The following is a 70,797-nucleotide window of genomic DNA, read 5'->3' as shown; positions in this document are numbered from 1 at the left end:
CTCAGAGACGCATGGCTCAGCAAGTTCGTCAGCCATGAAGCATATCTTTGCTGACTCAGTGGCCTCAGCTTCTGTTGATGAAGACTCATCACTGTCGCTCCATGTAGCCACCATTGCCTTTTTGTCGTTCTTCTTATCTTTCCTCAGCGTGGGGCAGTTTGACTTTATATGGCCAGTTTGATGACATTCAAAGCATGTAATGGGCTTTGAGTTGTCTTTCTTGTATTTGCTGTCGCTGGAATCAGCTTTATACTTATCAAACTTTCTGTAAGGCTTCTTAGAATATTTGTCATTTTTCCTGAACAGCCTTTTCATCTTCCTTGTGAACATAGCCATCTCTTCATCATCTGTCGAGCTCCCATTAGTGGAGTCAACTTTCATGACAAGAGATTTCTGCTTCTTGTCTTCAGACTTTTCCTTCACCTCGAAGTTTTTCATTGATATCTCATGGGTCAGCAACGAGCCGATGAGTTCGTCATATTTGCCAGTCTTTAGGAAGATTCCTGAGTATCTTTTTGACTTCTTCTTCCTCAGTGAAGATCTTCCCAAGTCTCTTGAGCTCATTTATGATGTTGGTAAACCTTGCATTCATGTCAGAAATACCCTCATCATTGTTCATTTCGAACAGCTCGCACAGTCTCATCTGCTGGTTCACCTTGGACTCCTTTACTTTATTGGTTCCCTCGTAGGTGACCTCCAGCTTCTTCCAGATCTCTTGCGCCGACTCACAACCTGAGATTTTATTATATTCTGCAGCATCGAGCGCACAGTGAAGCATATTTATAGCCGAAGCATGATTTTGTAGCTTCTTGAGATCATCCTCTGTCCATTTGGCCTCAGCTTTAACAACTGTTTGGCCAGCCACAACTTGGACAGATACAAATGGGCCTTGGACTATGGATAGCCAGGCACTCATATTTGTAGCCTGAATGAAATTTTTCATCCTATTCTTCCAGAAGGTATAGTTAGACCCGAAGAATAGGGGAGGCCGAGTAATGGACAACCCCTCAGGTAAGATCTGAGTTGTTTGGTTTCCTAGGAGAAACCGAGTGCTGTTTTCGCCCATAGTGGGGATCAGCTCAAGGTGGTTAAACCTTTTACAGTGAGCTTTTAAGCTCTGATACCACTTGTTGGTCCCTTATAACGTTACAAGTATAGTTCCAAGGGGGGGGGTTAGGAACTATTTAAAAAATTTAAGCTAGGCCAGACTTCTTTTTCGTGAGAAAAAGGTTTGGACAGCGGCGCTGAGTGAATAGCAAGATACTGGCTTAGTCAACTAGTGACTAGGTCAGTTTCCTTACTTGAGTCAGGAGATAGCACTTGGAGTCTATTCCTGAGCTCAGATATTCAGTGCGCACAACTCAGCTTGACCTTTTTACTTGGTCAATTTTTTGTTTAAGCAAGCAATAAATATATAAAGGAGTTTAAGGTTAGAAATATGTTACTCAGTAGATTTATCCAGGTTCGGCCTCCAAGCCTACGTCCTGTCCCCGGAACACGTTCCGAGATTTCGAATTCTCTACTGAGCTCTTTAACGGTAGAGCATCAAACCTTTTACAATCTTAGCAACTGAGTATAACAAGAGTACCTTCCTCTATACCTCTACTCAATCCTAATCTCTCGCTGAGTACTATAACCGAGTACTCAGCCTCTCCTTTCTAATCTCTAGAAATGATAAGTGTTTGTCCTAAACAATGATTGCTAAGACACCTTAGATGATTGAATAATCACTCTAGACTTTTACACAAAGGATATGAAATTTAGTGTAAGATTGCTTTGCTTTTTGCTTGCAGAACTTGCGTAGAAATTTGGTCAGCGTAATGGCTTGATCAAGTTCTGTGTAGAATGAAGCAATTGATGGCACTATTTATAGAGACGTCTGAGGCATCGGTCATTTCGAATTTCGAAATAACCGTTGGAGGGAAACGGCTTCCTGTCGTTGTCATCCTGACTTGCTCAGAGCTCTCGGCCAATCAGATTAGAGTATCTTCTGTCCTCGGTCAGCTTTTGGTCAGCTCAGCAGAGTGTCTCTCCATTTATGGTAATGTCAACTAGACAGCATACTGTGTCGTCTGAACTTTACCCAAAGTGGAAATACTTTGTCTGGAAGTTGTTCTTAGCCAGCTGCTGTCTTGCACTGTTTGTCGAATCAACTCAGCAGCTTCGTCCCGAAGTTGTTCCCTGAAGGTCTTCTAGATCCTTCTTCCGCTGAGTTGCGTTTTGTCCATAACGACAACGTTTTGACATACGCGGGCCGAGTTGCCTTAATCTGTTTGACTTGGGCTTTGACTTTCGTATTGGGCTTGGGCCTTTTAAACTATGTATCTTATAAACAATTTAACTCAACATTGAACAAACACATTAGTAGAATAAATCAAAGCATTTAAACTTAGTGTGTTTAGAATATGTTTTTAATTATACTTAAACAATTTTGTCAAATCAAAATTATGTGGAAAGGTGTTTCAACACTCTTTGCCTCGTCATTCCCAATTCATCCACTTTTTCAGCACTCTTCGTAGCATTCTTTTTGGCTCACAGGTGTCGATGATCTGGCGTGTTGCCGCTGTCACTTGCATCTGGTTAATCTGGCATTGCAGGAATGAAGCAATCTTTAAGGAAGTTTCTCCTTCTATTCAGCACTCGAAGATCATCCTCTTTCGATTGATTCGATAGTCCTTTGCCACTTCTAAAGGTTTTTGCTCTTTGCGGAGAGATGCTGTTATCTTATCCCGTCTTCTAGCTTCTCCTAGGCCGCCTCCTGCTCCCAACATTATTCCGGTCCATTGGCTTAAACCTCATCTGGGCTGGGTTGAAGTCAATGTGGACGGCTCTGCTTTTGGCACGCCTGGCGAGGCAGGAGAGGGAGGTATTTTTCGCAACTATTGAGGCTTTCCCAAAGGTTGTTTTGCTTTTTCTACCCCTTCTTCTTTTGCTTATATGGCTGAATTGAGAATCGTTATTTTCGCAATTGAATTTGCTTGGGAGAAAAATTGGCATCGGCTTTGGGTTGAGTCAGACTCAATGTACATAGTTAATCTGCTTAGACATCGTTCTATGGAGTATTCGACAAGAGTAGTTGCATTGTTTCAGCATTTGCTCTAGAATGAACATTCTCTTTTCACACATCTTTAGGGAAGGAAATAGAGTTGTTATCCATCGACAAATTTACACTTATCCTTCACATAAAAAAAAATGTGTGTTTTTATGTAAACCTGTTAATCATTAAATGGTTGTTTTAAACATTTTTAGATTGGTTTATTTGTTCACTTAAAATATACTATACATACATTTTGAACTAAATTCAGTATCTCTAACTTGAATGATTCAGGACAAAATGTGTGCTTTTATATCAATTCTCCAACTACTCTCAAGTTTCAACTCATTATTTATTTTTGCAACTTTTCTTACTAAGAAAGGCCTCTAAATTTTTTGTTTTCACGCTTAATAAAACCAGTAATTATTAGATGTAATTCAGGTGCATTATTTTAAAATTTTTAATAAATTGCTGGTCTTTAATAATAAAAATATATTTACCCACAAATTTATGTGGGAATTTCCGTCATGCTCATGTATATAATGCATGCTAATAATTTTTTGTCGTGGTGATTCTGGCAATAATTAATATTTTTGTTTTTTTAGAAATGGCAGAATATTCATATATAGCTGCTGTTGAGCTTTGAATCTCAAAAAATAGAATTTATAGGTGAAATAGAATATTCATATTCTGGATCAATTGGTTTCAAATTAATTATTTATGTAATCAGAAAAATTGCAAGTTGAATTATTAATAATTATTCTAATGGGTACAAAAATTATATTATTTATGATGGTTATGGCTGTGGCTGTGGCTGTGGCTGAACTAATACATAGCATATACCAAAGTTAGATGGATACATATAAAAATGTTAATTTAATTTTTGGACACCAAATATTCTTAACGGCCGGTTATCATTTATTGGAGATTCTATATATGATTATTTTTTTTGATAAACTATATATGATTATTTTGATAGAGTTGGAGATTCTATGATTAATCAACTGATGAACATAAGATCCAACAAAACTATATTGTATTATACTACTACTATATAAATAAACAAAAAGTACGATGAGATTATTTTCTATAAATATAATAGCATAACAAAAATAGTATCAAAATAAGAAGGTTGACTTGACTTGAGTAGTGAGACACTTCAATTTTATTTTATAGATCAACATTCCTCTCCCTTTGTCTTTACCCCTATAACTTCTTTTTACATGCGTAAGTTTAATCCAATCAGCGATTAACTCCTTAAATCTTATTAACTATGGGTTCAAAACCGAACCGAATCGAAAAAATTGAATATCGAAATTATTAAAATAATTCATACCAATACCGAACCAAAAAACATATAAAACCAAAATATAACCAAACTAAAATATTCAGTTCGGTTCGGTTTCAAACCAAACAAACCGATTTTAATTAAAAAATAAAAACAATAAACAAAAATCACTATATTTCATCATTAAATTTACCTCAACAATAAAAAAAATTGAAATACTTTCAAAATATATTTATATTAGCTTATGATTTCAACAACAATAAAAAAAAGTTAAACTTGTAAATTCAAATATATATATATATATATATATATATATATATATATATATATATAAATATAGAATATGTGTAATTCAGTGCGGTTCGTTTTTTACATTTTTTTGTCAAACTGAACCGAATCGAATACCAAAATGTACCACAAATAAAACCGACGCTGAACCAAAGTGTAAAAAAACCAAACCGAACAACCGAATTCAATCAGTTCAGTTCGGCATGCGGTTTAAATCGCACCGATACACACCCCTTCTATCAATGCTAGTTTTTATTTGAATTAAAACCCTAGTTAATTTATTAGCTTCTCTCTCTGGTTAAACTATCGACGTCTTTCTCATTGATGTTTATTGTCTTTTCTACTGATCAAGCAACAACATATATTATTTTATTCTGATCATTGTCGTTTCTCTTTCGATCAAATTTTCTTTTCCGATCATTGTGGTTTCTCTGTCGATCAAGTTTTCTTTTTCCGATCATCGTCGTTTCTCTTTCAAACATACTTTCGTATTTCAAAACTTGATAAATAAAAGCATTGAGTTCATTCCGTCCAAACTGACCAACCATGTAAAAAAAAGTTGCGGTCTCAATTTTTGATCAAATAGGCAAAGGGTATTTTTGTGATTTCTACCCTCTCTTTCTCTCCTCCTCCTCAAACTCTATTCGCTCTCTCTTCACAAAACTAAAAAAAAAAAGAGCTTAAAAAGCATGAAGCAAAGACTCCCTCTCCCTCTACCTCTTCATATTTTCTCTTCTGCATTAAGATGAAAATCGTTAAAACTTGAGAAGAAAATAGAAAATAGAAATTCATAAAACTAAAATAGGAAAATATGGGGAAGATTGCCATGGTTTGGAGGTTGATTGGAGAATTTGGAGTGAGGTTTATGGGTTTGAAGAGCTTTGAATGACATTGTTGGCAGTGTCAGTTATTGAAATTTAAGCATTGCACCAACCTCTCGTTCGCTTATAAATACATTTCTCGCCTTGCGATCTGTTACTGCTATTGATTCTGGTTCTCGTTCACGATTACGTGCTTCTGCTTCATAATTCTCGATTTTCTCTTGCTAAAATTATACAACAACAAACCTACGATAGAGAGAGAGGAGAAGACGAGAAACAAAAAAGAGGAAACCCAAACGTTTTCTAAATTGTTACACATAATGAATAGCAGTAAAAGAAAGCTCAACGATGAGGGTGATGGCAGAGGTTAAAGCATTTTCCTGTTTCTCTGTTTCTAAGCAGAAGTGAATTTGTGTTGCACATGATGCTACTGTTGACCATGGAGACGAAGACGAAGACGATGGTAAAGAAAATATAGTGAAACTGATAATGAATCTCATACCTAAAGGTAAAGCAGCTTACTAATTTGCAAAGAGAAGGGGAAGAAGAGGGGTAGAAATCGCAGAGTTGAGTTATGGAAGATTGAAATGAGAGAAATGAGAGATTGAAGTGAGAGAAAAGAGCAATATTTTAAAGGGACAATTACAAAACTAGCACCTTTTACGGGGCTAGTTTTCTTTTCTAACTCATTTTGAGAAACCCACCAAAACTAACACATTTCATTAACAAAATTCTAACATTGCTCTCCTCTCTAACCCTTTATAACGTTGCCTTTCCCCCCATTTTCCTCCTTTTTCTCGCGCCCTCGCTCTCGCTCTCGTTCTCTCTCTAAAGAACAAATCAATTTAGAGACAACGAACAACAATCAATCCAACACACAGTTTGTGCTTCAAGATTTTATACACAATCATGTAAGTTTTTCATTTATTTACAATATTTAAAGCTTCGTCATATTCATGGTTAAGATGTAGCATTTTGTTTCGCTAAAACCCAATGTATATTGTTGCTGTTGCATTTTCATGTTTTTCCTGTTCGTGCGAATCCCTAAAAATAGTGACATTGTTGTAGGAAGATGCATTTCGTTTGGAACTTCACTCAGCGATTTTTTACCGAAAAGGTCGATAACCGTCGATATCTTATTAATATCGACAGACATATCGGCGTCGATAGATGAAGAATATCGACGTATATCGACCTCGGTTAAATGAGATTTTCCATTATAAATTATAATATTCAAACAAAAAACACATAAAACATAGATGAGAATAATATTTTTATATTAAAATAAAGAAAAAAAATACACAAAACGGGGAAAAAAACGGAAAAAAATAAAAAAAAAACATAATAGACAAACACAAAACACATAAAGAAAAGAGAAACAAACACAAAACAACAAAAGTACATAAACATTAAAGACAAAAAAGACATAAACTAAACATTCAGGTGCTCAGGACCCAAAAGGACGTCAGCGTAGTCCATCTTGGACTTCTCCAACTGCCTTTTAAGGTGCCTAATTGTCCTCCTGAGCCGCCTGTTTTTTTCCCTAACTAACTCCAGATGGTCAGTCATGGCCTCAGCAGCGAAAGACATGGTATGCGCCATGCCCCTCATGAATCGGACTATTTCGTCTGTGTCACCTTCACGGAAGGAGTCGCCGAATGTAGCTATTAATGCTTCGAACTCAGGCAGAGGAGGTGGTGGTGGTGGCGCTTCCATTTTTGGATAAACTAGAGTGTTTGAGAGTTTACTAGAATGAATATACTATGAACAGACAAAGCGTCTATTTATAGGAGAAAGAACTGTATTGTTCATGAGGAATCTCAACAGACAAGCCTCATATTTAATGCTTAGAGTGATATTCGAAGAAGAGTGAAAGTCAAAGTGATCATTACATGCATTTAATGCTCATTAACAGATCATTCTAGAAAAACGTCTTTTGATCTTCCGTCGATATCAGTCGATATATGATCACTATCGACCGCTATCACGAGAATGCATCGTAGATATATGTCAAATATCGACGGAGTAGCCAGTCTTATGTGTCGATATGTGCCGATAGGTGTCGATATATATGTTGTATCGACATATATCGACATATCTTTTAGTTTGAAATGTGTATACCATGATATGCTTCGTTAGCTTTCTTCGTTAAGTTACAAATAATATATAATTTACAAGTTGTTTTTATGATAATGCAGAAATATGTCCACCCCGAATACTTGTCTGTGTATGCTTTCGTGGGATGGAGAATGGAAAAAAGAGGGGCCCATGGACACAATGATATACGTTGGTGGTCAATCGAAGGTGCTCCATTTTTCAAAAGTATTGGCAAGTTGCAAAAGCCTGGCGGACCTCTGATTTTCAGGAAAGATTCGCCAGACTTCGTAATATATGTCCGAGGGCAGCAGACTACCTAGAGGAAGCTCAGAGAGAGAAATGGACATGTGCGTACTTTTACGCACGTCGGTATAACATTATGACGACAAACATATCAGAATCATTCAACGCGAGAATGGGAGATGGTAGACGTCTACCGATCACATTGTTGGTTGAGTATATAAGGACAATCCTCCAAACATGGTTTCATGAGAGACGCACAAAAGCAGGTTTGATATTAGGACCTTATTCCTAGTATAAGGTACTAAGAGTTCCTATATGCTAATATATGAAAAATGTTTTTGCAGGAGAACGGGAGACATATTTCTCCGCATTTTATAACAAGAAGATGCATAAACATGTCAATAAGTTAGTTCGGTGTTCATATAAGCCCATTGATGCTCACAATTTTGAAATCGGCGATCGAGGTAAGGGTGGAATAGTGAATTTGCGCGCGGGAACATGCACGTGTAGGAAATGGCAATTGTCACAGTTTCCATGCAGGCATGTATGTAAGATTGCATCAATGCATCAATTAGAGAATGCATATGCGTGGGTGCATCCTTACTACAAAAATGAGACTGTAAGATTGTCATACATTGAGCCCATACATCCACTAGGCCACCAGTCTGAATGGAAAGTTTGTGAGACTCCCAAGAGGGTGCTTCCTCCTAAAAAGGCTGCACCTAGAGTGGGACGTCCGAGAAATCAAAACCGAATACCATCAAGGGGCAAGGAGGTAACTCCAACAAGATGCACCAGGTGCGAGAATACTGGTCATAATCGAGCGAATTGTACTAGTATGTTACGAGTTCCATCGCGGCTTTCACCTACAATATCGAGTGAAGCAAGCTGCTCTAAAAACTCAGTTGGAAAATAATGTACTCTAGTATATTTTGTATTGATAATTTGTGATTGAAATTTTGTGTATATTTTGCCATGATAATTTGTGATTGAGAGTTTATGTCTTTTGAATCAGGAGTTTACGCAACAATATGTCCTATATACACGCCGATATGGTCTCATATCGACTATATACACGTCGATATGGTCCCATATCGACTATATGTTACGCCGATAATGGTTACATATCGACTATATACACGCCGATATGGTCCCATACAACAATATGTCCTATATACACATCGATATGGTTACATATCGACTATATACACGCCGATATGGTCCATATCGACTATATGTTACGCCGATAATGGTTACATATCGACTATATGTTACGCCGATAATGGTTACATACAACAATATGTCTTATATACACGCCGATATGGTCCCATATCGACTCTATACATCGCCTATACCAGTTTACATTTACTAACAAACGTTTATCAACAATAACAATTTACATTAATAATTTACCAACAAACGTTTACATCTTACAAACGTTTACAATCCAAGCAAAGTAGGCCTCGTAACTAGATCATTCTGGTTGAACAATCCAAGCAAAGTAGGCCTCGTTGGATGAAGAGTTCCAAGCACACCCACAATCGATTACCGTTATCAGGCCTCCCACTTTTATTCCAATAATCGGTCTCTTCCATACACACATCATACCTGAAATACGTGTGCAAAACCATATAGGTTGTATGAGACACGGTTAGTCCTAAAACGATCCCTATGAGCACACAACTGATCAATTCGGTCTTTTCCACCAATTATCCCATTAACAAGAGACCTGTAGGTCACATCCCAGGCCAAAACACCCCACGGGAACTCGTTAAACAATGTTGGAAATTCAGCAAGTTCCAAAACCCAAGGAAGAGCTTGTTTGTTGGCAGTGTTATCCAACACACAGCCAATGACAAAGTACAACATGGAAAATGAAACTGCATCCTGATCAGATTCATTCTTCCAAACAGTTTGCAGCATAATTGTGTCCACGTCTTTAAAGGTTGGTGTAGGGATGCCTGGAAAAAACTTATTCCTAAATCTATATGGCTTATTTATCGCACTAAACCTTTCGGTAAATGCTTCCATGTCTCCAAACCGTAACCCACTTAGGAGTCCAAACTCCCAATCCCCAAATCTTAACTCAACACCTCTAACTTTGAAGCAAAGCTCCCTGGGTTGGAGGTCTTCACGTATGATCTCCCTTGTTAAAAGGGTATGACAAAGGACTCCTGCAAATATTGTATTGGTCATATCCAAATACTGCCCGAAGCAACTCTTCCTAAATAGATCTACTTGGTTTGGTGTTAACACCTCCTTTATATGTTTTGCTGCGTCTAGGTTACACCTAACCGTGATGACGCTTTCCGTTCCAAATGCTTTTTTGTATTTATATTCAGATTTCTTCTTTGCTTTCTTCTTCGACTGAGACCCATACTCATCTCTCTTCCTCTTGTCTACACGATCATGCTGAAATTTATTATAGACATATCATCAGGGACCATACAATTAAGCTAATTATAACGTTGAGCTAGAATGAGCTAATGTATGCTAAAATAAGAGAGTTATCGACAATTAGATCGTCGATATGAATGTTCTATCGACGTTAGATCGTCGATATGAATGTTCTATCGACATTTGATCGTTGATATGAATGTTCTATCGGCAATATATCGTCAATATGGATGTTCTATCGGCAATATATCGTCAATATGGATGTTCTATCGGCCATTAGGCTGTCTATATCTATGTATTCTCTACAATTAGGTTGCCGATAGAACATACATATCGACACACTTCAACCAAACCGAATGACTTCCTAACACCAGACGAACCCAGATAAACCCTAACACCAGAAGAAGTAAACGAAACGAAACGAAACGAAATATTCCTTCTCAAACACAGCAAATATACATACAATACAAGAGAGAATCACAAATGTAAAGTCAAGTTATTTACCCTCTTTTTCGTCCTTCCTTCTGAATTCGATTCGTTGTCTGAGCTTCGTGTTCTCGCCATGTCCACTCGAAGTAACAGAGATTCACCGGATGAAATGTACAGAACCGGGCAATGAATCGCCGTAAAGTTAGAGAGAGGAATAGCGGGGTGTTAGGTTAGAGAGATGGAAGTTCGAATGTTAAAGAGCGGGGAGCGGAGTGTTAAAGACAAGGGCAAGGTTGGAATTTAGTTAATGAAATGTGTTAGTTTTGGTGAGTTTTTCAAAAGGAGCTAGAAAAGAAAACTAACCCATTAAAAGGTGCTAGTTTTGTAATTGTTCCTATTTTAAAAACTCTGCCGAAAATCAAACCAGATGCATAGTGGAATTAGGGATTAATGGGTTGGTTCGAATTAGAGTCAATGGTCAAATTAAACTAAATAATGACAAAACTACCATTTTTTATACTTTGGAATGATAAAACTTTTTTTTTCTATTTTTTCTTACATGTAATTTAAGAAATATATAGTATTTGATTTAATAAAAAAAAATCCATAGAAATTTAATTTAGCGATGTAAATTTTGTTTTATCAAAAAATAAATAAAAATACCTTAAAAATTATAAAATTAGAAATAGAATTATATAAAATTATAAATATGAACTTTTTATTTTTATCAACTTCATGAATAAAATAAAAAGAAATATGATTTTGAAATAATTATCAAGATTTTTAATAATATATAATTGTTAAAGATATTATATTAAATAATAAATAAAGTAAGAACAAAAATTTAAGAAATATAAAAATTATATACTAGTATGTATAAATATAAAAATGTTACATTAAAGCTATTTTGAGGTTTCGTCCTGCCTTTGAGTATCTTAATTTCTCCCATATTTTTAGGGAGCAAAACCGCGTGGCGGATCGCTTAGCAGCTGCTGGGCATGTGAGAATGTTAGGTGTTTCTACCCTATCTGTTCCTCCTTCTTTTCTTTTGCCTTCTCTCCTAGAGGATAGGATTGGAGTCAGCCTTCCTAGACTGATCCCGGTGTAGGTTTTTTGTTGGTTTTATTTTTTTCCTTTCCTTTCTTACCAAAAAATAAATAAATATAAAAATATTAGTGTATATATACTATATAAATTTAATATAAATATATTGATTAAATTTGAAAAATAAAAGATAAATTTTACTTATAAAACTAAGGGTATTTTTGTACTTTAATGTAGAAAAATAAAAGGAGGAACTAAACAATTAATTAATATCAGAAATAAAATTAAGAGTTATTTTTATCTTATATTTATTTATTTTACAAATTAACCTTTTAATATCTAATTATCAGAAATAAACTCTAAAACCAAAATAAAATATCAATTTCACCATCTCTTTTCATTTCCTCTTCGTTCTTCTCCTTCTCCAATCCATTTTTTTCAAATCAAATGGTTACACTCATTTTCAATCATAAACTATGTGGTTTAAAATTTGCAAACAAGTATCATGTGGTACATTCCATTGCCACCCCTAGTTATATGTGTTGACGAAACTTTATTAAAAGGTAAATATCCCGGTACATTGTATATTGTGGTTTGTAAAGATTGTAATAATAAAATGTATCCCTATGCTTTTGGGATCGTCCAAACAAAAGTAATGAAACATGGATCTAACTTATAACCAAGCTAAGAGAATGTATTTGTGATGTTGATATTTTTGCCATAATATCACATAGACACATGCTGTAAATTTGGTGTTTGCAAATACGATATATGGATGTTGTTGTTAACATCTGAAAATAAATGTGAATATTAAATACTAGTCTATTAAAAAAGATAACAAAGTAGGAGTTATCTTTTCTTTAGACTCAATGGCTTTTCGTCTTTTGGCGATAGCTCTCCTCATGGTCTTGTAAGTCTCATACCAAGCCACATCTCCCCACGGGAATACATCAAACAATGTTGGATAACCAGCAAGCACTAGCCAATTAGTATTCACCAATCAACTTTTCTCGGTAGTGATCAAACAACGATGTATGAAAAACAACATTGCATACTAACGGCTTCACCGTCATCCTTATTGCTTCAATCTGTATCTCCGAACACTTCAAATAGGTGATGGTGAGTTGTAAGATCTACCCCTAATTATTTCCCTTCTATTTAGCTTTTTGATCCTCCTCGTCATCTCCTCAAAACCACAAAACCGCAAGCTATAGATAAGCTTGAACTCCCAATTACTAAACCTCATTTAAACTCATCCAATAGAGAACCACATCTCTTTATAGAGAGATCCAACATTGTCACGTCCGGGTCTAAACTTCTAGAATTTAGACCTTGAGAGTAATATATATTATAATGATTAGATGTGTGATTTTTATTTGGTGCTATAGGAAAAGTTTGGAGTTAATTTGATGGTTTTATATGTAAATTAAAAGTTAGGATAATTTTTAAAAGATTATATAAAGATAGAGGATCAAACTGGATTTTTTCCAGATTTGGATATATATTCAAACGGATTCAGTGATGATCATCATCATCTTTATTTTCTTCTTTCTTTTTCTTTCTTTTCCTGCCTCTTCATCTTTCTTTACCGTTTCTGAACCGTTTCTCCACCGTTTCTTTGATTTACAGAGATTCGACCGTTCGAATCACTCAAAATTGGAACCATAGCATCTTTATGCATAGATCTAAGTCCTAATCGAAAAGTTTTTGAGTTTCGGTAGTGTTTGGAGGAAAATGTCTTAAACAGGATTTAGAGGAGAATTGAACGATTGTGTTTTCTTCAATTAATAGCCAAGGTAAGTAACTATATTTTGAGTTTTATGTATATAGATATATATATATAATCAAAGAAGTTTCAGAAATTGATATTTGATGGTTATGCTGGAATTTTATAAAATTTGGGTTTTTCATGATTTTGCTTTTTATTGTGAAATTACGGTTCAAATGAAGCTATTGATTATGCTTCTATGTGAATTTCAGATTTTACTTGATTATGTTGATTTAAGGCTTAATTTGGTTGATTTTTTTGATTAAAGATTGGTTAGCGAGGAAGGGTAAGCGGCGGACATCCCAGCTATGCTGGCACCCCCACCACAGACCCAAAAAAGCCCCGAACCAAATTTATTAAAAGAGTAAATAAATGTCATAATACAAAAAGAAAAAAGAATAAAATGAAGCTAAAGAATTAGGAAAAGCGATAAACGCAACGTCCTACACGATCATGAAAAAAGACCGATCCACAAAAATCTGGGACAACATCCCACCAAGTCGAAGCTGTTGCCGTCCGTCCATAATTTGCAAGCGAATCCGCAACATGATTTCCTTCACGAAAAATATGAGACACCACAAAAGCCACAGAATCGGTCTGATTTAAACAATTGAACCATTTTTGTCTAAGCAACCAAGGGACCGAACAAGATTTAGATTTGAACATTTGCACAACATACATTGAGTCGCTTTCAAGCCAAATTTTCCGCTAACCTTTGCTGATAGCCATGTCAATGGCGTAAATAGCAGCAGATAGTTCAGCAAGATAAGCAAAGGAACTTTCAATCGGAAAGGCAAACGCACCAAGGCACATGCCAGTATGCGAGCGATAAATACCTCCGCAACCCGCAGGACCAGGAGCACCCATGACAGACGCATCAGTATTGATCTTAATCCAATCCCTCGGAGGTGGTTGCCAAAAAATCGGAGTAATGTGCGGAGCCTTAGCAAGACGCTTTTCAATCCCGAGCTCACCTAAGATTTGAAGTTCAACTAGCGAATTCCAAACGGAGCCCCGTCCAGTATGAGCAGATTCACGAACAGCTCCCCAAATCCGTCTCAGCGTGATGGAAGTATCAACCCTCTCATCCTCAAAAATGGACCTATTACGAGCAAGCCATAGAGCCCAAATTGTATTAACAATTGCAGCCGCCCATAAATCAGCGATTTGAGTACTGAAACGTTGAATAACAGCATGATCAACTAGATTCTTAAGAGTCGAGTCTGTGTTAATTCGTCTTCCAAACAATGAGCTAACACCATGCCAAATAAATTTGGAAAACCGACAGGAGACAAAAAGGTGGTCCAACGTTTCAGAATCTAACAAGCACAAACTGCAACGAGAAACAACTTGACAGCCACGCAACTGAAGCTGATCATGTGTTGGCAAATACCCAAGATAAGCCCGCCATCCAATAAGCGAGTGTGCAGGAGGAACACTCTGACACCTTAAAAAACGACTCCAAGGCTGTTGAGTAGGAGGAAATCTAAGCCAATCGTACAAGAGCTTAACAGTTAAAACCCCACTCGTAGCAGGCTTCCAAACACAAATATCAACATCATCCCTACCCCGCCTAATATTCCGCAATCTATTCTCCACATCCGCAAGTAACACGGGCAGATTGTGCCAATTATTACCATCCAAATAATCCTCCACCAAATCAAAATAACGACGCTGTTGACTAGTAGATAGGCCAACCTGTGCAGCCAGTGAAGGACACATCCAGGCCCCATTCCAAAAATTAAGTTCAAAGTGCTGACCAATCCACCAAAAACAGTGATGCTCAACTTCAGAATAAATGGATTTTATCGAGCCCCAAATAGAAGAATTCATGATATAATGTCGTGACTGTCCCGCTTTATTGAGAAAACGAGTTCTAAGTAAGTTAAAGCAGAGAGACTTTTCTGGTTGATTTACATATATACATATATGTTTTTGGTTTCAATATATATCTATATTGAACAAAATGAATTTGATGATTTCTTACGAATTGTTTTTGGATTGAGAAATCTGTTGCGGTTATTGTTGTTATTATTTTGGATTGAATTCCAAATATGATTTGTATGATACAAAAGGGCGAATTGAAGCCAAATGATTTAATGATTATAAAATAGTTTGGAATTTGATTATGAAATGAAATTTGAGCACGTTATGATTTTATGATTTTATATCCATCGAGAGTTATTCGGATCGGTGGTTTTTTATTTGAAGACCATGTTCAGTGAGGGACATGGCCTATGTACACAGTCTGAAGACCTATTGGGTATGGCAGCGAAGTGTTGGGTAAGACCATATGGGATAGGCAGTGTTAGGGGACGTCTCGACTATATATGTGGTTATGGATTGATACTTAAGGGGAGAAACTCGATGATGGATACAATGTTTTAAGTTCATTTGGATTATGTTTTCGGTTATGATTGATTTTGATATAAGGTTTTACAAAACGAGTTGGTTTGATAAAACACTTATTTGATTACAATATTTTATAAGGTTTTGAACTCAAGAATAAATACAAGATTATATATTTTTATGGTTTTGGTTTACTACTTTGACTATATTATGAACTTACGTTTTGAGTATATTTTATAAGGTTTGGATTAAATCCCTTTATAAATGTATATATGTAGCTATGTTAAGTAAAGTTGGTTTTTATAGTTGATAGTTTCTTACTGAGATTTTTGTCTCACGTTTTTAAATGTTTTAATGTTTTTAGGTGAGAAAGTACATGATATAGAGAAGGTTACCGACCGTTTAGGTGAGTTTTGGAAGTTGGCTACTTATTGTTAGAATTATGGTTAGAACTTTGGTATTTCAATTGTAATATAATGGAGTTGGTAAATATATGTTGAGGTCATCGAATGACTAATATTATGATTTTTATATAAATTGGAGACTCCTAAGTTGATTATGGTCTTTCTATTTCACGCCTAATGCCGATTGAGGTCGTCTAGGGTCGGGTGTGACAAACATGCTCAATCTCCCTAGTTAACAACATATGGCAATGGCACCGGAGAAGGCGACATTATCGAAATCCATGAGATATCTGAAACATCTACTTTTGAAAGCCTTTATCGGTGAGAGCGTCAATTTACTTTGCAGTTCAATCATGACAACAATATCACCTTTTAATGTTATTGTACCTTTTGAACCCAAGTTTCATAGATACTTGAATTTTACGCCACTAATTCGCTTTTACTTTTGCCACTTGACTTTGTAAAAATGAAAACACTTTGCATTTTAGACCATATATTTGCATTTCATACAATAATATTTACATTTCAAACAAAATAGAGCAATTTCGCATTTAACTAATTGCGAAGCAAAACTATTCGCATACATACAATTAGAAACCAATACCTCAATTGCGATTCGCAACATGTTCGTAAGATAAATTTTGTGAAGCCCTTTTGCTGAAATAAGCCTTTGTATTTGTCTATTTACGAAGCCATTTTTGCTAAAAAAAGACTTTTCATTTACCTATTTGCGAAGTTCTAGATAAGAGTTTATGGATTATCAGTTCAGTTAAGTTAATTTAAATTCAGTTAATTTAATTTAATTTAATTTCAGTAAAAAAGAATAGGACCTAAAACTAACGAAACATAACTCACTCAATCAATGTTAAATTACTACAAATCAAAACCTTAAACATAAACTTATAACATAGATGAAATACACAATGAAAAAAACAAAATAGATGGAGTTATTTAGTTTTATCCGTTTGTTATATCTTCTTTCCAGTTTTAGTCATTATCTCCGTTCGTTTTTTGATTCGCCATTGCCAAACATTGCCTTGCGATTAGTGTTTTTTTTTTCAAACCTCAAACAAGATTGATAACACGAGAGGTTTGTGCGAATAATAGTGTTTTTTGGGTAACCCGAAATTGGAAGAGAGTAATTTGGTGATGGGCTTTCCATTGGGCTAGTTTTGGAAAAAAACCTTTAATAAATTGTAAAAGGCGACAACTTCATATGCAATGTTGACGCAGACATTGATAGCCAAAACAATTTCTGTTCATATGGTTTTCTTCTACGAGATCACCAAGGGCGATGTTTTGCGGCTTGTATGGGCTATCTTGCATATACAGTTAATGCTCCCTTGGTAGAGGCTATGGCGAACCGCGAAGCGTTATCATGAGTCAAGGATTTCAATCTAGGACACGTCGAATTTCAATCTGATTGTTTGATGGTGGTTCGAGATATTCAACATCAAAACATTCGATTATCATATTTGTCTGATGTTATTTGTGAGTGTTGTGGTTTATTACGAGATTTGAACACTTGTTCAATCTCTTTTGTGAAACGATCAGCGAATTTAGCAGCCCATAATCTTGCTAAGGCTGTTACTTCTAGTTCTGTTCGTGGTGAGTGAGCTTATCCACCATAGTTTATACTTCATGTTCTATCTTCTTAATAAGGGTTAAGGTGCAAAAATACCCCTAACGTTTTGGGTCAGGAGCAATTTTACCCCTAACGTCTAAAATTGTGCAATTTTACCCCTAACGTTTGTAGCCAAGAGCAATTTTACCCCTAACGTTGATAATTTGGGTCAATTTTAGACATTATCATAAAACACAAATATTTTTGTTCCTTATTTTACACAAATTTCATATCAATTCGTTCTAAAAAAAAGATTTCATGTTTTTGTAATTTAATAGTAGAATTGAAGATTAATATTTATAAATTCGGTGAATTTTTTGATTTTTTTTGTCTAATTCGTACAAAAGACAGTATTTTATTATTTTTTTTCACATCCCAACATATATTTGTGATTTGTTAGTGTTAAAATGACGTACGCGTGAAGTGTAGATGGTAAGATTCATGACCGAGCAGACAGTTTGATGAATTATTTCTGAAATTGACCCAAATTATCAACGTTAGGGGTAAAATTGCCATTGGCTACAAACGTTAGGGGTAAAATTGCACAATTTTAGACGTTAGGGGTAAAATTACTCATGACCCAAACGTTAAGGATATTTTGTGCACCTTAACCCTCTTAATAATAAGTTATGTTTTATTAAAAAAAAAATAATAATAATAATTTTCACGCTGGCGACATAAATGATTTCCGTTTCAGAAGTATGTAACAGTCACTATTCTCCCTTCAATCCCGTCACGCGCTACTATCTTCTTTTATAAAACCTCGCGCCAAGTGTGCAATTTATTCCTCACAGTCACAGTGACAGCAAGGAACTGAAAAGCGACAGACAATGCCGGAGCTACCGGAGGTGGAGGCGGCGAGACGGGCCATTCAGGATAACTGTTTAGGCAGGAAAATTAAGAAGGCCATCGTAGCCACTGACCCCAAAGTTATCGAAGGGGCCTCTCCCTCAGATTTCGAGGCCGCTCTTGTTGGAAAAACCCTAATCTCTGCTCTTCGCAAGGGCAAGAACCTCTGGCTCCAGCTTGATTCCCCTCCTTTCCCTTCCTTTCAGTTCGGTATGCTTCAAACTCCTTTTTTTTTTTTTCTTTTTGCATCTGAGTAACGGACGAAAAATGTAAGGTCTAATGGTTAGTTTACTCAAAGGAAGGGGCGATAGAATACGAATCAAATGTCTTTAGTTGTTTTATGTGTTCGTAAACTGTCGAAAAGAGCATTTTTCTCTGTTCTTGAGAAACCATTCTCAACTTCTTATTTTTCCCACTTCATGCATAGTACATACGAAGTTCAAATTTTTATCCCTTTTCTTCGAACGAATATTTGAGCGGCTTAAAAATTTGTCGTACTTGAGGAAAGTCAATTTGTTAGCCAGTTGCTTACACAATATATTTATTTCCAGGGATGGCTGGTGCTATATATATTAAGGGAGTTGCTGTTACCAAATATAAGAGGTATGCCTAACGCTGAAAGGTCCTCACTGTATCCTTGCATGCATAGTATGCCGAGTTCCATTCATAATAGTTAAATTTAATGGCATATATTAGTCCTGCTATGGGGTTAATATTTTATGGAAGGCTTCAGATCTCGGGAAATTGCAGGGCTTAGTCGATATTAATCATATTATTCATTGTGTTCGGCTTCAATTATTTAGCTTCTACTAATAGGAAGTATTATCAGAAGATTATTTCTAATTCATCCAAGAATTATAGGAATTCTTGCAAAAGAGGGGAAGGGAAAGAAAAAAGACCATACCATTATGCTCCTTTCTTTTAAGTTTTTCACCGCTAGTTATACCTCTTAATTATTTTCCATGAGGAAAAGTGAAATGTGGAATATATAATTGCATGAGCCTAATTCGTTTTGCCGCAATGCTCATACTGAATCTACCTGATTGTTAGAATGTAAGATCATTGTACCAGTAAACTGTTAATGATTTCATGCACTTTTGTTACACGAGACTGAATCTCTGCCTGATTGTTTAAATGTAAGATCATTGTAGCAATAAACTGTTAATGATCTAATGCATTCTTGTTACACGAGACAGATTTCCATCATCAAAAAGATTTACACTCATTGAATGATCATCAGTTGTTGATTATCAGAATATTGTTTACAGGTCTGCGGTGAATGACACTGATGAATGGCCATCCAAATATTCCAAGTTATTTATTGAAGTAAGAATTGGTGCATTTCATGAATTGGAGTATTCTATTTCTGTATCCATGCTTTTTATTGGGTGCATAGCCTGATTCTTTCATCAGGTCCATTTTAGATTTACTTTGTCAAATTATTTATATAGCTCAATTTTTATGCGTACTGAGTTTGTTCACTGATGATTCAAGAAGTACACAGGATCATTTAGGAGCTTCTCAAATTTCTTTTTTTTTTTTCTTTCAGTGTTTGGAAATTTTTTATATCTTGAGCAAATGCTAAGGAAGTTATCAAATTGCAAGTGAGATGTTGTGATCCATTAGATGCCTGGAAGTTATAAAAAGAAAACACTACGCCCTAGAATGAGAGAGCAATATCATAGATACAGATATGTTACTCTTAGATTGCTGTAGATATTACTTTGCTTAATTTTAGTTTTGTAGACTTGCCCTTATGAAACTTCTAAGCAGTGACAAATTATGTATCAACTTAAGAAATTGTCACCTTTCTTCCTGTTAATGGACATGTTGTATGTACCTGCAGCTAGATGATGGCCTGGAGTTCTCTTTCACCGACAAGAGGCGATTTGCTAAAGTTCGTTTGCTCAATGATGTAATTACCATTTCGTAGTCTACTTGAAGCTTCTATTTTGCTCCAACTTTATTCAAGTCTTGCTAAGTTCCATCACTTTCTTCTTCTTTGTTTGTTTTTCCTATGCAGCCTGCTTCTGTGCCTCCAATATCTGAACTAGGCCCAGATGCATTGCTGGAGCCAATGAAAGTTGATGAGTTTTATGAGCTGTTATCCAAGAAGAAAGTTGCAATTAAGACCCTGTTACTTGATCAGGTTGGCACCATTGAGCAGCCTATCTGATTTATTAGCTTTAAGATAGTGAAAAGAACAAGATAGAATTAAGCAGATGCTAAAAAGAATTGAACTATCTGATCAAAAGCTTATATTGCAAGTTTATGATCTTTGTTCATCATTAAATTATTGTGACAAGTAGGAGATATAATTCATATGTTGTCAATGGAAGTTTCATATTTGAGCATGTACGAATGTGATGCTCTACAAGAATAAGAAGAGAAACATCATCCAGGTCAAGGAGCTGTGTCTAAAGGTAGACACCAAAAAGTAGTCAATGAGAATCGGGGCAGCCAGCATCAATAAATTAGCAATCGTGTTTTTTTGAGCTAATAAAACTATATTGTTTTGTTGTGTCTTTGTAATATGCTGGACAATCTTAGAGGAGTGGGGGTCATATGTGTATTTATGCTTCCATTGTTCAAAATTTTAGCTATTAAATCCAATGTTTCTCTTTCCAGAGTTTTATCTCCGGTATTGGCAACTGGGTTGCAGATGAAGTACTATACCAAGTAAGTGCACGTCCACCCTCAGTACTTCCATTACATGATAAGTTTTCTGTTTGATTAACTCTGTATCTCTCAACTTCAGCACTTGCTGTTCGCCATTGATACTGTGGCATTTATGTGCATCTATGCATGCCTTCATGACCATTTTGCTTGCATAATGGATGGATGGTTGACTGTACGAAAATGTAAAACAAACTCACACAGTTGTTGATGGTTGTGAAAGATCATAAATGGGTTACTAGCTAAAATATTGGAGGAAGAGAAATATTAAGTTCTATGAGGTAGTAGAGAATAAAGCTACGAAAGAGATTACTGCCTGAGGTTTAAGTTTTTTGCATGGATGGTTCTTTGAGATGTATCTTTTTTGGGGGCATTGATCATAAATGATTTCTTATGTTGTTGGTCTTGTCTGAGTTGAATAGGAATTGATTATGAATTTATTGCTTCCCCAGGCCCAGATTCATCCACTGCAAATTGCTTCCAGCCTGTCCAAAGAAAGTTGTTCAACGTTACATAAGTCCATCATGGAGGTAGAAGATAATCTTATTTTTCTATCATAATTCTTAGTGGCAGTCAGCAAAATCTTTTGTTTGTGGAACATTCAAATTTCATGGAAAAATAGAAGAAAATATCTGTAGGTTATTCAATTTGCGGTTCAAGTAGATGCTGCAAGCAACCGCTTTCCTCTTGAGTGGTTGTTTCATTTTCGATGGGGCAAGAAGCCTGGAAAAGTTAATGGTAAGATACTTTTGATATGACAGATCATTTTGACAAACAATCTTTTTTCAGGTCATTGAAAAAGCAGTAGAGGTTGGAGCGGATAGTAGTCAGTTCCCAAATAATTGGATTTTTCATTCTCGAGAAAAGAAGCCTGGGAAGGCTTTTGTTGATGGTTTGGCTCCTGACCTACCTGATATACATTGTATTGCTTGTCATCAGTCAATTGCTTCACTTTCTATTCTTTCTGGCCTCTCTCCCTTCCCTTGCATTTATTGCTTTACCTTTTCAAAAAGGTGGCAAAGATGTGATCGTTAGACTTGGAATTGTGGTGGTGTTCACTTTTTCTATTTCTTATTGTATCCCTGATGAACTTTTTTTATTTATGGCAGGAAAGAAAATTGATTTTATCAGTGCCGGTGGTAGGGTAAGTCATTCGAAGTACGCTTTTATATTTTTTAAAAAAATTTCTGGGCAGGTACTTGCAAACAAAAAGATGATTTATTTTTTCTGGTCTTTTATTTTGGTTTCAGACAACAGCTTATGTGCCAGAGTTACAAAAACTGAGTGGAGAGCAAGTTGCAAAAGCACTGGATAAACCAAAAAGACAGACATCAAAGAAGAAAAAGGATGAAGACAACAATGATAATGATGGAAACATGGTTGGAGATGATGTTAATGAAGCAGCAAAAGAGGAAGATGAAACTGTGAAAAAGCCCAAGTCAAGGAGAGAGTTGAAGCCCAGAGGTCGTGGTAAACAGCCTCCAGCAAAACAAAAACCTGTGCTAAGTGACAACAATGAAGAAGAAGATGATAGTGATGCTATTCCTGCTGATAATGATGGAGAAGATCATCGAAAGAGAAAACAACAGAATGGTAAACAAGGTGAGGCAAAGAAGGCCACCAATCAAAACAGTAAGAAACCAAAGAAAGCAGCAAAGTAAATTGCGTTTCTGCGCATCGGAAGTAGCTGTATAAACTGTAGTCTGCATTTTTGAAGGATGGAGAAGTGGAAACATCAAATTTTTGGGAGTATTGATTAACAATGTTTTTGTGTCGTATATGGTAATGGCTTCTCTAACTGTAGTCTACCATATGATCTTTTGGACAACTGATGTTTCCTGAAACATGTCTCTATATGATCTAAATCCACATCCCCAATCTGAGTTGATTTCTATGACTATGAGGGTAAGTATCACAGTTGCTTAACAAGGTTTGAAAAACTGGGTTTCTGCAATTCAAACTAGCTCAAAAGAGTGTCATCGAGTAGAATAAATAAACTGAAACTTAATATTATATTATAAGCTTTTATGCAGGGGGCAAAGGGTTATGATTGACGGTTGCATCCAGCAAATGAAGATTGTGCATCTCTTTTTTTTCCATCCCGGTATTTTTTTTCCCATCCTGGAAATGACAATCAAAGAAAGAAGTATGATTACAAAATTAAATGGCTCCTATATATAGGCCCTTGTTCCTATACATACATACTATAAGGAAAAAAGAGGGGGAAAAAGAAATTTATAATGCAGGTATTTTCTCGTTGTCAATCTTCTCTGTGGTCATTTTCATATTTAGCCTCTCCTTGTGTATAATCTGCAGGATATTCAGAAAGAAATATAAGATAAAAATTGGATAAACATACTAAGATAATGCAAAATCTTGATCACCCAAGTCAAGATGGAATTGCAATTGAAAGTACCTGTCATGATCTCATTATGTGCTGATTTAAAAGAATACTCTTAGAGCAGTCACAACTTTTTCTGGCCTGTTAGAATCAGGGAAAAACTTGATGTAAGCAGTGTATGGGGCTAAGAAGAAAAAAAAGAAGTGGAAAAATGTCACAGAGTGGCATGCCTACCAGTCCTCCTGTGGCATATGGCCGGCACCTTCTATCAAATTCAACTTTACATTATCAGGATTTCCTTTCTGAAATTCCTCAGCCAAGGATTGAGGTAGATATTTGTCTGCTATTCCCCAAGCAACAAGTGTTGGTATATCCCATCTGAAGAATAAAATAATCCACAAAGAGGCATATGTAAATTCAGCCGAAATTGTTTGAAACTAAGGGCAAACCAAATTCAATACCTTCCAGATGCAAACCCATCAGCTATTTGGCTCAAAGTATCTCTGAAGTTAATCTTTCTTGCAGCTTCAAGGATAGCTGACATAACAAAAAACAGATGAAGAAATTACTTTCTTCCGACATCAATTACTTTAAATTACACATGAACAAGTTCTGCTGTGCATGTTCTGAAATGCTTTTTACACATCAGCTTCCTTAGAGGATCAAATCCATTTGATAAAGTAAACATTAGCAGACACTTCATTACAGCTTGCTACTCGACAAAAATTGAGTACAAACCAAATCCTGGCCCGCTGCTGGACAAATATGGCAATCGATATACATCGGCCTTTTCCGTCTTCAAGACATAACTGCCCAAGTAATTCTCAAGTTGTAAGACAAAATGAAAAATGAAATATCAAGGGAAAAGCATAAAAGCTCAATATGCTTAAGAACAGAACACTTGAATAATATCCCTCCAAAATGAATAAATCAGATACTATAATCAGTCTGTAGCTACTAAACAAGAACAGTGTTATCACTCAAGTATAATAGCTGGTTTGCAAATAATTAGTACAGCTTCATAGATATTCTCAGAGTTGGAAAAGCAAAATTTATCTTCTCCAGAAAGCCATGCTCAAGTTTAGTTGCTCAGTAAAATGGCACGTTATAGAACAAAAACGAACAAGTGAAGCCGATCACAATTTCATGAAATATATGCTACTCCTACAAGACTGAAGAGTGCAATTAATAGATTTTAAGTCATCATTCTTCTTCTTTCAATATATGAAGATGATGAAGTAAACATCAGTAATTCTAGGATGCACTGGGGTAGTGATGGCATGAAAAGTTGCATTCGTCGTTGAGTGAAATTTGTAAGAAAACTCTGTTAGCAATTGATAGAAATTACAATCTAGAACTTCTTTATTTTCTTAAGAGTTGGTTAAGTTAGTAATGAAAACATTATCCAGAAACCTTAGAATATAGCAAGAGATGGAGTTACAAATTGGATACATACGGGCTACCTGCTTCAATAAAGCGCTCTGCCATAATAGCATTTTGCGAGGTAAATTCACCAAACAGAGGAATCCTGGATAAGCAATAAAAGAAAAAACGGGTGAACCCCTCTGCTAAACATACAGATAGTTCATAATCCTCATTATATGCATAGCATAAACAGAATAAGCACAGAACCTTAGCTGTTGAAATAAACCAGGAACAGGAGATGAAACTGTCACTGGACTATTTAAAATTGCAATCTTTGCAATCTTGCTCTTGTTTTTTAGTGCCCATGTCAATCCATACGAACCTACAAGAAATCCCTTTTAGGGAGAACATGAGAAGCACATATCAGGTGATTTGCTTTGCTTAACAATTGAGTCCTCACTTAAGGAATGTCATGTACATTGTATTCAAACCTGAACGACAAGATAGAACGGAGATTCAACACCCAGCACATCAAGCAATCTGTCCAATTCCTCATGGTACTCCTTTTCTGTTCAGCATGGTATTGGAATGTGAGACACGGGATGCACGAATTATGTTACCGTACAAATAATAGCTTCAATTCTTAGCAATGGATTGGAAACCTGTATAATCAAAACCGTATCCTGGTTGTGGCTTGTCACTGAACCCGAACCCTATCCAGTCAGGTGCAAAGCAGTGAAACCCAGCATCTGATAACTATGCAAGAAAAAGGAAAACATATCTAAACAAAGAATAATTGCTTTCTAGATGACAAGTAAAGAAGCTAAATTCACTAGTAAAATATTGAAACGATTCTCACTTGGGAAGTCTATTCAATACTAGTAGACGTCCTAGTCAATAACATAATCTGACAGTTGTCTTGAAACATCTGTTAGGTTGTATTGTAATCATTGAAATTTACAGAAAAAGAGTAGGAGGCAAAGGCAAAATAACCTGAGACATGACAACTCGGTAGCTAAAAGATTGAGTAGGAGCACCGTGTAGGAAGACAATTGTTCCACGACGGCTATTAGATGATCCTGAAAATCAAGGCAATACTTGATTAAAAAAGAATTAATTTGAAAAGAAACAAGGATCAAATTAAGCAGTTGGGAGAATATTTACCAGTTTCTCTCACAAACCAAACGAACTCCCCAGACCTTATGTATGAACCATATTCTTTTCCCTTATCTTCTATCCTCTACAACCACAAATAATTCATACCATCTACAAAAGCAATTAGTTTGAGAAAAAGAAAAAGAAAAACTCACATAAAGCATTTGGCCGACATTCCCGCTTTCGGCAGGGCTCTCAGGGAGCTGTATGGCGTCGCGACTGGATGGATTATCAGTAACAAAACCAAAAGGATTGAACGCTGCTGCATCATCGTCTTTGTTTTTGCTTTCTTCACTTTTTGTGGCACTTGCTATTATTGTTGATATTCTTTTCTTGGTGTGAATTGTGGTCTTTATTTTGGTGATAGGAACTGATAAAGGTGGAAGAGCAGAGAATAGAAGAGTCAAAGCCATATGGCCTTGGCTACTCCGATCACTATGTGACTCTAATCAAGAGAGTTTTGATTTTAACTGGACAAGCCTTCTGAAAGTGGCCTTCCATGTGGTTCTACTTTCAGAAAAGATGTGTGAACAATTGTCCTGCGTGGTATCACGCGCCTTACTATTGGCTCAAAATGATTCTCTGAGAAATCATAGAGATTATGAGATCCAGACATCTCATTCCACCGCAGCCTAAATTATTGGGTGCTAATTTCTGACACTAAGATACGGAATAGATAATCCCAATACGGTTACATCATGTGCATATGTTTTAAGCAAATTCCATATTAAGTTATAGATAACATAATGTGATTTTGGCACATGAAATTGCCACCCCTTGAAATATTCGTTCCTCTAGACAGTCTCGCAAGGTATTTTTTTCACAGAAGTGAAATTAATGGATTATTTTATGAAAAAAAAATACGAGATTTACATGCAAAGATATCCAAACTTTATTTATAGTGGCCATTTAAAACCAACAAATAGGATAACAACCATATATTGCAGATGACCTTAACAACGGCCATCTAGAAAACGAAAAAGAAAAGTACGATACCAAACATTTAACCACCATAGCAAGTTCAAGAAGGTTTAAAACTTATTGATAGAGTTAACTGCCTCTTAGCAGACACACAAACTAGTATCATAAAACATATAACCACACAACTTAGAAACCACCGCGAAGGCGGAGGACAAGGTGCAAAGTAGACTCCTTCTGGATATTGTAATCAGCAAGGGTCCTCCCATCCTCGAGCTGCTTGCCAGCAAAAATCAACCTCTGCTGATCTGGTGGAATACCCTCTTTGTCCTGAATCTTGGCCTTCACATTGTCAATGGTGTCAGAGCTCTCAACCTCAAGGGTGATGGTCTTCCCTGTCAGAGTCTTCACAAATATCTGCATACCACCCCGAAGACGAAGCACCAAATGGAGGGTGGATTCCTTCTGGATGTTGTAGTCAGCAAGGGTTCGGCCATCTTCAAGCTGCTTACCAGCAAAGATCAACCTCTGCTGATCTGGTGGGATCCCCTCTTTGTCCTGGATCTTGGCTTTCACATTGTCAATGGTGTCAGAACTCTCAACCTCAAGGGTGATGGTCTTTCCAGTGAGGGTTTTCACAAAAATTTGCATGCCACCACGTAGGCGGAGCACCAAATGAAGGGTCGACTCCTTCTGGATGTTGTAGTCAGCAAGGGTTCGCCCATCCTCCAGCTGTTTACCAGCAAAGATAAGCCTCTGTTGATCTGGTGGGATACCCTCCTTGTCCTGGATCTTGGCTTTTACGTTGTCAATGGTGTCTGAGCTCTCAACCTCGAGGGTGATTGTCTTACCAGTGAGGGTTTTTACGAAGATTTGCATGCCACCACGAAGGCGAAGCACCAAGTGGAGAGTTGACTCCTTCTGGATGTTGTAGTCAGCAAGGGTGCGCCCGTCCTCAAGCTGTTTACCGGCAAAGATCAGCCTCTGTTGATCTGGTGGGATCCCTTCCTTGTCTTGGATCTTAGCCTTAACATTGTCAATGGTGTCTGAGCTTTCAACCTCAAGGGTGATAGTCTTGCCAGTGAGGGTTTTAACGAAGATTTGCATGCCACCACGAAGGCGAAGCACCAAGTGGAGAGTTGACTCCTTCTGGATGTTGTAGTCAGCAAGGGTGCGCCCGTCCTCAAGCTGTTTACCGGCAAAGATCAGCCTCTGCTGATCTGGTGGGATCCCTTCCTTGTCTTGGATCTTTGCCTTAACATTGTCAATGGTGTCTGAGCTTTCAACCTCAAGGGTGATAGTCTTGCCAGTCAGGGTTTTAACAAAGATCTGCATCTGTTTAACAAAAGAAAAACAGTTTGATTTCCGAATAACATTAAGCCTCTAACCTTCTAACATACAACAAAGCCCATTCAAAGTTCAAAACAATACTGGGTATATTTTCACACAAGAACATTAATTATAAAAAGATTGTACCTTTAATGCTAGCATCTAGCATTCAATAATATTTAGTGCCAAAACAACTGGAAAATATAATGAATTGCCAAGAACATTTGCAGGAAAAAAAAAACAATATTCATCACTGGAATTATATAAAATTCAGTTTCTCTTCGTGGTCTAATATAAAGAGACCATCGTTCTGAAATTCCATTCCATGTTTCCCTAACCTAGAATACCAATTTTTGCAAATACAGAACACATAGTTGAACCGAGATTACCAGAAAAGAAAAGATTTTTTTTATCATCAATCAAAGTTTAATAATTATATCAAAACTTCGAGATACAACCAAAATCTTTCATGAAGAGACAGGAAATTTGCTCCATACGTCATAAATCGCTCCAATTAATGAATAAAGTAATTACGTGCACGCAAATCAAGATAACAACATATATATCTTATATTCAATAAATACGAACGGGTTAAGCTTTTCCTTCAAAGAAATCTATCTAATAACACAGAATTCAACACCTAGTCAGAATCGTCCTACCCGACGATCTCTAATAATCAAATCTGAATTAAACCAAAATCAATATTAAAATCCAAGTTGAGCCCATCAGATACAAATAATTAGCATATCGCAATCAACAATAATCTAGAAAAGAAACAATCAATACCGAAATACAAAACGCTTACCTTGAGAGAGACTAAGACAAGAGGAAGGTTAAACTATGTCCGGATCTGATCTACCGATTTGCTAATCGCAGGGTTTGAAGAAAGATGGAAGAATGGATCAAATTATATAGGGGTATTGATGGAACAAAATGACGAAATTGTCCAACAAATTATTGGAGGAGAAGTCGGCATCGGGGTTATTTTATTTTTAGGTTTGTCCGGGGCCACACGCCTGGATTAGTTTTCCTTCCAAGTTGGTTCCTATCGACTGGACCAGATAAATCGAAAAAAAACCAATTCCAATTAGATTATAGAAGTTTGAATAAAATATTTTTCTCAATAAAATAAAATAATAATAATGGGTTAAACATCTAAGAAGTGTTAATTGGGAAATAATTCCCAAAAAAAAATGGTTAAGAATTATTTCTTCAAAAGCGACTGTCATTATGATACATTAAAAATAGTTAAAAATAGTTTCATTACGATACATTTTAATTAAAAATAGTTTCATTATGATACATTAAACACCATAATTAATAAATAAATATTATTCATTTACCTCATTACGGCGGCAAAAGCGTTGTAATGAAATAAATGGTTCACTAGTAGAAAAATGCTCATTTGCATCGCTGCATTTGCATCGGCCGTTTTTAACACGCGATGCAAATAACACATTTGCATCGGCCTTTTAATAGGGACCGATGCAATTGTATTCAGGTACAACATTTGCATCGGCCCCTTAAAAAGGGCCGACGCAAATACATTTGTTATTTGCATCAGCCACTTCTTAAGGGCCGATGTAAAAGCCCGTTTATCCTTTTGCATCGGCCTCTTAAAAGAGGCCGATGCAAATACATAAGTTATTTGCATCGGCCCTTTCTTAGGGGCCGATGCAAAAAATTATCCATGTATTTGCATCGGATGATACACCTATCATTTGCATCAGTTTATTAGGAGCCGATGCAAATGTAAAGTTACTTTTTCCACTTTAAAGAATTTGGGGTACTGATCAGTCGTCTTCTTCTGCTCCAAGCAAGAATCGCTGACCCATTTACGATCATCCATTGAAGCACCTTCCTTCAATCTCTTGAAGCAGCTTTCCTTCAACCTTTCATCTCTCACATTTAAACAAGCAGAGAGGAAAACAGGTCACTTTACTGAAGAAAAACCATTCCTATCATGGAAACTATCAGGTTTGCTACATTTTCTTAATCTCTTTCCCTGAGTCTAACTTAAGTCCCTTTCCTTCACTTCGTTTGTGCTTCTGGAAATTTGTATTTCGTTTTTTCTTCAAAATCAGAAGCTCGCCTTAATGCTGCAGAAAACCTAGCCCGGCCTGAACGACGCTTTCTCAAAACTGGTCGTACTGTAATAGAGAAGGCGTGTTCCTCATCCTCGAAGCCGGATTTCCACCATTCTCCAGTCGCTTTCTCATTCTCCGGTGGCGTGTTCCTCACCATTCTCGATTTCCACCTTGCTCCTTATGATATTTTTGGTAAATTTCCCTTTCATATATAGGTATTGTTTATCCACTTGTCTTCTACTTTTAAATTATGTTGCATAGGTATTTTGATTTGAATAATTTCACAAGTTTGGGTTGAAATACCCGTACATTTTGATATGAGTCTGGTTTTAATTTGTTTTAATTTGGGTATTTTTGAAGTTCATATAGTTTGTTTTGATTTGGGTCTTGTTTTGATTTGGGTATTTTGGAAGAGATGTCATGAATTTGTGATTTGGGTCTTGTTTTGTAAACTTCCTGTTTGAATTTATCTTCTTTAAATACGCAATATGTGATTGTGGAGCTGGGTTTGTTTAAGAGTTCTATACATGTGTTAGTTGGTATGTTGGTTTTGTTATGATATGAGATTGTTATGTAGATCAGGCATGTGCTCCAAATTGAAGAGAATTTAGCGTTTGAAACAAGGTTTTCTAGGAGAAAATGGGATAGAAAAGTGAGATACCTTGATTCTTTGCTTAATTAAGTATTTCTGTTTGATTAGACTTGATTGGAACTAGAGGTGACTCTCAATTCGAGTTATCGTGTTACGTTATCTAATAATATGAAACAAATATAAGAAAAATGATAATTGTGTCAACTGTCTTCGAAAATCTTATTATCGTATCAGAAATTATGCCCTCAATTGGATCTTGATTTGAGTTGCTACTAATTGATACCTAGTCTACATGATTTCTGTTGTTTCCTAATTTGATGATACAATCTTGTTGTTGCATCCTAAGTGATGAAATCTATAAAAAGGTAATACTGATATTCATTTATCATATTTTAGATAATTATCTAGACAAGTCCTTGGCTTCCTGCAAACTAGGGGCCGGTTCTTCGTCATGATTCATTGACTAAGGGCCTCAATTCATATTGGTGGTCAGACTTCAATATTACTAGTATTGATAATTCTCATTGGCTTGTTATTGCCCTTATTTGTAACGTCTGTTATATAATAGTCCTAGGTGCATATCTATTCTAGTCTATATAGTGTTCCTAAATTAACTTTCGGTTTGTAAGCTAGGCATAACTTTGACCTTAATAATAGTTTTGTTATGCTTAATTCTTTCATGTTACTATAGAAGATGTAGGGGGTGTCTGAAACATGGGTTATACTGCTAATAATTGGTCTTTGAATTGCTGCTAAGACTTCTCACTCAGCAATTTATTAAGCTGAGGATTCCAAGTTATTGCACCTTGTGTCCTTGTCATATAGTTATAAAACCGGTTCCAGTTCTGGTTATGAGTTTTATCATTTTATGACTTTTTGGTTATTTTCCTGATCACTGAGTTGGCCTCATATGTCTCTAGTTTGTTGCTTCACTAATAATAAGAATGGTTTGTGTGGAAATGCAGGAGGAACTAAATATGCCAATTGCTTTATCTGTAATGGACATGGACATTTGAGCAAGGACTGTCCAAAAAATACTCGTGGGATATACCCAAAGGTATTGTATTTATGAACTTTAAGTTTATCATTACCTTTTCAATTTGATGCTATATAATTTTTTAAAACTCTGATATTTTTCAAGATAAATGACAAGGAATCTCATTCATGTCGGCTATCATTGTTCATGAACGATCCAATGGAGAGAGTTATTGTTGCAGATGGTATGTGTTACCCACAGATGAGGATTATTCACCAAAAGTCCATCCCTCCCGAAAATGTGAGAGTGAGTGTTGATCGTGTTGTAGAGCAATATAAAGATGTTCCCGTTCCCGTTCCAACTGAGTGGATTAAGAAACTTCATCAAGCTCATGGTACTTTTATACAATGGCCAAAAGAAATGGTTGATCTTTCAACTAACGAGGTAACTTGTCAATACTATTCTTATAGTGTGTAGTTATATCATATACAATGTTTGTTAATATATATTTCTACTTAAATTGTTATTAGGAAACAACACCAAAAGATAAGTGTGCTATAAGGAATAAAGTTGTAGATAGTGCTAAAAATAAAAATGTTGAAAGTGGGCATGACACAAAGGGATCATCTACAAAACCGAAAAAAGCCTTTGTTTATGATAATGAGTTTCAACATTTGAGTCAGAAGTGTAAGAGTATGCACTCTTCGTTGTCTGTTTTTGTTGAACGTCAAATCATTTCAATGCCGTTTGATAAGAATATTTTTCTATATGACACTGACAATATTCCTATCACGAGGGAGGATGTCATGGAACTTCTCAAAGGAGCTTGTCTCAATGTTCCAATATTGCAAATTTTTATAATGTAAGATATATAACACTTGAATTTGTCTAAAGTTTTAATTTAATATTTTCTTGAAATCTAACTATTACTACACTATATGTAGGGCTCTCTGTGATGAAAATGCCGACAATTTAAGTTTTCAAAATTCCTTCGGATTCATGTGCCCGAATAGGATTTCAGCATGTATGCAAACAAATAAGATTAATGATAGTTTGTCATACATGACAAAAGCGATGCAAGAACACAGCTCCAAACGATTCATCTTCTGCCCGTACCATGAAGGGTATAAATATTTTATTTCTGTTTTATTTGAGCTGTTTCAGTTGATTATAATATTAATTTGATCGTACATCTAGGAATCATTGGCTTCTTCTAGTCCTTTGCAATAGCACAAGTGAGGTCTATGTATTTGATTCTAAGCAGCCATCTCCGACAAAGAAGCGGTCTCTAATGATTAGGTTGACACTCTCCAATGCTTTCCGAATCTACAAATCATTAGGAGCCGGAAGTACATTGACATGGAATGATGCAGATGTATGTATACTTTTCCTTATAAGTGATATTTAGCATCTGCGTGTATCATCTGATATTTAATTATTTATTTTTACAATTGAAATACATGTAGTGCGCTCAACAAAAAGCGTCAACTGAGTGCGGATACTATGTCATGCGTTACATTTTGGAAATAGTTAATTCTTCCCGTAGTAGCGAGAAACTAACTAAGGTATTTGTTGATGTTGTCATTTATAATTTATCAAAATACTTTTAATTGTATATGCTAAACCATCGTGAGTATTTACGCTTCACTTTTTGCTTTTGTTAAGGTTCTTAAAAGAAGCACACCTTATTCCGTGGATGAGATAAATGTCGTTAGAGATATTTGGGCGACGTATTTTATAACCAATGCGCCAATTTAAGATTCAGTGAGGTTAGAGACTTTATTTTCATAATTCAGCGAGATATTATTTAGGAATGGCTTTTGCTTATATATTATTGTTATTGTTTCATGATTTTTGATTGACAGATCGAATGGACTGTATTTGATTGATGAACACCAAGTCAAAATGTTACGAGCCAAACTTGACTCTAATGATTTCTCATCCAAATAGAGGTCAGTTGGCAATTTTTGACACGATAACACGATTTACAAAAACAGCTACTCACATGACACAGTTATAATTTTTCTTGTTTTATATCATATAATATAAGAACATGATTTTGACATGATATAGCATCTTGTATTTTCTTTAGGACCCAAATTCAATGAACTTGGGATGATTTTCAATATTTTTTCTATTGCACGTTAATTTTTCAATTTTCACGTGTTAAGGGCTCGTATGAAGCAATGTTAACTTCCCTGAAAAATATTTACTTGTCATTCATTGGATTTTGTCCAAAATAAATAGTAGATGGACCTGTATTTTTTTGCCTAGTGCTGACTAAGAGCATCAACTTTTGTAGAAAACTAATTGCAAGTCAGTTGCAAATGCTTATGTGGTGTTTTTTTGGGGTATAATTTATTATGTTTTATTTAGGAATGACTTTCCTTATATTAATTGTTCTTGTTTCATGATTTTTGATTGACAGGTCGTAGGATTTTACTGCAATTTCAAGGGTTGATTGTGCATTTTGTGTTTTTGTTCACGTTAAAGCTAGAATGAAGTCATTCTCCTTTTTTGTAAATATAACAAATTTGAAACTAAACAGATTTTGCTGCACTAGAATGAAGTGCTTTTTGTACCAAAAACTTGGAACTAAATAGTAACCTTTTCGTTTTTATGAATTAATTTGTTAGAGGGTACAAGAAATGATGCAATATATTGATTTGCTATATTTTTTCTTCAAATTGAACAAATGAATACAGGATAATGAAATGCAGGATTCTGGAAAAATAAATAAATTAATTTGTGCAAATAAATTAATTATTTGCATCGGCCTCGAATATGGGCGATGCAAATGATAAAATGGCCGATGCAAATGATACATCATTTGCATCGGCCCCTGAAAGGACCGATGCAAATAAGGAATCATTTGCATCGGCCGTATTAAGGGGCCGATGCAAATGATTGTGTCATTTATCGTGGTTGACATATCATTTGCATCGACCCCTTAGAAAAGGCCGATGCATATGAGGGGGCCATTTGCATCGGCCTCTTTAAGGGGCCGACGCAAATGACCACCTCATTTGCATCGGCCAGCGGCCGATGCAATTGCATTTGCGTCGATGGCTTTTGCATCGCGCTGCGGCCGATGCAAAACGGCCGATGCAAATGGCCCTTTTTCTACTAGTGGTTGTAGGAATCCTCAGTAATTTCCATAAAGTCATTATCAACTCTTATAAAAAAAAAGGGAAAGTTATGCAGAAATTCATCTTTTAAAAACTATTTATAATTATGTGAAGTTATAATTTTGAATTATGTAAAATTAGTACTGTTAATATATTTTAAGGATTATAATTTATAAATTAGAAGTCTAAAATATATTTTCTAGGGTTATGATTTATGAATTGGACTCTAGCGTTTTTAAATTATGGCGTAAAATCATAATATATAGAGAATAATGACATATTAAGAATTAAGTTTGGTGATACGAGTCAGTTATAATTTTGTACTTAATTATGATATTCATGTATGACCCAAAACAAAATACTTTTTATTAAAAAAAAAACCTCAATGGTTTCCATAAACTCATTACCAACTCTTATAAATAGTTAATATTTAATATTTATATAAATAATTATTATGTTAAATAATATTTATGTATTCTAAAAAATAATTTTTATGTAAATAATTTTTATTATAGATATTAATTAAAAAATTATTTTAAGAGTTTGAGATTAGTTTCTATTTTCATTTTTTAATGAATTATTAATAAATTATTAGGGATAACACTAATTTGGTCATTAAACATGTTATATATCTCAAGGGAAGTCTTTCAAGAAGAATTTCTATAATCCATCTTCAAGATAGTGAGAAGATTAATCACTGTTTTTTCAATATTCATGATCATTAAAAGCACGTGATCTCACATTCGAAACATTTATCTCTTAATGAACACTCAAGATTCAACTATATTAAAATATTTTCTAAAAAGAGATGTCATCGTAAAAAGGGGGAGATTGTTGATGATTACACTATTCACCAGTAAAGAAATTATCTTGAGAAGACTAACAAAGGAAGATAAGATAAATAAATGTTCAAATGAATGTAAGATAATATTTGTTGTATTATTCTAAGTATGAAAATAAAAAGCTTAATATATACTACTTAGAATATATAAAATATTATTTCAAGAATACTCGTATGTGAAATAATAAAAATGAAACAGTTCGACGATCTTCAGTCACAAAGACAATTTGTAGAAACAAAGGAAATAAAGTTAGTACACTTTTGTCACTATTTACTATAATGAAGCATCAACAACGTAGCTATAATGACGAGAATGCAAGCATAAGTGATATAAAGTCTTAAAGAGAACGACCTCATCCACAACTCATTTTAGATTCTTTAGATCGATAATTTCGTTTTTCTAGATTCCGTGCTTCAACAATATTACATATTATTATTATTATTATTATTTTACTCATAGTAAATGGTCCTAAATCCCTAATATTTTTTTAATAAAACTAAATTCCTAATAATTAATCTTGTTTTATTTAATATTCATCCGACTTTAAAATAATAACTAATATTCCAATCAATTAAGATCAACTTCAATTGTAAAGATTTCAAGTCAATTAAGTTAAAAATTTAGAGTAATAATTTATAAATTAGACTTTAATCCATCTAAAAGCTCAACAACTTTGAATCCATTAATGAAAACTAAGACCATCTCTAACGGAAATAATCTCTTTATTAGTTTTTAAAAAGAGTTATTACCAACCCATTAAAAAAAATGTTGTCTAACTTAGTTTGTAACTAAAATTTGGTAACAACCATTCTCTCTCTAGATTATTTAGAATTAGTCCTTACAACTTTTTTTAACCTTTTTTAATCCCTTAAAAAATTATTTTAATGTTTCAAAAATCTATTTTAATTCTAATTTTTTATACTATTTTTTGTTTTTAGCCCCTCAATCGTTTTTTTTCTTTTCAATTTTTTTCATACTATTTTATTGGATAAATAATTTTATAGAATTAATAATAAGTATTGAATAAATTATTGTGTCGGATAAAAATTATTAATTGTATGTTAATTGAATGAATATATAATGTTTTATGACGAGTGAACCCTACTAAAATTAGAAGTATTCTAGTGGTGTGTTATTTAGAAGTGTTACTTTTACTTTGGTAACAAAGTATATTACTTACCATCTATGCTCTAATAACAATTTGAACCGATTAATCAGAACTATTATTCCAAAAAGATAGTTTGATTAAATTTAGATTTGTAATATTTTTTAGTTTCTAATATTTTACTGGCTATGAGCCTTGTGAGTTGGGTGAAAATCCCTTTTAAGACGACAGGCCCAACTCAATTGCTTGCTTGCTTGCCTGCCTTGCCCCATGTCTTCACCATGACCAAACAACCAAACACCCTGCTCCCACTGCCAACTGGAAACCCAACCGTAGGCATTCAAAATCAGCTTACTCGACTAATATGACGCCACCTCCATTCCGCGGCTCTAACCGAAGCCGGCGGTGAATTACATGGCGGCGGTCCCGGCGAACAAAAGCAGCTACTTCAAACAGCTCTAAGACACGATGGCGATGATTGAGGTCAGTCTTCTTCTGTCTTCGATTTTTGTTTTCTTTTTCAGATTGCTTTTGTATTCAGTAATTTTGTTACTAGATTTCATTTTAGGCAAGGGATTACTCGTTTTTCTTTTCCTTCAATATTCATTTTCTATTGAATTTGTTTGCGGATGGTACACCAAAGTAATTTTTCACTACAGTTGCAATTGGCTTTTGGTAGCCAATTGAGTTAGTTCGATCTATGTGTTTTTTGCTTGAGATGGTGTTATTGTTATTTTGAAAGTATTTGGGTTTGGTTTAGTGAGGGATTGAAATGATAACTGACAAATAACTTGTTTATGAGGATGAAGTTCGTAACTTTTCTTGGAAAAGTTGCCTAATTGTTCGAGAAAGTGGGACGATGGAGTAATATAGAATTCAGTAAGAAATTGATGCGGTGTAGTAATCTTAATTCTGAAAGTAGAAATGATCTTTCAGTTTCTTATAAACAAATTAGCAAAGTAATGTGATGAGATTTGCTGAATTTGGGAGTATGAATGCCTGTGCTGTGCCCCAAGAGATACTAGTATAGATGAAGAGGCTTTACAGTTTATTAATGAAAATGCTGTTAAAGGAAGGTAATAAAGTGAAGCTTTTTAGGTTTTGATGTAAAATCAACAACAACAACAAAGCCTTAGTCCCGAAATGATTCGGGGTCGGCTAACATGAACCATCATATAAAACCGTGAAAATCAAGTCGTGTCAGCGACACAGATTCGCTCCCTCCACTCCGTCCTATCCACTACCATATTTTCCTCAATTCCCAATAAACTCATATCACTCTCGATCACCCTCCTCCAAGTTTGCTTAGGTCTTCCCCTACCCCTCACCACTACATCCCTTTGCCACTCTTCGGTTCTCCTAACCGGCGCATCAAGCCCTCTACGTCTCACATGGCCAAACCACCTTAGTCGGTTTTCTCTCATTTTATTCTCAATAGATGTGACCCCTACTTTTGTCCTAATTATTTCATTACGCACCCGGTCCTTTCTCGTGTGACCACACATCCATCTCAACATACGCATCTCCGCCACCGACATCTTATGGATGTGGCAGTGTTTCACTGCCCAACACTCCGTACCATATAACAATGCTGGTCTAATTGCCGTCCGGTAGAATTTTCCCTTCAATCTATTAGGCATCCCGGGATCACAAAGGAAACCCGTAGCACTCTTCCACTTCGACCAACCAGCTTTAATCCTATGAGCAACATCTCCATCTACTTCTCCATCCGTTTGGATAATAGATCCTAAATACCGGAAGCAATCCGAGGCCTGAACAACTCTCCCATCTAGGATGATTGTCCCTGCCTCCCTACTCCTACGGCCGCTAAACTTACACTCCAAATATTCTGTCTTACTTCGACTCAACTTAAAGCCTCTAGATTCTAGAGTTTGCCTCCATAGTTCCAACTTCATCTCCACTCCTTCTTTCGTCTCCTCAACCAACACAATATCATCTGCAAACAGCATGCACCATGGTATACCATCTTGAAGTGAACTTGTTAGTTCATCCATAACGATGGCAAAAAGAAATGGGCTTAGTGCGGAACCTTGATGCACTCCGATCGTAATAGGAAACTCTTCAGTCTTCCCAACACTAGTACGTACACTCGTGCATACTCCCTCATACATGTCCTTTATGATGTCAATATATTTCCGCGAAATGCCTTTCCTTATCAAGGCCCACCAAAGTACTTCCCTTGGTACCTTATCATATGCTTTCTCCAAGTCAATGAAAACCATATGCAAGTCTTTCTTCTTATTTCGATAGTGCTCCATTAATTGTCTCATTAGATGGATGGCTTCCATAGTTGATCTTCCCGGCATAAAGCCAAACTGGTTTTCCGAGATCTTCACCGTCCTCCTTAGCCTTTGTTCAATCACTCGCTCCCAAAGTTTCATAGTGTGACTCATTAATTTGATTCCCCGATAGTTGGCACAATCTTGGACATCGCCTTTGTTCTTATACAAAGGGATTAAGGTACTTTTCCTCCATTCTGATGGCATCTTATTGTTTCTCCAAATTTTGTTGAAGAACGTCGTCAACCATTCGATTCCTCTTTCTCCCAAACATCTCCAAATCTCAATAGGGATGCCATCAGGTCCTACTGCTTTCTTCAACTTCATCTTACTTAATGCCATTTTGACTTCACCCTTTTGAATTCTCCGCAGGCATTCATGATTTATCATATCGTGATGGATACTTATATCTCCAACATCTTGTTGGCGATCTCCATTAAATAAGTCATCAAAATAGGACCTCCATCGTTCCTTGATATCCTTATCTCCAACTAGGACTTTCTGGTCCACATCCTTCACACATTTAACTTTTCCGAGATCTCGCGTCTTCCTATCTCTCATCCGAGCAATTCTATATATGTCTCTTTCCCCTTCTTTCGTATCCAATCTTGTATACAGATCCCGATTCACCTTTGCTCTAGCATCTCGTATGACCTTCTTTACTTCCCTTTTAGCCTCTTTGTATTTTTCGTAGTTCTCGTCACTCCTACATTTCCCCAATAGTTTATAGGATTCTCTCTTACTCTTTACTGCTTGTCGTACTTCTTCTGTCCACCAAGATGTGTCCTTACCCGGTGGCATGCTACCTTTAGATTCCCCTAGAACTTCCTTCGCTACTTCCCTTATACTATGCTCCATCTTATTCCATATCGAATCTATATCTGAATCCATATTGCAAGTCCAAATATCTTTTTTGGTCATCTCATCCACAAATTTTTGTTGATTCTCCCCTTGCAATTTCCACCACTTAATCTTAGTCTCTATTTGAGGTGTTTGTTTTCTTATACATTTCCTACTTCGAAAATCTAGCACCACTACTCTATGTTGGGTTGTCGTACTCTCACCAGGGATCACCTTACAATCAATATAACTCTTTCTCCAAGCACTCCTTACTAAGAAGAAGTCAATTTGGCTCGCATTACCGCCACTCCGATAAGTCACTAAGTGGGATGTTCTCTTCATAAACCATGTGTTCATGATACTCAAGTCATAGGCTGATGCGAATTCCAAAATATCATTTCCTGCTTCATTCTTATCTCCAAAACCATACCCTCCATGAACACTCTCAAACCCATCTCGCCTAGAACCCACGTGTCCATTGAGATCACCCCCTAGTACCATTTTTTCATCCCTAGGAACCTGTTGCACCACTTCCTCTAAGTCATCCCAAAAAGCTTGTCTTATAGACACATCTAATCCTATTTGTGGCGCATATGCACTAATGACATTCACAACCTCATCCCCTATCACTAGCTTAACACTCATAATTCTATCGCTCTTCCTAGACACCGCTACTACCTCATCAATATACTCCCTATCAATAAGAATACCTACTCCATTTCTACCCTTATCCTTTCCTGAGTACCAAAGCTTATAACCCCAAGGAGCTATCTCTCTAGCCTTAGCTCCAACCCACTTGGTTTCTTGTAGGCATAATATATTTATTCTCCTCCTCTTCATAACATCTACAATTTCAGCTAATCTTCCTGTCAAAGAACCTATGTTCCATGTCCCAAAGCGTAGCCTACTACCCTTACCCCTACCCCTACCATTACCGTGGACTAGCTTATTTACCCGCAACCCTTGCATATTTGACACCACCCCCGGGTCCTGGGGTGGCGCGCCGCTTCGGGGCGACGACCTAGCAACCCTTGCACATTTATCACTACACCCGGGTCTAGGAAGTGCAGCGCGTCGCTGAGTAGGGAACGCCCCAACGGTATTTATATTATGGTTCATGTCATAAGATGTGACTAAGTTTTACGCTGGCCGCCACAAACCTACCGCAACCCTCCTCCTTTGTCCGGGCTTGGGACCGGCTGTAAAGGCCACCAAGTGACCCTCACAGGCGGAGTTAGGTTTTGATGTAAAATAACTACTGAAAAAAAAAACAATAAATCCAAGGGAGACTTCAGACATGTAACTTGCAGGATAATGGACTGACTATGTGCAAATTACTTGCCTGTTGTTGCATACTCTTGCCGACTCAGTCCATCTTATATTTTATTTTGCATTTCAGTTGGAAGAAGGTTCTCAGAACAGTGAACCAATGCTTGAGGAGGAAGGTGATGATCTTGATTTTGATAGCAATAGTCTGGAAATTGAGGGGAATGACCTTGATATTGATGGGAATGGTCTTGAGATTGACGGAAATGACATTGAGATTGAGGACAATGACCTTGATATTGAAGATAACAACCTTGAAATTGTCAGCCATGACCTCGAAACTGAAAGCAATGATGTAGATAATAATTGTAACCACTTGTTTGATATTGAAGATCACGCTCATGAAAACAATGAAGATGATACAGTGCTCGTGGATGTTCAAAATGGCAGATCTCAAGGAAACAACTATCCCCCACCTGTAGTGGGAATGGAGTTTGAATCATATGATGATGCTTATAATTATTATAACTGCTATGCTAGGGAATTGGGATTTGCCATTAGGGTGAAATCTTCATGGACAAAACGTAACAGCAAGGAGAAACGTGGTGCAGTGCTCTGTTGCAACTGTGAGGGTTTTAAGACAATGAAAGAAGCAAATAGTCGTAGGAAAGAAACAAGAACTGGTTGTTTAGCAATGATACGGTTGAGATTAGTAGAATCTAATAGGTGGAGAGTAGATGAAGTTAAGCTTGAACATAACCACTCATTTGATCCTGAAAGAGCACAAAATTCTAAGTCACACAAGAAGATGGATATTGGCTCTCAAAGAAAGGTAGAACCAGCTGTCGATGTTGAGGTACGCACAATCAAATTATATAGGACAGCTGCTGTAGATCCACTTGGTTATGGGAGCTCCAATTCTAATGACGGGGAAAGCAGCCATCATATTGACCGGTCCAAGCATTTGAAGCTCAAGAAAGGAGATTCACAGATCATCTATAATTATTTTTGTCAGGTTCAGCAGACAAGTCCAAACTTTTTCTACTTGATGGATCTTACTGATGAGGGGTTCTTGAAAAATGTTTTCTGGATCAATGCTAGGTCAAGGGCTGCATACACCTATTTTGGTGATGTCGTTTTATTTGACACCACGTGCTTGTCAAACAAATATGATATTCCACTCTTTTCATTTGTTGGAATTAATCACCATGGGCAGTCTATTCTGCTTGGTTGTGGTTTGCTTGCAGATGAGACATTTGAAACATATATCTGGCTGTTTAGGGCATGGCTTACGTGCATGTTAGGCCGTCCTCCACAAACCATACTTACCAACCATTGCAAAGTCATGCAAAGTGCAATTGCCGAGGTTTTTCCTAGGGCCCACCATCGTCTTTCTCTGTCACACGTCGTGCAGAAGATTCTAGAGAATTTTGGAGGATCGCAGGAATATGAAGCATTTCAGATTGTTCTTAATACAACTGTGTATGACTCTCTGAAGGTGGATGAATTCGAAATGGCTTGGGAGAGCATGTCCCAGCAGTTTGGAATTGCAGATCACGAATGGCTTCGAAATTTCTACGAAGATAGAGAGCGATGGGCTCCAGTTTACTCCAAGGATACATTTTTTTCTGGAATGTCCACTTTTCAAAGAGGCGAGTCCATGATCCCATTTTTTGACAGTTATGTGCACCAGCAAACATCTCTAAGGGAGTTTTTTGACATGTATGAATTAGTTTTACAAAAGAAACATGAGAAGGAAGCTCTTGATGATTTCGAGTCAAGAGCTTCAAGCCCCATGTTGAGAACAAGTAGCTATTTTGAAATACAGCTCTCTAAGTTGTATACCAATGAAGTATTCAGGAAATTCCAAGAAGAGGTGGTGATGATGTCGTCTTGTTTTAACATTACGCAAGTTCATGCTAATGGTTTAGTAGTTACATATTTGGTCAAAGAACGCGAGGCGGATGAGGAAAATGCGAATGATGTTAGGAAATTGGAGGTATTGTATGATAAATCAGGACCAGAAGTGAGGTGCAATTGTGGTTGCTTCAACTTCAAAGGTTACCTATGCAGACATGCATTGTGTATTCTGCAGTACAATGGGGTGGAAGAAGTCCCATACCAATATATATTGGGACGGTGGAGGAAGGATTTTAAGCGTCTATACGTACCGGATCTGGGTTCGAACAGTGTTGATATTGGAAACCCAGTTCAGTGGTTTGATCATTTGTATAAACGAGCAATGCAAGTAGTTGAGGAAGGGATGATTTCTCAGGATCATTATATGGTTGCTTGGCAAGCATTTCAAGAATCTTTGAACAAGGTCAGACTTGTTGCAGATAAACATGTATAAATAAAGTGATTATTGAATTAATTTTACGATTCTTTGTGATATTATCATTACGAAATGAATTTATGTTATGCTTGCAATGAATTCTTTGGTCTTTTAGGGCTTCATAATTTGTATTGTTATAATTACAACTTCAATTTTCCACCAGAAAATTCCGTTAGTTTCAGTTTTAGTTTACTCCAAATTCTCCTAACTAGAATGTTGTCATTAATAATAATAATAAAAAGATTGTCAACTTTCTTTCTGTTCCATCGATAGTAAATTTACAAGATGTGATTATACTATAATTTCCATATATATCGAACATTATAAATATATTAAGATACACTTGATTCAAACATGTTTTAGTCGAGAAAGGTGTAGATGATATAAATACTACATCAATGTAAAGTACTACAAACAGACGGACAATTAAAGAAAACGCTCACTTCAAATATTTCTTTTTGAAATTTGAGATTATTTATTTATTTATTTATTTTTTAACCCAAAATAATCATTTCATATAAGAACGGGATTTGCATCCTCAATAATAGCGTTTGACAGCTAATTCGGCACAACAGAAGATAAAAAATCGCTAGCATTGGAATAGGACTGCCTAGCTACCAAATGTGCAACCCTATTCACTAAACGACTAACAAAAGATACTGAAAAAGTAGGATTAGAACTTAGGATAACTCGACAATTATGAATAAGCGTTCCAAACTCCGAGATATCCTTTTTGTTGGAGTGAATTGCATCAATAACAAGCTTAGCATCCGATTCAAATTCAACGTTCGTGTAGTGCATAGAAGCAAGCCATATCATACTCGTTCGTAGTGCTAATGCCTCGACCACCTTAGGTTCTCTAATGCTTGTAACAAAACTGCTGCTACAGAATAGGAATGTACATGTATTATTTCTGACCACCGCACCCAACCCGCAGCTTCCTGCTTCCCTAAAGATGACGCCGTCGACATTACACTTCACTGACCCCCTTGCTGGTGGCTTCCATATTTGTTTATCCCGGGGTTGTGCGATGTTGCTGTTCGAACGTCCCTGATTGGTACCAGGCAGCCCTGTTGCGGTCGGCTCAGAGTTTCCGTCGTTCGTTGATCTTTGCTGCGGGTGTGCTGCTGGTGTCGGCTCAGAATTTCCGCCGTTCGTTGATCGTTGCTGCGGGCATACTGCTGTTGCAGGTTGTTAGGAAAGGTCGTCGGCCTGCCTTGTTTGATGGTGGCTAGACGACGGGGCAGACCCGTCCCCTCGTGTTGTTGCTAATGTCGCTCCGGCTTCCTGAAACTGCCGCTGATAGTGAATAGACCGTGCCGTCGAGTCTGCTTTTGGCCTAGTCTTCGAGCCTTGTTGGTAAGCCTTCCAGTCCCGAAATTCATCAATTCCGTGGCGCCAACTAGTGTCCGTCGGCCACCAAGTCATATGCCATAGAACTCTGTTCCGATGGTCCCAGATTGTCTTTAGAGCACAACAAAGCCGGTCAATGATCTCCTGATTCAGACCGCATAGTGCCTGCATTAACCATTCTTCAAAAATCATCCCATTAATTTGTGGTATTGGAAGTCCAGCTATTTGCTAAAGATCACCTGCAAAGCAACATTCAACAAATAAATGGTTATCCGTTTCATCCTGATCCACACACACGGGACATTCAATTGTGATTGGAACTCGTCGTTGGGCTAATCTAGCCCGAGTGGGTAGGCTACCCGAGCAGATTCGCCATATGAATAGCTTCAGTTTGGGGGGCATATTTCTGTTCCAGATCCTCCTCCAACCCTCATTCACCAATCTTCCCTCCACCTCCATCCCGGCAATATAACCCGAATGCACATTATAAAAACCATCTTTTGACCAGTTCCAAATTCTTCTATCTGGACTGACAGTGAAGGGTAAAATGATGTCACAAATGGCACTCACTTCAGTTTCACTAAAACATCCATTCAATTTATTTACATCCCAACCCCTACCATTTTCAAGCAACAAGTCAGCAACTCTCAAATCTTGCATCACAGGGACCATAAAAGAATTTAAACAAAAACCGTTCAGTTTAGGTACCCATGCATCCTTCCAAACTCTAATTGGACTACCATCTCCCACTTTCCACAATACCCCTTTCCTAAGTATACTCAGGCCACTCTAAATACTTCTCCAAACCATACTAGGATTATTGCCTAATTCAGAGAAAAGTAATTCTTCCCTTGGGAAATATTTTGCTTTGAACATTTTACTTACTAAAGTATGTGAGTTATTCACTAATTTCCATCCCTGCTTTCCTAATAAGGCTAAGTTAAACAAATGTAGGTCCTTAAAACCCATACCCCCTAGGTCCTTTGATTGACATAACCTAGCCCAATCAAACCAGTGAATACTCTTTTTGCCATCAGGTTTCATACCCCACCAAAAAGAGTTCATCATTTTTTGCAATTCATCACAGATAGATAAAGGTATTAGGAACGTACTCATACAGAAGGTAGGTAAAGCCTGAGCCACTAACTTTAACAACACCTCTTTGCCTGCCTGTGAGAGGAATCTGAAACTCCATACTCCGAACTTTTTCCGCAGCCTCTCAATCAGAAAGTTAAAAATCCTTCTCTTGGAGCGCCCAATTAGTGAAGGCAACCCCAAATAGCGACCCGTGTCCAAAGGAGCATTAACCCTCAAAATTGCTTTAAGCTCAAATTGCAAATCAGCTTTGACATTCGCACTAAAGAAAATTCCGGACTTGCTCAGGTTCACAGCCTGTCCCAAAGCCAACTCGTACTCGGTTAGTATACTCAAAATCTTACTAGCTTCACTAGTAGTTGCTCCAAAGAACAGGAAACCATCATCAACGAAGAATAGGTGTGTAACCGATGGTGCCCTTCGACAGATTCTGCATCCTGAAATTAAGCCCCTCACTCTCAGCCTTCTTTATCAATTTGGATAGGACTTTAGCACACAAGATGAACAGGTAGGGAGACAACGGATCACCCTGTCTGAGGCCCTTACCAGGGATAATTTGTTGAGAATATTCTCCATTCACTGCCACCTTATACCTAACCGTTGTAATACATAGCATCATCCATCTGATCCAGGTCTCATGAAAACCCATGCGAATCATAACCAATTTCAGAAAGTTCCAATCCACCCTATCATAGGCCTTGCTAATGTCAATCTTCAAGGCAGCCTGCCCAGAGTTCCCCCTGTTCTGCCTTTTCATGTAGTGAATACTTTCAAAGGCAACCTGCACATTATCAATTATTGACCTTCCAGAGACAAAAGCAGATTGAGTTTCTCCAATTATTTGTGGCAAAACACCTTTCAACCGGTTAGCCAAGGCCTTTGCAATGATTTTGTAGAGCACATTATAAAGGGAGATCGGACGAAAGTCCTTTAGCAATCTAGGGTTGTCTAGCTTGGGGATAAGCACAATTGTAGTATCATTGAAACCCGATGGAAGCTCCCCATCTCTAAGCCATTTTGCGCAGGCCGCTCCCAGTTCCTGTCCCATTGTAGCCCAGAATGATTGGAAAAAAGCTGGGTTCAAACCATCAGGGCCCGGAGATTTGTTTGGACTCATAGAAAACAGGGTATTCTTAAACTCCTCAATCTCAAAGGGAGCCGTGAGCATGTCATTTGTCGATGTGTCAATCACTGCCTCAATCACATTCACTGTCTCAGACCCAGCTGTCCCAGTTCCGGTGAAAACGGATTGAAAATACTGCTTTGCATAAACCAACATATCATTCTGATTATCGACAATTACTCCCTCTTCATCACAAAGGGAAGTAATAAGATGAGATTATTTATTTATGAAAATGCATATTATCTCTAAATAACAAAATACATCATAAAAAGTAAGGAATAAATCTCTATAAAAGTACCGGCTACACCTGATACACGATCCACATAGATAAGAAAAAAACTACAAATAGTAAAACAAACCATTAAATGTCTGTTTGTTTCCATTTTAATCGCTCACAGTTAGATCTAGACTAATTAAAATATTATGGTGTAGAGATTAAAATAATCTTTAAGGGTTAGGTCTAATAAGCCTATATTTGGTGATTGATTAATTCATTTGGTCATTTAGGATTCATATAAACATTAATGAGGTTTTAATGTTGCTTAATGATTTAACTCAATTTCAAATAAGTTTAAGCTAATTTCATCCACTTTCACTCAAATTGACAAAAAATAAAACTAAGTGAAATTGCACCAAAACTTGTTTGAACTTGATAAACATTAGTTTTAATGATGCTTAATTGTTTGAATAATTTGCAAATACGATTTCATTTACTTTTACTCAATTTTATAAGAGGTAAAATTTGATGAAATTCATGTTAAATTTATTGTAACATTTTGAAACTAATATGAAACTTGATAAAACATGATTTTAATGTTGCTTAATTGTTTGAATCATTTTCAAATGAGTTTCTCCTGATTTCATCCACTTCCACCCAATTTCGTAAATGGTGAATTTTGGTGAAATTCATTTAAAATTGCATCACAACTTTTTGAAACAAATTTTAAACTCGATAAAACATCAATTTTAATGTTGTTTAATTGTTTTTTAAATGAATTTCAACCGATCTTTTTAATTTTCACTTAATTTTAGAAGATGTGCAATTCATATGAAATTGTTAGTAATCTTAAAACTTAAGCACTTAATATAATATTTAATATTAAGATTTAAGAAACATTTTAATGAATTATTTCTTAAATTTAAGAAAGTTGTCAATACTAAAGTAAAATTGCTGTAAATTGCACAATTTTAAATCGTTATCATTGCGAGAGGGAACTGCTCTCTCTGGAAAAAAACTGCCGCTCCTCCTTTCTTTCTTCTTTTGTGGATCTACATTAAGGAGGAAGAAGGAAGTTCATTCTTCCTCCTCTCAACGGGTTAGGTTTATTGTAAATTTTTTATTGTATTTTTTTTTCGGCCAGTGTTTATATATTTTATTGGATCTCTCTATCCGTTTGAATTGTATCTGCTCTTCATTATTCTACTGTTTATACATTTTTCGGATTTAGCAAGAGTGGAAACGATTTATTTTATATGTGGATCAATACATCTATGTGGATGCAACAAACGAAATGACTCAAATCCGAATGTTAGGAAGAGACTAAATGATGAAGATTCGATTGCAGTTGCTTTTCTGTGGATTTGGATTTCAATGAAGTATATGTTTTTTTTTTGTTGGTTTTATATTTTTTATGGCATTTTATGCTCCTTGTAGTCATTTTCGTCTCATTATGGATTTTATAAGGTTTTTTACCTTTCTCGTTTCTTGTTGTATTTGTTGTTTTCGTATCTAATGAAGATATATGCATTTTCATCAAAAAAAAAAAAAAAAAAAAAAAAAAAAAAAAAAAAAAAAAAACCGTTATCATTGCTTATGACAATCTTGAATTATTTTTACACCTTTAACAGTAAAAATAAAAACTAAAAATTAATTAATTCCCTTCCTAGAAACAGAAACAGAAAGTTCTTCTGAAAACTAAAAATTAGAAACTAAACTAAACCTAACTCATTCCCTTCCTCTTACTCAGTTCTTCCGAGTTCCGCCTCAAGTCCCATCCTTTTGCTTCTCTCGCCTCGTCTCCGGCTCTCTTGCCGCTGCCCCTTTTATGCCCTAAACTTAAAGTTTCATTCTTTTCATCCGGTTTCCATCTTCGCGCCACTGACTTTCACCGGTTTCCATCGACTTACGAGGTAAATCGAATTTTCTTTGCAATTCTGTTTTGTTGCATTGAGTTTGAACCTGTTTGAGTTTGAGATGGAGTTTGAGTTTTTCTTTGGAATTCGATTTTTTCCAATCGATTTACCAGATGAAGTGAGTATATAAACATGGAGGAGGACTGAAGGAGAGATTGTTTGAGTTTGACTGATTTACAATTCTGTGTTTGAGTTTGAGATTTGCAATTCTATTTTTCTCAAATCATATACAACCACAGAAGAAATGACAAGAGATAAAACACTTGATATAGAACAAAATTTGAAAAGAATAAGATGACTACAGGTGCTAAGACTCCCATGTATAATTGAAGTATGTATCATCACTCATCAGTAAACTTATTAGCCTATCTTTCCAAGCTACCACTTATATTATGTGCTAGGCCCCTTTAAGGCAATGAGACCTCCAATCACCCGAGGCCTTCACAAAGCCAGGCACTGCTTAAAAAAGAAAGGGTAAAACATGAATAAAAGTTTTATGAAATAAATATAGAATGATACAAGTTATGATGATCATTTTTAGTCTGGCAATCCAAAAAGCCAAAGCAAAAGAAATAAAGAGAACAAAAGCTAAAAAGTATCTACTCAATCTAAGAAATAAGACTTCAACTTGTTGCTTTGATCTTCTCCCATGACTGTTTCCAATCAATCTTCCATTTTACTTATAAAGCTTGTAGTGTTTTTCTCTTGCGTATGCTTTCTGTTGCTTGTAAACCTGCACTAGTCTCTTTATTGCGTTTTTTGCTAGTATTTTATTTTCTTGTAAAGCTGCAGACATCTACCAATTTTTCCTTCAGAATATGTTGTCTCTCCTTCTTAATTAAATAAGGAATAGCTATTTATCTACCCAATTAATATAATGCAATCTGACTTTTCATATTTGTCCATTTTCCACAAACATGTTTAATTTGTTTAAAACGAGAATTTGTTTTTATAACCAAATTAATATTTATGACACTATTTCCTTCAACTATATATTCTCTTTTCAAATCCTTCCAATTATAATATTTCCTACCTCCCATTGAAAGTTTCCAGGAAAAATCAGAAATTACAAAAGCATTCCTTCCTTATGCACTTGCCTAGGCAGTGCCTTGGTGAAGGTGCCGGTGCTGCATGTGGCCTATTTTGGCAGCCTAGGCAAGCATATCTGGCGCTTTTAACATCACTGCTTAGGAGTATTTGAAAATAAAAGATAATTCAAAATGGCACTCCAATACCCCTCCAAAGACCAGTGAAATGATTGGAAATCCATGCATTACAATTTATGAGTAAAAGATAAAGCATTACCTGTCTCCAAAACTTCTTGGCTCCCCATTCTGATGGCCTCGAAGGTCTAATCTTGAGAACTTGGCAAATATGTTAAGAATTGGAGACCTTATACTAAACCAAAACTGTGTAGTTTGATTGGAAACTGCTCCCTTCCCTCTTTTTTTGCCCTTGCTCTTTCCCTTATTTCCTTCTTTGTTCTCTGCCAATAATCCATTGCCTCTCCTCAGCCCATGACATAATTTTCGACCACATTCTGGGCGAATATTCCAGTCACGTGCCACCCATATGGAACTTTAGTATCTCATCACTATTGGAGTTTTCCTATCAGATGGTATTTATCCCTAACAAAATTTGTAATACTCATGGCTTCTTAGGTTCCAATTCCTTTAGGCAAACATTGTATATTTGCACTAGTAGAAAAATAACTAATTCAGATTGTTTTTATTATAGTGTTTTGTGAATTCTTATGATTTACTAGAAAAAATGGTGGAACGAACTTACTGAGATTGGTGAGTTTCTGTTTATTTGTTTGCCCCTAGTGAATTCTTAGTGTGAAACTTGCTTACAGAACTGCTTGCGAATTGACTGATGATGCGCATTTCTTTTTTTGGCTCAATTTGATCAATTTTGAAGCTCTCCACATAAGGAGGGGCTTCACTTTTGGTTCTTAATGAGTCTTCTGCCCACTGATGATCTTTGCGATACCTGCCAAGCTGCTTGCTTCACCTGGCTCCTCTTCATTGCTTAACTTTTTTGAACCTTCTTCAATGTGGCCCTTATCAACCACTTTTAGTATGGTATATATTACAGATCTCTAAAATGACGTGATTAAGGTTTGATCAAAAGCAGTTGGCTTAAATCCCAGTTCTATACAAAAGGAGTACCATCCCTGCCTCTCTTAGTCTTTTGTGGATACCTCTGTCTATGCTGTTAAACCATATGCCAGATTATCTTTTCTGTAATGAGAGCCATAGAAATGGAGCTTGCGATTTTGATTTCACCAATTTGATCCCAGAAATAAGTGACCCTTTTTGTTTTCTAACGATATTAAGCCAATTTTTTGAGGCAGTAACCAGTATTCTGTCTTTTGTACACTTTGTGTGTCTTGAAGTTTGCTGGGATTTGCTGTCAGCAACCTCCCAAATGTTTGCAATATGTTATGGATTATAGATCATCAACTATTGATTTTATCGCTGATCAGTTAATATTCCTGTCATTGTTCAAATTTTAAGGTCAGATCTGAAGATGTTTCTGAACTAACTTATATTTCCTTCCAGCCCCTTTTCAGGTTCCTGCTCTCCAAATGGAGTTGAAATGAGCTAATTGATTTTATCTGACGTATAAATACTTCAATTATACATGGGAGTCTTACCACCTGTAGTCATCTTATTCTTTTCAAATTCCGTTCTATATGAAGTGTTTTATCTCTTGATTTTGTTGTCATTTCTTCTGTGGTTGTATGATATATTTCTGATGTAGAGGCATTGATTTTGTTAGGCAGATGGCTGAAGCCTCCTATAGCAGTGAGCAAGTGCCTGGGGATGAATTTATTGAGAATCAGAAAGAGGAAGATGATAAGATCATAGAGTTGCATAGTGAAAATGGTATATCTGAAGAAAAGAAAGACTTTGTTCCACCTGCTGTTGGAATGGAATTTGAGTCGTATGATGATGCTTACAATTATTATAATTGCTATGCTAAGGAAGTGGGTTTTCGTGTTAGAGTTAAGAATTCATGGTTCAAGAGGAATAGTAGAGAAAAGTATGGGGCAGTACTTTGTTGCAGTAGCCAGGGTTTCAAAAGAATTAAAGATGTGAATCGTTTAAGAAAGGAAACAAGAACTGGTTGTCCTGCTATGATAAGGATGAGGCTTGTCGACTCCAAGAGGTGGAGGGTGCTGGAGGTTACACTGGAACACAACCATCTGTTAGGTGCTAAGGTATACAAATCAATTAAGAAGATTGGAACTGGAAACAAAAGGAAGTTGCAGTCAAGTTCAGATGCGGAAGTGCGAACCATTAAGTTGTACCGAGCACTTGTAATAGATGCAGGAGGCAATGGGAACTCAACTTCAAATACAAGAGAACTTAGGAGTTTTTCTGAAATTCCAAATCAACTGAACCTTAAAAAAGGCGATGCACAGGCTCTTTATAACTACTTTTGTCGCATGCAGTTGACTAATCCAAGCTTCTTTTACTTGATGGATCTTAATGATGAAGGGCATTTGAGAAATGTGTTCTGGATTGATGCTAGGTCGAGGGCTGCATGTGGTTACTTCGGTGATGTCATTTATATTGACAACGTGTATTTGTCAGGCAAATATGAAATACCCCTAGTGGCATTTGTTGGAATAAATCACCACGGCCAGTCTGTTTTACTAGGTTGTGGGCTGCTTGCAGGGGAGACAACTGAGGCTTATATTTGGTTGCTCAAAGCATGGTTTTCTTGTCTATCAGGGTGCTCTCCACAAACAATTATCACGGACAGATGTAAAGCATTGCAGAGTGCAATTGCTGAGACGTTTCCAAGATCTCATCATCGTTTTGGTTTGTCCCACATAATGAGAAGAGTTCCAGAAAAATTGGGAGGGTTACGCAACTATGATGCAATCAGAAAGGCTTTGATGAAAGCAGTTTATGAAACTTTAAAAGTGATTGAATTTGAAGCAGCATGGGGATTTATGGTCCAGCGATTTGGTGTTATTGATCATGAATGGCTCCGATCACTGTATGAAGATAGAGTAAGATGGGCTCCAGTCTATATGAAAGACACATTTTTTGCTGGAATGTCAACTGCCCGGCTTGCGGAGACATTAAATCCATTTTTTGACAGATATGTGCATAAACAAACTCCTTTAAAAGAATTTCTGGATAAGTATGAATTAGCTCTGCAGAAAAAGCACAAGGAAGAAACCCTGTCAGATATCGAGTCTAGAAGCTCTGCCCCCATGCTAAAAACCAGATGTTCATTTGAGTTGCAGCTGTCAAAAGTATATACAAGGGAAATATTTAAGAAGTTCCAATTAGAGGTTGAAGAAATGTATTCCTGTTTTAGCACAACGCAAATTCATGTGGATGGTCCGATCATAATATTTTTGGTGAAGGAGCGTGTTACAGGTGAAGGGAATAGGCGAGAAATAAGAGATTTTGAGGTTCTGTATAATAGAAGTGCGGGTGAGGTTCGATGCATATGCAGCTGCTACAACTTCTATGGTTATTTATGCCGGCATGCTCTGTGTGTGCTAAACTTCAATGGAGTGGAAGAGATACCTTGTAAGTACATTCTATCAAGGTGGAAGAAGGATTTCAAGAGGTTATATATTCCATCAGAGAATGGGTCTAATAGAGTTGATGGTGCTGAGAATGTTCAATGGTTTAATCAGTTGTATAGAAGTGCATTGCAAGTTGTAGAGGAGGGTGTGATTTCTCTAGACCATTACAATGCTGCATTGCAAGCATTTGAAGAGTCTCTCAATAGGGTTCATGAAGTAGAAGATAAGCGATAATAGGTTACAATGTAAAGTTGCACCACTTATTGTAAATATCCTTTTTAAAGCTCACAATAACTTAAGGAATTTAAGACTAAACCAAAAAAAAATTGCTTCATTATTTCTCAACTCTTTCTTTTGACTTAATCCATTCATCATATAAGGAGTAACAAAGAACGATAAAAGATACCTATCTGGTGTACGTTTTCACAATGCAAAAATCCTAGTTAAAAACTGCTCCATTTAGTGGCTCAAGATTATCAATCCAAAGGTTCAATTTTTTTCCTAGTTAAAAACTGCTCCATTTAGTGGCTCAAGATTATCAATCCAAAGGTTCAATTTTTTTAAATTCAAATATGATGGTTTAATTGCACCAATTGTCAAGTAATTAAAATTTTATTTTTATTTTAATAAAGTACAGAAAAAATCAGCCGAACATTAATATGACAGTCACGTTTTTTTACATATGACATGACATACAGATACGAATAAAAGAAATAAAAATTATATTTTTATTTATTTAATTCAACTGTTTGAAATTATTATCACAAAAAATATATATTTATTTGTTCAGATGTCACATGACATATACATAGTTGGCACACAGTTGTTATCATGTTATATATACTAGAGATCTTCCCAATAATTACCACGTTATATTTTAGTGACTTTTTATTTTTATTTTAGTGACTTTTTTTTTATGTATGAATTGATTAAAATGATTTTATTATAATAAAAAGCAAATTTTAATAATTTTAATTTTTATTGAAACAAAATGAAATTCAGTCTACATTTTTGAAAAAGATTTCAAATTTAGTTACAAACAAATATGATGATATTGTTAAGACCTAATACACAAATAACCCCCTGAACTTGTCCAAATGTTGCAACTGCCCGCCTCAACTTTCAATTGTAACAACTTACCCCTTAAACTTGTCCAATTGTAAAACATAACCCCAAATTGGGAATTTTTTTATCCCGTATTTGAAGCAACCGTAAAAAAGTTTCTCCGGATTCGTATCACGCCAAAGATCTGATTATCATACTCCACGAGCGTTGCAGATTTTGTATTTTACGTGTTTCTTTAATTGCAGTCCATGTCAGCAATTTGGGGTTGTGTTTTACAATTGGACAAGTTTAAGGGGTAAGTTGTTACAATTGGACAAGTTTGAGGGATAAGTTGTTACAATTGAAAGTTGGAGGGGGCAGTTGCAACATTTAGACAAGTTCAGGGGGTTATTTGTGTATTAGGCCTATTGTTAAATGAGGAGTAAGAAAATAGAAGAGAAATATTGTGGCTATAAATGTAATATTAGTAAAAGTAATGGGCTTCATTACAAAATAAAGAAAATACTCGCCCAAGTCTCACTCTGGCTTTTGTTCTTGGCCTCCTCTTGATTCAATTGAAGCAGCACTCGACTTTTTGACAGACAGATTTTCTGGCGACTCACTCGTTTGGTAGAAATCAAGTAAGTTATAATCCCTTACTAATTTCTTTCTTTCTTTAGATTGATTTCTTCTCCTACTTTCTATTATTTTTAACTCCTATATTATGCTTAATCATATTCTACGATCTTCAATTATGATTTTTGGAACTAATTGTGGCTTAATTTAGAAGGTCTGTTTTCTACATGCCTTTCGTTGTTTTTCTCTTTTGTTTCCATTGCTGGATGGCATTTAAGAAGATCAAACTTCCAATTTTATTTAGCATTGTCGAATTCTAGCCTTTAATTTTATGCCCAATTCAGATCGCTGTGTCTGGCTATAATGTTTTGCTAGTTTACTGATGGAGTTCCGTTGATTGAAGCTTGGCGCTTTCGCATTGATGGAAACTTCCCCCCTTCAAAAATCTGGGGGCAATAAACAGTTCATTTTTCCCCCCAATCTAGTAACGTGCCTTTCGATACTAAGAACAGTTTGTTCACCCATAAGCTACTCTGAAATAATTCCAAGTGATAAAAGTTTGACTTCTACTTACTGTAGCCTAGTGTTTATGTCCTCTAAGCTACCTCACTTTTCAGGTTCAATTTAGATGCTGGTCCAGAATACTGGTCGTTGGATACAATCCTTTCTGTTGTGACGTAGGGTATACCTTGTATTTGACACATTGAGATTATAAACAATTAGTGGTTTACTTCCTTCCACAAAGGTTGTTTTGAAATGTAAGGAGGCCAGAGGGGATTACAGGATAAAAAAGAGATCTGATGTTGAAGATATATTCAGCATGTAACCTTCTTGATTGTTTCTTTATCCTGCTTTTAGTAGATGAAGTAGCTACAGTCTTTTCATTATCACTCCTTCCATTATTGCACGTTTCTTGTAGATGGATGACGTGTCTCTCAACACAGAGCCACTTGGCGATGATGATGCTGATGAATTTGAGATCGATGGAGATTGTGCCATTACTGAATATGTTGGTCAAGCTGGTGTAATCCAGGGAGAGAATCCTCTGCCTCCTGTTCTTGGAATGGAGTTCGACTCGTATGAGGATGTTTATTACTTTTACAATTGTTATGCCAAAGAACAGGGGTTTGGTGTTCGAGTAAGCAACACCTGGTATAGAAAGAGTAAAGAAAGATACAGAGGAAAGCTTAGCTGTAGCAGTGCAGGTTTCAAAAAGAAAAGTGAAGCTAATAGGCCAAGACCTGAAACTAGAACTGGTTGTCCTGCAATGATAAAGTTCCGGTTGATGGAAAACAAAAGGTGGAGACTTATTGAAGTTGAGGTTGAGCACAACCACTTAATTAGTCCTGAAAGTGGAAAATTTTATAAATCACATAAGCTTATAGGTGCTGGAACCAAGAGGACATTGCAATTAGAAAGTCCTGATGAGGTGCAGAAAATTAGGATGTATCGCACAGTGATTGTAGATGCTGAAGGGAATGGAGGTATAGATGATGATGAAGGACGAGTTACGAATCTTCTTCATCCCAATCAGTTGAATCTTAAGGAAGGAGATGCCCAAGCAGTTCAGAATTTCTTCAGTCGCTTGCAGTTGATTGATCCCAACTTCTTTTATGTGGTGGATCTTAATGAGAAAGGATTTATGAGGAATTTGTTCTGGATTGAGGCAAGGTCTAGGGTTGCATATAGCTATTTTGGTGATGCGGTTGCAATCGACACTGCATTCTTGAAAGACAAATTTCAAGTTCCATTGGTGTCATTTATAGGAGTAAATCACCATGGACAACGCATACTATTAGGCTGTGGTTTACTTGCATCTGAATCAACTGAATCGTATGTATGGTTGTTAAGAGCGTGGCTCACATGTATGTTGGGGCGTCCTCCGCCAGCTGTTATCACTGACCCGTGCAGCAATTTGCAAACTGCTGTTGCTGATGTTTTTCCAAGAGCTTCACATTTTGTTCATTTGTCGCAAATAATACGAAGAGTTCCAGACGATGTAGAAGGCTTGTTTGGATTTGAAGCAATAAAAGTAGCATTGAGCAGATTAATGTACTGCTTTTTAAAGCCTGAGGAATTTGAAGCAGCGTGGGAGGAAATGGTCCAACATCATGGAATCAGGGATGAGAAATGGATTCAGACTTTATATGAAGATAGAAAACGATGGGTTCCAGCTTATGTTAAGGACACATTTTTGGCAGGGTTGTTTCCGGTCCAGCAAAATGACATTGTACCTTCAATTTTTGAAGGATATCTCAACAAATATACTCCTCTGAGAGAATTTTTGGATAAGTACGAACTCGCTTTACAGACAAATCATCAGCTAGAAGCAGTGTCCGACATGGATTCAAAAAATTCAAGTTTACTGCTGAAGTCCACATGTTATTTTGAGCTGCAGCTCTCAAAATTGTACACAAATGAGATAATGAGGAAGTTTGAGAAGGAGGTGGAGGGCATGTATGCTTGTCTTAGCATAAGACAGGTAAGTGTTGACGGGCCATCGATTACATACCTAGTTAAAGAACAAGTTGAAGTCGAAGGCAACCGGCAGGAGATCATGGAGTTTGAGGTTACATACAATGCAAGTGAAATGGATGTTATTTGTGCCTGTGGTCTGTTCAACTTTAGAGGATATTTATGTAGGCATGCATTAAGTGTGCTTAATGAAAACGGGTTGGAGGAGATTCCACCTCAATACGTCCTTGCACGATGGAGAAAGGATATAACTCGATCATATGCTGTTGATCACAGTAAAGGTGGTATCGATACAAATAACCCAGTTCATAGGTATGATCATCTGTATAAATGCATCGTGCGGGTTGTAGAGGAAGGGAAGAAATCAGAAAATCGATACAAGGTTACTCAGGAAGGGTTGGATGAGATATTGAGCAAGCTTCATCTCTTAGAAAACTAGCCATGTAATGTTATAAGTTGTAGAAGCTTGAGTTTGTGAATATTATTATTAAAGCCAATGCTGCTTCATGACTTGATTAGAAATATGAGCAGAATGATAAAATCTTTTCTCTAATTGCTTCTCCCTAAGATAACAGAATCTGTCCTAGTAACCGGGCTGTTTCAAAAGCATTTTGGTAAGAAAAATATTCTGGATAATTCTAGCATTAATAGAGATATTGAAATGATTATGAGTTTTAAACATTTTAGTTTTTAAAGTTTGGCTTTCCTAATTAGGCTCTGTTCTACTGAAAATAAGTAAACTGAACTGAATGCTACTAAAACTGAAATAATAATATAATCATTTAAAAATAGCAATAATTAAAAGCTTATAAAAATAATAATGGTTCTAATAATAATAATGATAATAATCAAAAAATAATTATAATAAATAATTATAATAAGTAATGATAAATTATTGAATTGAATACTACTGAAATTACTGATTCTGAAATTAAGTGACAAAGAACAAAGAACAGGACAATCAGTCATTCTTTTTTTTTTTACAGTCCATGAACATGTCATCCATATTGAGTAACTAAACTTAATTGAATTTTTTCATATTCAAAGTCAAATAGGTAATACTTTTTTGAGGGTGAATTTGCATCCTATGTTGTAATTAAGGAATGAATAAGTGCCGTTATGTTTCTATTTTTCGGGACTGTTTTTTATATTTTAATCACAGACGTCTTTGATAAAATTTTAAAACAACTATCTTTACCATAAAAAAAATCAACTAAGAACTACCTATCAACAACAATTAATTACTATTTTTATTAAAATAAAACAAATTATTGTCAACTAAACCGGAAATGGTTTTTATATGTGGAGTAATTTGGTAAAAGTTATTTTAAAATTATATAATTCTATTTAAATTTAAAAATTTCATCCTTAAGTGTTTGTTAGAAGGGATAAGGACGCGGGGATAGGGATAAAAAAACTGAGACGAGTTATCCCATGTTTATTTTAGAGATAGGTTAGGCAGATAAGAGCGGGATATGAATCTTATCCCTCAAATCCTATACCCAAGAGGGGATGGTATAAGGAGGTGGGATAAACTCCTACGATTTGAATAGGATGGAAAAATCCATATTATCCCTCAAATTAATATTATGTAGTTTAAATAAGGTTAAAATAGTAAAATGTATTATTTTATCTCTATCTCTATCTCATATGCCAAACATTGAATAATAAATCTCGGGTATTCCTCTTACCCAATCCTTGGGAAAGTATCTTGGGATTCCCCTTCATAGTGACAGAGTCTCCAAAACCTCCTTTAAGGAGACTCTGGATAAATCTAATGGGTTGTGTGCTAGTTGGAAGGCCAATTCTCTTTTCTTGGCTGACCGTCTAACTTTAATTCAGTCTGTCAACTGCGCGACCCCTAATCATATCATGCAAGCCTGTAAGTTGCCTGAGCCGGTTCTCAATGAGCTTGATAAAATCAACCGACGTTTCCTTTGGGGTGAGTCTGGAGAGGGTAGGAAGATCTACCTAGTCTCTTGGAAGGAGGTCTGCCAGCCTAAAAGCAGGGGAGGTCTTGACATTAGATAAGCTAAAGACAACAATAAGGTCTTGTTGATGAAGCTCCTCTAGAGGATGTGGCAGAACCCTTCTTCCCTTTGGGTTCGGTTGCTTTGTGGCAAGTATAGAAAGGACAAAATCTTTGGGGGGCCCAAAGAGAGAATTGGCAATTGTTCTTTCCTTTGGAAAGGGCTCAGTGCTGTGTTTGCTGAGTTCTGTACGGGGGTTGGCCTGGAGGTGGATAATGGTAGGTCCATAAGCTTCTGGTATGACACCTGGATCGGAGATAAACCGCTTATAGAGGTTTGTTGCTCTCCCCCGCCTAGCAATATCCGCAACTGGAGGATTGCTGATGTGGTAGACTCTGATGGGGACTGGATTTGGCCTATGTTTGAGACCTTCTTGAGCCTTGACTCTCTCCTCAGAATCAGGGGAGTTAAGATTAGTAACCTGGAGGAGGACAAGGATAGGCATTGCTGGGCCCTGACAAGCAATGATGCTTACTCTTGCAAGTCTGCCTTTGAAGCCTTTACTCTTGACAGATCCGACCCTCTTTCGGACATTTGGAAATCCATTTGGGCTCTGAAAATCCCTTACCGAATGAGGAGCTTCTTGTGGCTTGGGGTCAAGGACAGGTTGCTGACTAATTCGGATAGGCATAGACGTCATTTGACGGCTTCAGGTGCTTGCAGTAGATGCAGAGGCCAAGTTGAATCTTTATGCCACGCCCTTAGGGACTGTCCTAAGAGTAAGGAGGTTTGGCAGAAAGTTCTTCCGCACCACACCCTCCCTGCCTTCTTTGCCTCTCCTGAGAAGGACTGGTTCTCCAATGGGGTTAAAGGTAGGTTACTAGCTAGCATGGAACAGGGAGACATTTTATTTGCTATTATTTGCCATCACCTTTGGAAGTGGAGGAACAAGGAGATCTTTGGTGAGAAGACTGTTTTTATTCAGAACTTACCCGAGTTCTTCTCTAAAAAGCTCATTACCCTTACGGGAAGCTTCAAAGGGGAACCCCTTGCCAATTCTTCCCAGAATAAAGAGGTTCACCTTGTTGGTTGGTGTAGGCCGAAGGATGGGTTGGTGAAGTTGAACACGAATGGCTCCTGCCTCAACAATGATAAGATTTCGGCTGGAGGCGTGCTCAGGGACGCGGGCGGTGCCTGGTTGTCTGGATTCACCCATAACCTGGGTTTGGGCTCATCATTTTCAGCGGAGCTTTGGGGTATTCTTTCTGGAGTCAAGCTTGCCAGGAATCTGGGTATTAAAAGACTTGTTGTGGAGTCTGATAATAAGGAGGATATTAGTATGATCTCTAATAATCATGCTATTTGTCTTAGTAGCCAGAACCTTATAAAAGCAATAAGAAGGCTTGGCTCCTCCTTTGAGTCCTTAGAGTTCAGCCACAGCTACAGAGAACAAAATCGAATTGCGGATCGTTTGGCGGCGGCTGGGCACGAGGGGATGTTAGGTGTTACCACCCTTTCCGATCCTCCTATCTATCTTTCTTCTCTCCTGTTAGAGGACAGAGTTGGGGTTAGCTTTCCTAGGCTGATCCCATGTTAGATTTTGTTTCGTTGTTTGTTTGTTTTTTCTTTCCTGTTTCTACAAAAAAAAAAGAATAATAAATCTCGACTATCATATTTTTATCCTTATCCCAACTATTTATCCTTATCTCTATCCCAATTTTTATCCTTATCACAATCCAATACCAAAAGCTCCGTAAATTGCCTCCATAACCACGGTTGTAAATGTGGTGGGAGTAGACCTGTCCATGGGCCGGGCTGGGCCAGTCGGGTTTTTAAGTAAAAATGCTCAGCCCAAGTCCAGCCCACAATTAATTTAGGCGGGCTCGGGCTTAAAAATCAAATCCCGAGCCCAACCCATATAAGCCTACCTAAATATATATATATATAATTGTTAATTATAAAAAAATAAATATTATACCAAGCCCGTGTTATTTTTATTAATCCCAAGCCCGCCCAAAAAATAGACGGGCTTTGGCGGGCCTGGGCCGGGCTGGGCCGATGAACAATTTTTATTGTCCAAGCCCGGTCCAAGGGACACGGGCCTGAGCGGGCCGGGCGGGTACCCGGGTCCGTGGACAGGTCTAGGTGGGAGTGGAGATGGGAACTGCTTTCCTCCATCTTTGTCCGCGCTAGATGAGGAATCTCCATTCCCTTTCTCCGTCTATGAGTTATTCATATCCCGTAGATTCGGATCACCAATAATTTATCAAATATATAAATAAATAAAAATTATCTAAATATAAAAATGCATATGAATATGTTATTTTAAGGACATTCATGGAGATAGAGTGGAGTGGAGATGAGAATTGAGATCTATGTGGGGCGGGATACAGGTTCCCATCCCCATCCCTGTCTCTCGGGAATTTTTCCCCTCATTCCCACTCACGGAAATAATAAATAGGGATTCTCATTCTTTATTAGAACGAATTCATCCAATGGTGGAAAAAACAAAGTAAAGCTTACTTTGTAAAAAAACAAAGTAAGCATAGCCTAACCCTTTGTAGTAAATTAAGTACTGTATTAAATTCACAATAGAGAAAAGGAAAAAGAGAAAAAGAAAAAGAAGAAAGTATTTTTTTTTGAGTAAATTCCAAAAAAACCCCATGTGGTTTCACCTATTTCCGAAAAAACCCCTATGGTTTGTTATTACAAAAAAAGGACTGTGTTATATGTCGTTACCCGAAAACGAAAAATGGCTTAACACCGTTAAAAAGCTGACGTGGTATAGGGGTAAAATTGGAAAAACGATTTTTTTTTCTCTCTCTCCTCCTTCTTTTTCTCCTTCTTCTTCTTCTTCTTCCTTCTTCTTCTTTTTTTTTTTTTTCTTTTTAAGTTTCGATTCCAGAGAAGAAGAAGAAGAAGAAGAAGAGAGATAGAGAAAAAAAATAAAAAAAAATCGTTATTCCAATTTTACCATGTGTCACGTCAGTTTTTTAACGGTGATTTTATGTTTTTCGGGGTAACGGCGTATAACACAGTCTTTTTTTTTTGTAATAACAAAACACAGGGGTTTTTTCGAAAATAGGTGAAACCACATGTATTTTTTTGAAATTTACCTTTTTTTTTTTTTTTTTGCGTGTATTTTAGTTTCAGGCCCAAAATGAAAAAGGAGGAAAAAGTTTGTAAATGAAAGCCGAATGACAGATATAGCCTTTTGACTTGTTTTATTTGCAATGCTTGTCCTTTAATAATATCTCCCCTCTCCCATTTCCCTCCATTTCGAGCACTCAAGACTAGAGCTGTTTGGCGCCATCTTCAAAAGATTTTTTTTTCCAGGTAAGCTTCAAATCATTCAGCTCTATGCTTCTTAGACAATTTTTTTTATAAAGGAATCCGGAATCCAACTTTATGTGATCGAATCTAACATATATTGCTGGTTAATGCTACGGCGATTCCAATTTCTATATGTATATTCATTTAACTTCATATATTCTTTGAAATTTGTCCATAAATCCATAGAGAATAATATTACCCGACTTGAATGGTAAATCTTTTAGGCTTCATTGCGGTAGGAGTTGATTCAAAATGAAGCTGGACGAGATAGAAGGTTTTTTTTTTTTTTTTTTTTTTTTTTTTTTTTTTTAAGGTTTAGAATCCAGGACAAGCAGTTGTTTTTTTCAAATTTCAAATTGCAGATGGCTAAAAATTATTGACATCCACATCATGATCAGTTCATCGTGACTAAATTTACTCCTTTTAGTCTACAATTTACAGAACTAGTATGTGTGTGACTGGTGATAGATTATTGTTAGTAAATAATTCGGCTCAATGCATCTGGACTAGTGCCTTTTTTAATTAGATTCTAGAAGTCAAAGAGTGAGGTTCTGAAAATTGTGTCTTTCCTTTTTGGTTCAACCTTTATTAATCTACTGCTTTTTTATGGACTTGTACAAGAGTTTTTAGTCTCTGATTTAAGTTAAAAAGTTCTGCAATAATAACAGATTTGGTTTGGTGGGTTTGAATATATTTCATTAGCTCATTTCAGAATGGTCGTGTGCTGACGATAGTGGAATCGAGGTAGAAAGGCTTGCAGTAATTTAGGGACTGCAGCTCAATATGATTCCACATCATTGAAATATGTCTGTTTCCGCTACTTTGTTGCATTTGAAAGTAGTAACGTAGCCAATTATCTGCTTTCGTCCTCTTGCTGCAGCTATTTCTGTCTCAGTGTGCACAAGGGATTTACCTTTTGTTTGTTTAAGAGAAGTGATAACAAACTCAGAAGAGAGAGATGAAGTTCAAGGCATTTCTTACTGAGAATGGTGTTAGTCTCTTGGAAAGGAGGTTCCTACCTGCTTTAGACAAGATGGGGAAAGTGTGCCACCTTTATCTTACCAGGGACCATGCTATTTTCCTTCACAACCTTCTGAATGGAGATGGAGTTCAATCCATTGCTCAGTTTCAAAAAGAGGCTCTATTTGATGATTATCGCATTTCCAGTCAGAATGACGACTGCATTGCCTTTTCGATAGACATTTCTCTTCTCCACCGTGCTGTCCGAAGCAGTGTCAGTATTTGCAGTGAATTTGGTGGTGGTGGACCTACTGCAAACCGCCTCCAGATTAAATTGGTGAAGAAGCTACCTCCAAACTGCACTCAACCAATGGCTTTTCTTACCTTCGAGACCAAAGGGTATAAATCTGCAGTTATTCAAGATGTACCCATATCAAAACCTCTGTCTAGAGCTCAAGTTCAGGAGCTTCAAGCTGCTCTAGAAACGGCCCAAGATCTGCCTCAGACTCTAGTCCAAGTTCCTGACTTGAATCAGTTGCAGAACTATGTGGACAGGATGAAGCATGTTGGTGATTTGTTGAATGTCTCTATAAGCAAGTGTGGGGATCTTCACGTGCAAGTTTCAACTACATTGATCACACTTGGTGCTGAATTCCGTAAATTATTGGTTATTGGCGAAAAATCCCAAGCTCCACTTGAGGATCAAAATCTAAGTGCTCAGACCAGGGCACAGAGGGCAGTTCTAAGGGGAGATGCTCAGAATGTGCAAGTAAGTGTAAGGCACTTTTCCAAGAGTCTTCAATTTCATCTGACCAAACCGGACTGTGCTTTCTATGGGATTGTTCCTCAGGGTGCTTGCTTGACAGTGATATTCCAGTTCTTTATTCCTGGAACCCGTCAAATGGATAAATCCATCAGTCTACATTGCAGACTTCCCGTGATCGACCCAGGATCCAACTGAAGGTTGGTGAACCAGTTATGGATATCTTGCTTTGCAGTATGATATTCCAGTTTTAGATTTTTTTTTGTGATTGATTGGTTTGAGGCTTTAGATTATATTAGAACTACATAGCGGTTTCTTACTTTCTAATTACAAAACAAAGCTAACATTTATTTGGGGCCAATGGAAAACTAGATCGTCTACAATATAATTATATAATGTTCATATCGTCGTTGAGAAAAGAAATTAATTTAACAAGCAATTTCTTTAATGGTCCATGCATAAAATAATGGCATAGGCAAATTACATGATTTTCCCCCCCACAAGTTTGCATAAAGTGCTTGTTTGCTAAACTGAGTCTTGCCTAATCAATTTGTGGCATGACGCTTCTGTATGTTTAAGGTGCTATGTGGTTCTGCAATTTAGAAATATCATTTGCGGGACTTGATGACAATAAATTTTTTGTTAGCGGATGATACAATGCTAACTAACATTTGCAGTTACCATAGGGTTTCCCACATAACAAAACCAAGAAAATAGTCTATAGCTGCTATAACTCTGGATGATGTTCTGATACAGATAATTTAGGATAAAATACAGCCTCCTCGACCATGGATCACTTGTCACTTGCAAAATCTCACTAGAGTGCAAAAAGTTGAAAATTTTATTGACCCATCCTGCTGCCTAGTTTTCATTATCAGATTCTCTAAAGAATGACTAGATTAATCCGTTTACAATCTGCTTTACTTAAACATCACCAGTAGTCTTTACATGAGCATGAACCATCCCTGAAATGATGGAAACGAGTTCGGTCCCTTACAATCACTTCTCTATCATACACCTTCGATACCAACTTAGCCATACGGTGACAATCTACACACATTCTGAGGTTCTTAACAACTCTGATCGTGGCTCTAGGTCCTGAACTGATGAGCCCAAATGCAATAGCCAACTTCTCACTATGCTGGTAAACTGCACTCTCTTTATCTTCTTCGGCAATATCAAGAAACACCTCAGACGTATCAGGCTTATACCCTGAAACTTTCAAGTCATTTGTCATTTCATCCAGCTTCAAATATATGTCTTTAGTTTGAGGATGAGATTGGTCCCCAGCAACAAATTCATGGACTACGCCGTTCATTTCTATCAAACTGCAACCAGGTATCTTCTTGATTCCTCTTTCCAACATTGCGTTTCTTAACTGTCGCAGTTTATCCCATTTATTGCAAGCAGCGTAAATATTGCATAGAATAACATATACTGCTCCGTTAGCTGGCTCTATCTCAAGCATTTGTTTAGCTGCCATTTCAGCCATTTCTGCATTTTTATGAATTCTACATGCACCAAGAAGAGCTCCCCAGACTATTGAATTTGGTCTTGTAGGCATATTCTTTATCACTTCATAAGCTTCCGTTAGATGCCCAGATCGGCCAAGAAGATCAACCATGCATCCATAATGAGTCACATTCGGCTCTATCCCGTGTTGGGTGGTCATGGTAGAAAAAAACTTTCTTCCTTCATCTACCATGCCAGTGTGAGTACAAGCACAAAGAACACCTATGTAAGTTATTTCATCTGGAGTTACTGAAGCTTTCAGCATCTTATCAAACATGTCCAGAGCTTCTTCACCATATCCATTAATGGCAAGACCACCAATCATGGCAGTCCATGCAAATTTGTCCTGCTGAGGCATATCATTAAATATACTTCGAGCTTTTTCAACGTTGCCACATTTGAAGTACATGTCTATCAAGGCATTCTTCACAAAGGCATCATTCTTGACCTTGTTTTTGTCAATGTAAGTCTTTACCCATTCTCCTAGCTCTAGTGCCCCAAGTTGCGCACAAGCTGTGAGTATGCTGACCATTGTGAACTCATCTGGTTTCACATTCGACGTTTGCATCTCGCGGAAGAGAATCAGGGCCTCTTTGAAGCAATTAGCTTTGAGGTATCCATCTATCATGGCAGTCCATGAGACATAGTCTCTTTCAGGCATCTCATCAAAATACTTTCTAGCTATATCAAGTTGTCCAATATTCACAAACCCAGAAACAATAGCAGTCCAAGAAATTACATCCTTGTTCTTTATATTCTCGAAAATCCCAAGTGCAGAACTCATTTGACCACAGGCAGCATACATATCAATTAAAGCATTCTCCACTATCAAGTTAGACTCAGTGACATGATCACAAACATACCTGTGAACTTGCTGGCCGCATTCTAAATCCTTCAACTTAGAACAAGCTGATAATACGGATACAAGAGTAACTGAAGAAGGTAAAACTCGTTTCTTCACCATCTCGTAAAAGAGCTTCTTAGTCTCATCATATTGCTTCAATCTGTTGTAACCAGAAATGATGGTGTTCCAAGTGACCACGTCTGTCTTACAACTCATATCAAATATCCCTCGAGCCATATCTATTAAACCAGACAAAGCATACATGTTTATGAGTGCATTTTGGACATATAAATTGGAAGCTAATCCATATTTGATCGCATGACAATGCAACTCCTTGCCGCATTCTAATGCAATATCTCGCTTGAAACCCTTCATCAAGAATGGGTAGGTGTAGCAATCAGGCAAAAAATCTCTGTTCAGCATCTCTAGATACATGGAAACACCTAGTTTAGAACAATTAATCCGGGAATAGCCTTTGAACATAGTATTCCAATGGAACATTGTTGGTTGAGTAATTGCATCAAACAGGTGGCGTGCATATTCCATATCACCAAATTCCTGGGTGCAGCAGGAGGCAAGGATCTTGCTTTGCAAAAGAGGATTGCAAAGGGTGCCGGTTTTGATTGTTAGAGAGTGTATTTGCTTGAGTTGGTCCATGGATTTGCAGTTGTGGAAGAGGGACAAAGGTGGGTTTTCTAGGATGGGTGGAGATAAGTGAGGGGCAGAAATAGATGCCATGGATATCATTTTCTTATGAGGTGAAGAATGGAAATTTATCAAGTGAATGTGGGTTTTGTGGAGAAATGAAATTGGCATAAAACGATAATTTGGTGAGGAATGTTAATTGCCATGGACGGTTTAGCGCTATCAGTTGCTACACAAAAAAAGGCAATGCCAGGTCTGAGGTTGGTTGGCTTTCCAACTTACTCAAAATTTACAGTCGTAATAGATTTTGTTATTGTTTTAGTCAAACTAAACAATATTGTAAATAGGTTTTGAAAAACAAAATTGGTACGAATTAGAAGAAAAAGTAAGAAAATGAATAATGCCATTAGAAAAAAGAAGATCGATTAGAAAAAGAAGATCAATTATATCTACGGGTAAGTTCAAATAAAATTCATAGATTTACGTTGTTTACGTTTTGACTATGTGCTATTTGTGGTATTTTTGGAGCAAAAGTAACACGTGGTTGACACCATTAGTAATTTTGGGTTGACTTTGCAAAATTATAATGTTAACGATTTCAAAATGAAATTTTTATGAATTTAAAATTTTCATGAATTTGTGGTGAAGCTCTTTACCCAGTGGTTGAGAGCTTACCTATGCCTTGGGAGGTCATGGGTTCGAATCACATCCGTCTCTGGTGGGGATTTTTCTTTCTTTTTTAATGTAAGCGCATCGTGCGTAAATTTTTATAAAAATTTTTTTTCATGAATTTAATGATAGTTTAAGCAACTAATTTTTTAGGTTTGAAGTCCTTTATGTGTTGTTTGGTAAGGAGAAAAAAAGTTAATGTTAAGAGGGAAAGCTATATGATTTTGGAAAATAAAAATTGTAGTTCCATAATAAATATGATACTAAACAATTTTAAATTTTGATTTTATTTTTCATTTTGAGATCGTTATCGGCCAAATTTAGCAAAGTCAAACCAAAATTGCTAATGGTGCTAACCATAAAGTTATTTTTTCTCTAAAAAATACCACAGTATGAGATCGTCAAAACGTGAAACAATAGTTGTTTTTTTTTTTAATTTATCCCTTATATTTATAACATAATTATGATTTATTTATTTTTTATTTTTCGTGTCATGGTGGCAAAATCTTAGATGAAGGAATTATACAAGTATAAATAACTTTTTATAGGACAGATTAGTGTTGAGTTGTTGCAACTGAAAAACGGAACCATAATCTTATATCACCGGTCACATAACTTTTATGGAAGAATTGCGATGATTCCACAAACCAAGTGTATGCTTGAGAGAGAGATCGGGATGACTAGAGTTAGAACGAGAGTGGTTATGACTATCCCCCAGTTAAGTTAAGGAAAAAATACAAAAATAAACCATGTGGTTTAAGACCATTTTCAAACATAAACTATGTGGTTTAAAAGTTGACAAACAGGTACATTGTGGTTGATTCCGTTAACAAACACATTCCAAACTGACTAACAGTGGGAAACTGTAAAAAATAAAAATCCCTATTATTATTATTATTAAAAACCCCTATTATTATCTAATTACTACAATCAAAACTCAAAATAAGAAATGAAAATCAAATATATCATCTTCTCTATATCTCTCCAATCTTTTCTTTTTCTTCTTCTTTCTCTCTCTTCTCTCTCTCCTCTTTCTTAATTTCTCTCTCATCACCACCACCACCACTCCCCACAAATGTCGTCAGAATCCTCCTAAATGCCAAAAAATTCATCATCTTCATCTACGAGCACGACTTCTTTGGTCAGAATCAATGGTCCCACTGTCCCACTACTGGGTAGTGTTTGGTTAGATGTTGAAATTGGAGACTCCGGACCTAAGTGGTGAAACAATGTGGAGTTCCTTGTGGTAGACACCACCCTTCATATAATGCCATCATTGGGCAACCACTTCTATCTAGTGTTGGGGTTTAGTGTCCTATAGACAATTGTTGTAGGATATAAATCAGTTGTAAATAAATCATTATCATTTGTGTTATAACATATAGTATGTTTAACTATATAAAGACATTAATCTTTTATCAGAACTAATTAAGTTAAATAAAAGAAATCACAAGTTTATTTAAATGATCATAGAGTGTTCATACAAGCATGAAGCGAGACTAAACTTTATAATAATAAACTTAAAACAACCCAAAGGCAAGTAATATGTTTATGGGATTAACATAGTGTTATTAAGACTTGCATGTAATAGTGTCTTATGTTGTGAATATAGAGTTGACCTCACAAGCTTTAGATATGGAGATATCTAGACAATTAAATGGATCCGGTGAAGGAGTTCATTAGGATTGAGGACCCGACTTGAGATAACAGGATGCATGAATTTATCTAATGTCACCTGTTTCATCACAAATGGTATTAGTACGTATAAGTAATCCTCAAACTCAAATAAACATTAATTAGTGATTATGGATTATGGAGTGTGGTGCTTTGACTCTGTCCGAACACGATCCACTA

At 36.5% G+C, this 70,797-nt stretch overlaps 7 protein-coding genes across 13 annotated transcripts; 4 read left to right on the top strand and 3 right to left on the bottom strand.

Annotated features, from left to right (window-relative positions):
- Positions 1-18,504: 18,504 nt before the first annotated feature.
- On the top strand, positions 18,505-23,205 carry LOC136222181 (formamidopyrimidine-DNA glycosylase). 5 transcript variants are annotated; one of them, XM_066009715.1, is made up of 10 exons: positions 18,508-18,845; positions 19,187-19,238; positions 19,904-19,961; positions 20,482-20,550; positions 20,659-20,784; positions 21,264-21,314; positions 21,764-21,841; positions 21,950-22,049; positions 22,421-22,455; positions 22,562-23,205. In XM_066009715.1, exons 1-10 carry the CDS (start codon positions 18,617-18,619, stop codon positions 22,970-22,972), a joined length of 1,209 nt encoding a protein of 402 aa, XP_065865787.1. In that variant the 5' UTR covers positions 18,508-18,616; the 3' UTR covers positions 22,973-23,205. The 5 variants fall into 5 exon arrangements, 3 of the variants coding, with proteins under 3 accessions (XP_065865786.1, XP_065865787.1, XP_065865785.1); XM_066009713.1 differs by lacking the exon at positions 21,950-22,049 and adding an exon at positions 22,101-22,203 and having other exon boundaries at positions 18,512-18,845; XR_010685524.1 differs by lacking the exon at positions 22,562-23,205 and having other exon boundaries at positions 18,505-18,845; positions 21,950-22,203.
- Positions 23,206-23,292: 87 nt separating this feature from the next.
- On the bottom strand, positions 23,293-26,649 carry LOC136222182 (uncharacterized). The gene is made up of 12 exons (XM_066009716.1): positions 26,328-26,649; positions 26,182-26,257; positions 26,011-26,096; positions 25,680-25,773; positions 25,509-25,585; positions 25,285-25,412; positions 25,109-25,180; positions 24,391-24,461; positions 24,114-24,189; positions 23,887-24,030; positions 23,728-23,793; positions 23,293-23,621 (listed from the first exon to the last, which is right to left on the bottom strand). Exons 1-11 carry the CDS (start codon positions 26,583-26,585, stop codon positions 23,754-23,756), a joined length of 1,122 nt encoding a protein of 373 aa, XP_065865788.1. The 5' UTR covers positions 26,586-26,649; the 3' UTR covers positions 23,293-23,621; positions 23,728-23,753.
- A 391-nt stretch (positions 26,650-27,040) lies between these two features.
- LOC136222013 (polyubiquitin) lies at positions 27,041-29,384 on the bottom strand. The gene is made up of 2 exons (XM_066009490.1): positions 29,225-29,384; positions 27,041-28,425 (listed from the first exon to the last, which is right to left on the bottom strand). The coding sequence occupies exon 2, from the start codon at positions 28,423-28,425 to the stop codon at positions 27,280-27,282; it is 1,146 nt and encodes a 381-aa protein (XP_065865562.1). The 5' UTR covers positions 29,225-29,384; the 3' UTR covers positions 27,041-27,279.
- Positions 29,385-37,395: 8,011 nt separating this feature from the next.
- On the top strand, positions 37,396-44,077 carry LOC136223738 (protein FAR1-RELATED SEQUENCE 8-like). The gene is made up of 2 exons (XM_066011889.1): positions 37,396-37,632; positions 41,689-44,077. Exons 1-2 carry the CDS (start codon positions 37,618-37,620, stop codon positions 43,906-43,908), a joined length of 2,235 nt encoding a protein of 744 aa, XP_065867961.1. The 5' UTR covers positions 37,396-37,617; the 3' UTR covers positions 43,909-44,077.
- Positions 44,078-49,360: 5,283 nt separating this feature from the next.
- LOC136222704 (protein FAR1-RELATED SEQUENCE 6-like) lies at positions 49,361-58,800 on the top strand. The gene is made up of 5 exons (XM_066010435.1): positions 49,361-49,591; positions 52,159-52,258; positions 52,383-54,379; positions 56,390-56,441; positions 56,692-58,800. Exons 2-5 carry the CDS (start codon positions 52,241-52,243, stop codon positions 58,684-58,686), a joined length of 4,062 nt encoding a protein of 1,353 aa, XP_065866507.1. The 5' UTR covers positions 49,361-49,591; positions 52,159-52,240; the 3' UTR covers positions 58,687-58,800.
- Positions 58,801-63,464: 4,664 nt separating this feature from the next.
- LOC136223257 (uncharacterized) lies at positions 63,465-65,826 on the top strand. Of its 3 annotated transcripts, none has more exons than XM_066011163.1 (2): positions 63,465-63,553; positions 64,431-65,826. In XM_066011163.1, the coding sequence occupies exon 2, from the start codon at positions 64,509-64,511 to the stop codon at positions 65,469-65,471; it is 963 nt and encodes a 320-aa protein (XP_065867235.1). In that variant the 5' UTR covers positions 63,465-63,553; positions 64,431-64,508; the 3' UTR covers positions 65,472-65,826. The 3 variants fall into 3 exon arrangements, with proteins under 3 accessions (XP_065867235.1, XP_065867236.1, XP_065867237.1); XM_066011164.1 differs by having other exon boundaries at positions 63,515-63,553; positions 64,263-65,826; XM_066011165.1 differs by lacking the exon at positions 63,465-63,553 and adding an exon at positions 63,580-63,824.
- Positions 65,827-65,994: 168 nt separating this feature from the next.
- On the bottom strand, positions 65,995-68,582 carry LOC136223256 (putative pentatricopeptide repeat-containing protein At3g15930). The gene has a single exon (XM_066011161.1). The coding sequence runs from the start codon at positions 68,443-68,445 to the stop codon at positions 66,205-66,207; it is 2,241 nt and encodes a 746-aa protein (XP_065867233.1). The 5' UTR covers positions 68,446-68,582; the 3' UTR covers positions 65,995-66,204.
- Between the last annotated feature and the right edge of the window lie 2,215 nt (positions 68,583-70,797).

The sequence above is a fragment of the Euphorbia lathyris genome, chromosome 3 (genome assembly GCF_963576675.1).
Source record: "Euphorbia lathyris chromosome 3, ddEupLath1.1, whole genome shotgun sequence".
Lineage (NCBI taxonomy): Eukaryota > Viridiplantae > Streptophyta > Magnoliopsida > Malpighiales > Euphorbiaceae > Euphorbia > Euphorbia lathyris.
The sequence above is the reverse complement of the archived record's forward strand: the minus strand, read 5'-3'. Positions and strand labels throughout refer to the sequence as shown.

Excerpts from the sequence above, each read along its gene's own strand:
- LOC136222181 (XM_066009713.1), top strand. The coding sequence starts at position 18,617 with ATGCCGGAGCTACCGGAGGTGGAGGCGGCGAGACGGGCCATTCAGGAT. Across the intron at positions 19,962-20,481 it reads ATTCCAAGTTATTTATTGAA|CTAGATGATGGCCTGGAGTT; the intron begins GTAAGAATTGGT and ends ATGTACCTGCAG. Across the intron at positions 20,551-20,658 it reads AAGTTCGTTTGCTCAATGAT|CCTGCTTCTGTGCCTCCAAT; the intron begins GTAATTACCATT and ends TTTCCTATGCAG.
- LOC136222182 (XM_066009716.1), bottom strand. The coding sequence starts at position 26,585 with ATGGCTTTGACTCTTCTATTCTCTGCTCTTCCACCTTTATCAGTTCCT. Across the intron at positions 24,462-25,108 it reads TTTATTGAAGCAGGTAGCCC|TTATGTCTTGAAGACGGAAA; the intron begins GTATGTATCCAA and ends TTACTTGGGCAG. Across the intron at positions 24,190-24,390 it reads CAGCAGCGGGCCAGGATTTG|CTATCCTTGAAGCTGCAAGA; the intron begins GTTTGTACTCAA and ends TTGTTATGTCAG.
- LOC136222013 (XM_066009490.1), bottom strand. The coding sequence starts at position 28,425 with ATGCAGATCTTTGTTAAAACCCTGACTGGCAAGACTATCACCCTTGAG.
- LOC136222704 (XM_066010435.1), top strand. Across the intron at positions 54,380-56,389 it reads GTTCATGAAGTAGAAGATAA|GTTCAATTTAGATGCTGGTC; the intron begins GCGATAATAGGT and ends CTCACTTTTCAG. Across the intron at positions 56,442-56,691 it reads CGTTGGATACAATCCTTTCT|ATGGATGACGTGTCTCTCAA; the intron begins GTTGTGACGTAG and ends CGTTTCTTGTAG.
- LOC136223257 (XM_066011163.1), top strand. The coding sequence starts at position 64,509 with ATGAAGTTCAAGGCATTTCTTACTGAGAATGGTGTTAGTCTCTTGGAA.
- LOC136223256 (XM_066011161.1), bottom strand. The coding sequence starts at position 68,445 with ATGCCAATTTCATTTCTCCACAAAACCCACATTCACTTGATAAATTTC.